Below are 72089 nucleotides of genomic sequence, written 5' to 3' on the forward strand. Positions count from 1 at the left end.
CCAAGGATTATAATATTAAATTCTTTTCTTCCAGGACCCTTTTAGTCACTCAAGTAACTTTTTGGTAGCAGTTTTATTAAAATACAATTCACTTACTATATAATTCACTAATTAAAAATGTATAATTCAGTGCTTTTTATTATATTCAGATTGTACAACCATCAATACAATCAATTCTGGAAGATTTTCACTACAACAGAAAGAAACTCTGTATAGCCATCACCCCTCAATCCTCTCATAACCAAGGCAACCATTAACCTATCTTCTGTCTCTGTAGATTTGCCTAAACTGGACATTGCATATACATGGAATCATATATTGTGTGGTCCTTTATGCCTGGCTTGAGGGAGTAATGTTTACAAGGTTCATCCATGTTGTTCAAATAACTTGATAGTTTTAACTGTATGTCTTGAAATTTTCAACAACAAAGCTAGCCAAAATACATCCAGATCTAACCCAATCCATTAATTAAAAGTTTTAAATATTATAATTGCAGTTTTTTTCTATTGGTCAATGTACATTTTACAGAATATATATTATATGAGAAAGTTTAAGATTTATCACCAGTTACGAAGAACTTTATCCTTTAGGATAAAGTTTGAGCCATTGTGAAGGTGCATTATATGGTGTGAATAGAATGCACATTTTTTCTTCATAAGAAAAAAAGTGAAAGTTAAATTGCTCAGTTATGTCCGACTCTGCGACCCTGTGGACGGTAGCTCACCAAGCTCCTCCGTCCATGGGATTCTCCAGGCAATAATACTGGAGTGGGTTGCCATTTCCTTCTCCAGGGGATCATCCTGACACAGGGATCAAACCCAGGTCTCCTGCATTAGAGGCAGATGCTTTACCTCTGAGCCACTGAGTTTACTAAAGTGCACATGGAATGGAATAATAATACCAAATATGTTGTATTCAGTCTGTAGACCCATCTGTGGTTATTGAAACTGACTCTTTAAAAGTATGTCTCAAGAATATTGTTTGACTAAATCTTCCACCCTTGTAGGAGTTCAGCCTGCTCCTGAAAGCATAAAGGCTGACTTTGTTTAATACACTTTGGCATTATCTTCTTTTAACAGTTGGTGATGAAAACATCAGGAATGCTTTTAAGATACTGAAGAAATATGCATGTTTACTTCAGAGCACATGTGAACACTTGATTTACTGCTGATGAAACATATTCACAACTCCAGCTTACTTCATTATGTGTGTAAGAAAGTACCTAATATTCTTTTCCTCCCTTTTCTGGAAATGGTAAATGAAGATTTGCATTCAGGGTACAGCATCCTCTTGGGGAAGCAGTAGATGCCTAGACTGACATTCCCTAAGCCCCAAACCTTGTTAAAAGTGGTTTCAGTCCTGGGGACCTAATGCGCTGATTGCTTCCCAAGAAGGAGTCTCATCGCTTGCTCGGTTCGGTCCTATTCCTGAAGGTCTAATTACATCTGTTATGCGGTTCAGTTTCACAGAAGGTTGGGGAAAGACATTAGGGGTATTAGGGGATAAGGATGGGGGCATGTAACCCATGCACACACACATACACACACATCTACACACACACTCATGTGATGGGTTTTGAGAAATAAACTGGTGACCAAGCTAGAGTAGTTGTGAACTTGTATCTAAACTATCACGTGTCTTACTGTAACAAGACAAAATGGTGATGGTTCCAATTCTGCATGCTTGCCCAGGCAACAGGGAACCAATTACACTGTCAAAATCTGAAACACTGGGAGCTTAAAAGCCTCATAGGACTTCTTTGGAACCAAACACTTTTTTTTGCTATCTATAAAAGGACAAGTAAAGCATTATTTTTATCCTGTTGCAAAGTGTCATTTATATTCTGAGCTTCCCAAACCTTTCCTAGCCCACTCTTTCCCTGTATACTGCAAACAGTATATGCTTATGCTATGCTTTTGTGTAGCCCAGATGAAGACTGTCATCATGGCCTAATAGAGCTCAAAATGGAAAGGGAGAGGGGGTGGAAAAGAGGCTCATTATTTTTTAAATGGCTTCACTTTTCCCATAGGAATCCTATAGATCCCACTTAGCAGAAGCTCATTCCAGCACTGATTAAGTGGGAAATACACAGAATCTCAAAAGGTCAAACCTATAATCAGCTGTCCTCAGGGACGTCTATGGAAAACTTCTTCATCCAACTTGAATTTATTGCCATCTTAAAACATAGTACAATAGATGATATGACATTAAAAAATATATGCAAATATCTTTATATATAGTCATACACATATATGACACGTGCATGTATGTATATGTGTGTGTGCAGATGACATGACATTAAGAAAAGATAAACATGACATTAAGAAAAGATACCTATGTATGTGCACACACGTATGACATATGCATGCATGTATGTGTGTATGGGTGTGTGATGGATGTCTGCCCTCCTAAACTCACAGTAGCCTGATTTACCTGAACCATTGGATTTGTTAGGTAATCTTCCCTATAGTGTTTTACTTTATGTTATTGGTTTGCCTTTATATTGTTGGAAACTTTGAAATTATAACAAGCTAAGTTTACTTAGAATTGGCTTTGTGTTTTTGAGAGTTCACAAATTATAGACTCTAAAAGTGTATGACTAAAAAAAAGTATATGTAAAAGGAATAGGATAATAGAGGAGAAACAAATAGAATTCTTAATATGTTTCCAAACTGTGTGCAAGCCTGTGATAAACATGTCTTTGTGGGGAGAATATACATGGGGGAACCGGATGGCTTAAGCTGGACAAAGCTTGGTTTCTTTTTTCTTCAAATGCATTTTTACTTATTTTAGTGAAGAATTATAGTCAATATTTTATTTAACAAATGACTTTGGTCACAGGCTGAAGGTTCTCTGCTCATCACACCTTAAAATGCCATCTCTCTTTACGTCCTCACATAAATTTGCAGTCTGTTCATCACCTTGATGCTGAGAGAGGGCACCCAAATACAAAATGTTAAATCAGTCATGAACCTCCGTGCTTGCTTATCCGCGTGGAAGAAAATAGATTGTTCCTCTCTCCTCTGCTTGTTCCGAGTAGTTATTTGGTTAATACTGGAAGAAAATTGACCTTGGAGTTGTCTTGAGCTGTGCGACTGGGAAAGACTGTGACGGTTCTCACTTAAGCCTCATTCTGTGCCCCTGCTTCCTGGGAGACAACACAGTCTTATGCGAGTGATGGAAAGGCAGTGGTGAAAGTGCAGAGTGGCTGCTTTCTGAGTCACTTTTCCTTTCCAGGGTTTAGGAAAGTGGTTGTCATTCCTACCTCTTCCTACCTCCTGAAGAAGAGTAAGAAAGGAAGAGAGAAACTGCAGTTTAGAGCAGATGTTTCCCTAGTCTTCTGCTTATTGGGAAGCTGGGAGAAAGTACCCTGTGAGTGGACACAATAAGGAAATGAGTGTGTTTGTCTCTCTAGTTTTGAATATGAGTTAGAGTATGACTCTTCTGTGAGTATAGTAGCTAGGAAGTGGGAAGACTAGTGACAAGAAGGAGCTTCTCCTGGGGGACAGGGATAAACCTCCATGGATACTATCAGTGGAAATATGAGAATGGATTGGCCAGGAGCCCAGGACAGGATTCACATAACTGGGCTTGAGTCTTCACCATATGACCCTGGAAATCTAGTTAACTTCTCTGAGCCTCATTTTTCTCATCTGCAACACGGAGATAATACTGGTAGCTGTTTTCAGAAGTTTTGAGGGGATATTAAATGAAATAGAGATTGATGAGTGACTAGCATTTAGTAAGTGTTCATTCGAAGTCAGCTGCTGATCCTCTTAATGTTGGGAGGCAAAGACATTATAAAAATGGTAACCCTTCTTGTCCTAATCCAACAGTAATGGAATGAGAAAGTATGACTGGATAGTTACCAAGAGACACAGGTGTTTTGCTATTTGACTTGAAGGGGTCAAGTATTTTAATATATTCAGGAATGTTCAGTTCAGTTCAGTCACTCAGTCGTGTCCGACTCTGTGACCCCATGAACTGCAGCATGTCAGGCCTCCCTGTCCATCACCGACTCCCGGAGTTCACTCAAACTCATGTCCATCGAGTTGGTGATGTCATCCAGCCATCTCATCCTCTGTCGTCCCCTTTTCCTCCTGCTCCCAATCCCTCCCAGCAGCCGAGTCTTTTCCAATGAGTCAACTCTTCGCATGAGGTGGCCAAAGTACTGGACTTTCAGCTTCAGCATCATTCCTTCCAAAGAACACCCAGGACTGATCTCCTTCAGAATGGACTGGTTGGATCTCCTTGCAGTCCAAGGGACTTGCAAGAGTCTTCTCCAACACCACAGTTCAATTCTTTGGCGCTCAGCCTTCTTTACAGTCCAACTCTCACATCCATACATGACCACTGGAAATACCATAGCCTTGACTAGATGAACCTTTGTTGGCAAAGTAATGTCTCTGCTTTTTAACATGCTATCTAGGTTGGTCATAACTTTCCTTCCAAGGAGTAAGCGTCTTTTAATTTTATGGCTGCAGTCACCATCTGCAGTGATTTTGGAGCCCCCCAAAATAAAATCTGACACTGTTTCCACTGTTTCCCCATCTATTTCCCATGAAGTGATGGGACCAGATGCCATGATCTTCGTTTTCTGAATGTTGAGCTTTAAGCCAACTTTTTCACTCTCCTCTTTCATTTTCATCAAGAGGCTCTTTAGTTCCTCTTCATTTTCTGCCATAAGGGTAGTGTCATCTGCATATCTGAGGTTATTGATATTTCTCCCAGCAATCTTGATTCCAGCTTGTGCTTCTTCCAACCCAGCGTTTCTCATGATGCACTCTGCATAGAAGTTAAATAAGCAGGGTGACAATCTACAGCCTTGACGTACTTACTCCTTTTCCTATTTGGAACCAGAATGTACCTATAGGAAAATCATAAACTGATGAAGGACAGAAATAAGTTGGTTGAGCCTTCAGCATAGTTTACATGGAGTGTGTATTGCAGTTGCTTTCGTAACCAAGTGAAGTCCAGCTTCTATTGGAAAGCTCATCCTTAATCAGAAAGTATGCTTTTGAATAGTTGCAGATATCCAGGCAGCATAGTGTTTTGCTTAAGCATATAGAGAATTCTCAGGAGTCCCACAGATCTGAAATGAGCCTAAGAATTTTGGATCCTGGCTGCAGTTGGTATCTGTTAACCCAGCGGTGCTATAGTATTTCCTTGAAAATTTCTCAATAAACATTTCTGTCACAAAAACAGGAGTCAAATAAATATTCAGCTAGACTCTGGGTTGACAATCTTTTGTATCTAACTGATACGGATATTGTTCACTAAAAAAATGCTGTAAAGAATATTGACAGGTCATATAAAATACTTTGTTTTCTGTTGCTGTCTATGAACATCAGTGTGGGGAGACTGGAAATCCTAAATCAGTGTTACGTTTTACCACACACATGCATAAATAATTTTCTCTCATCCCTATGAATTAGTGCAATTATTTGAAGAGTCAACATTTGTGAATAATGAACAAATTGGTAAGCTGAATTTTTGTACGTTCTGCAAATAATTTTCAGTTGTGAAAAGTACAGAGCACAATGAGCTTTTGTTATTTTATTAATCTAGAATAATGCTTAAGTGCTATTCTCCTTCATTTGAACATAACATGTATATTGAAACATGCCTTAATTTTCTTGTTTATTGAAGCTCTGCCCTGTAACTAGCACTACTCTAAGTACTAGAATTCAATGCAGAACATGCCTTCTAAGATTTTGTATGCTAGTGGAGGGAATACAATAAGCCGATAAAAGACTAAACAAGTAAACAACGTAGGTTCACATGGTGAAGAAATGACACAGAATATCTTATGTGTATGGAAATGCTACTTTAGGGAACACTTCTTCAAAGTGCCTTTGAGCTGAAATATAAGGAATGGAAAGGTACTGGTCATGCAGAGGAAACCCTCAGCTGGAGAAAGCTCAACATGTTTGGAGGATGAAATGGCATAGAGCATGGCTGGAGCACAGGGAGGAGAGGGCAGGCAGTACCTGAGGCTTGGGCGCTGAAAGGCAGTAGGGCCAGATCAGGGCAAGACTGAAGATTTGGAAGCCACTGATTAGAGAGAGTGTGTGAGAGAGGGAGAGAGAGAGAATTTCAGTTGAGCAACCAAATGATTGGTTTTCATTTTCTTCCTACCCTTATTTGCATGCACACAGAGCTGTACGCAGCTGCAACTGCAGATCTTAACATTGGAGAGAGTTGCACATTTCAGGTGAAGCTCCTCTCTGAAAGAAACCATGCTACTTGAGAGAGAGAAACGTTTTCACATACATACAATTATACACATATATTCCACATCTCTCTCTATTTTTTCTTTAAGCAAGGCTATGACCTTGTCTAATTTACATTAGAAATTCACCATTTGACTATGGGATGAACAATGGATTGTGGGAGGGCAAGACTGAAGTCAGGGAGACCAATTAGGAGGTCATTACAGAATCCTAGGAAAGAGATGGTGACAGCTTGAAATAGGATGAGGGCTTAGGAGATATGCCATGTTAGCAAACCCAGGTCTCCCACATTGGAGGCAGATGCTTTAACCTCTGAGCCACCTATATCCCCTCCCTTTTGAACCTCTCTCCCATCTCCCTCCCCATCCCTCTCGGCTGATACAGAACCCCTGTTTGAGTTTCCTGAGCCATACAGCAAATTCCCGTTGGCTATCTATTTTACATATGGTAATATAAGTTTCCATGTTACTCTTTGTATTTTATTTTTACTTAGAAAAACTGAAGAAACTTTCTGGCCAACCTAATATTTCATACCCACTAGGATGACTATAATCCCAAAGTCAGAAAACAGCAAGTGTTGGCAAATATGTGAAGCAATCAGAACCCACCCTCACATACTGCTGATAAGAATGTGAAATAGTGCAGCCATGTTGGAAAGCTCTGTGACAGTTCTACAAGTTGTTATGCATAGTTACCATATGAACTAGCAATTCCACTCTTGGATAATATATACATGTGAGATGAAAACATATGTCCACACAAAAATTTGTACATGAATGGTTATAGCAACATAATAGTCAAAATGTGGAAACAACCCAAATGTCCATAAACTGATAAACAAGTTTGAAAATGTGGTACATTCATACAATGGAATACTATTCAGCAATAAACAGGAATGAAATATGATGCAATAAAACATGCTAAACACAGATGAACCTTGAAATCACTGTGCTGAGTGAAACCTAGTTACAAAAGACCACATGTCATGTGATTCTATTCATAGAAAATGTCCAGAATAGGTAAATTAAAGTGACAGAAAGTAGTCATTGTTTAATTCTGGGCTGGATAGAATAATAAGGGAATGATAGTAAATAGGTACATTTTTTTGAGGTGATGAACATGTTCTAAAATTGACTGTTGATGCTTGTGCATATTTGTAAATACTTAAAATCATTGAATTGTGCATTCTAAATGGGTTAATGTAAGTTATGTAAATTATATCTCAATAAATTTTTTAAAAGAGCTTGGTGGTTGTTTAGTCGCTAAGTAATGTCCGACTCTTGTCACCCTACGGACAGTAGTAGCCTGCCAGGCTCCTCTGTCCATAGGATTCTCCAGGCAAGAATACTGAAGTGGGTTGCTATTTCCTTCTCCAGTTAAAAGAGCTTATTCAAGTGTTATTTTTTTATGAAGGCATAGTGACCTCTAAAACAAAATTATATATGTTTGATAATATTCAAGGTTTAAAATATTACAAAATCTTCAAGCAAAGAGTTATAACTAACAGTAAGAGCGATGAAATGTACCTAGATTCTTATTCTAGTTTGACCAATTATTACAGTGTAATTCAGGCAAGTTACTTAGTCTGAAAGGTATTTGATATGAAAAACAAATGTCATAAGCTTATTGAAAAGGGACTAAGTGAAACATGAAGTAAGTTCATACATGTTATAATAGCATGTATGTTATGTTCTATGCTATTATAATTATTATTGTTATTAGCTGATAACTCAATGTTATTAACTTACTACAAGTTCACTTTTCCATGTGCATTGCTGCTGATATGGAGGTGGTACAACTATGGTCCCAGTTTCAAGAAGTTGCCAAATTCTGTGGTGCAGCACACAAAAGCATAAAAGTAGAAGAGGAAAGACAATGAAGGCTAGACTAAATAAGGAAGGTCGTCTCATGCGTGTGAGACAAAAACTGTAGGAGGAGAAAGTGAATTTCAGGATTGGGTGGCAAACTGAGCGGTAGAGATGGAAAGAAAGATAGCATTAGTGATATAGTGAAGAGCTTGGTCTGGGTGAAGATGCTAGAAAGAGATAGGGAACATATTTGAATGGATACAATTGGTCTCTGCTAAGCATGATAGGTAGAGAAGGCAATGGCAACCCACTCCAGTACTCTTGTCTAGAAAATCCCATGGATGGAGGAGCCTGGTAGGCTGCAGTCCATGGGGTCACTAAGAGTCAGGCACGACTGAGCGACTTCACTTACACTTTTCACTTTCATGCATTGGAGAAGGAAATGGCAACCCACTCCAGTATTCTTGCCTGGAGAATCCAAGGGACAGAGGAGCCTGGTGGGCTGCCGTCTATGGGGTCGCACAGAATCGGACATGACTGAAGCGACTTAGCAGCAGCAGCAGCAGGCATGATAGGCCAAAGTGTTTAGATATGCTGGGGTACTAGTAGTGCTTTTAAGTTGTGGTTCTCTTAGAGAAATAGAATTAGTTGTGTATTGCAACCATTGGGTAACAACTCTTATATTTGAGAGTTGGGTTAAATAATCCCTCAGGCAAGTAGAGGCATTATTTATCTGTGGTTCCAGTAGGTCTTTGAACAAGAAACAAAAATCTCTGCTTTAGAAAGAGCTGTCAAAAATTGCACCAGGTAGGTTAAACAGACAAGGAAGACTGTTCAGGATTTTTGCAATAGAGACCGAAGCTACAGCAATGGAAGAAAGAAATTGAACTCATCTCCTCCAAAACAAAAGATGAAAGAGTTTATAAGTGCTGTTGTGAACTAGTGGGAAGGTGTTGAGAGATACTGGAGGTGAAATTAGTCTGTGTGATTAGGCCATCTGTGTTTACTGCGTGCTCAGTCGCAACCAGCTCTTTGCAACCGTTTGGACTGTAGCCTGCCAGGTTCTCTGTCCATGGGATTTTTAAGGCAAGAATTCTGGAATCGGTTGCCATTTCCTCCTGCAGGGGATTTTTCTGACCCAAGGATCCAGAGATCGAACTCCAGTCTCCTGGTTTCTTGCTTTGCAGGCAGATTCCTTACCACTAAGCCATGGGGAAGCCTTCTGTGTTTTCTAATTAGCAGCTATTGAAGTTAGGCTCCTACTCTCCCATAGAGACTAAGCAACAGAGGTGATATTTTTCTTGATTATTGCATTTCAAAGGAATGACTCCCAGGTCCCTGAGAAAGACATTCCTGAATTGTAGAAGATTTATACTTCAAAGGAACAAAAAAAATTCACAATTCCAAGGTTTCTAAAGTAACTACTCCAAGAAATAAGAGGTCAAGGGCCTATAGTCAGGAGAAACCTTTCTAAAGTTAGTCAAGCTGAAGGAAACATTAGGGCCCATCTTGATCATAAGACACTTTTTAAAAAAAATTTTGTCATGTGACCCTTGAATGCTGATAACCCTTGTAAATATATATGCATTTACACGATGAATTATCTTTATTTTTTTTTTTTGATGAATTATCTTTAAACCAACAATGTTCTGGGTATTGTTAAATGCGTTATAAACTAAAGGGAGATCTTTACTTTGTTTCTCTCCAGAACCCAAGTGCTTGTTATTACTTTTTCCTTAACAAAAAAGAACTCTGCTTTGCAGGTTTCCTTCTTTGGGCAATGTTTTAATGTAGAAGTGAGCTTTATGAACTGCTACAAGTCCCATTTAATTTCCATTTTCACTTAAGAAACTAAAGGGACTTTCAGGCTGCCTTTGTGCTGGTAATTAGGACAACTGAATCTGAATCTCAGTGTGTTTGAGTCGTGGTGCATATATTGCTTTCTTTGTCAAATTCATCTTTATTCAAGTGAGACATCCTATATTTGTGGATGACTCAGACAATAATAACAGTAGTAGTTAAATTTTACATTTCTATTTGTTTAGTCACGAAGTCCTATCTGACTCTTTGAGACCCGGTGTGCTATAACCCACCAGGCTCCTCTGTCCTTGGAATTTTCCAGGCAAGAATCCTGGAATGGGTTGCCATTTCCTTCTCTTACATTTCTACGGTGCTTTACAATTTTTAATCACTTTCACACATATAATCTTCGTTTTTCTTCTCAGTAAACACTGTAGTAGGGTTTCTAACAGGAATTTTACAGTTAGTTGTCCTACAGATGGAAAGACTTGACTTTCAGCCTTTTTACCCCTAACTTAATGTCTAGTTAGAAACTGAATAATTTTTCAGATCCAGATTTTCAGCATAAATTTGAAAATCACCATGTTCTCTTTTCAAGTAATTAAATTGGGATAGGTCTCACATATTCAACTTATGTTTGCGATACAACTTTAAGAAGGCTCATAATTGTTGAAGCCTGTTAACATCAATCGGGTCCTTTGATTATAGGCGTAAGGAGTCAAGCTAAAGGCACATAGTCTGTTAGTTTTAAATAAAGATTACAATCAAATATGATCAACAAAATTATTTTTAGGCCTCTGGGGCTAAAACTCAAGAATTGCCTATGGCATTGACAATGAGAAATAATTTTTGAGAAAAGTCAGCATATCTTTGGGAAATTTTCTACATGTCTGATCTAATTTAATAAATATCTCTATGTCATTGTGCATCCAAAAGAAGCTACTGGGTTGACCAAAGTTCTGCTTGGATTTTTCCATAAAATGTTATGCAAAAACCTGAGTGAACTTTTTGGCCAACCCAATATTTAACACATTGTGAATGTAGGCAGAAAAACATATTATTGACATTTCAATCTGAAATAGATATCAAGAAAAATGTCTAAAAATTATACCTTTAGCTTGATCTCTCATGTTTTAATTTTTTTTCTATCATCAGGCAACCCTGCCCAGCCCACTTCTCTCCACTACATGAATCCTTATCAACTGAATGCCTATGGTATGGCACTGAAAGCAGTGGGAGAAATCGTTCAAGATTATGACAGTGATCAAATGTTCCCAGCTTTAGGTTTTGGTGCAAAACTGCCTCCGGATGGAAGGATATCTCATGAGTTTGCTTTGGTAAGAATACATGGAAATAATTGATATTTTGAAAAAAAAATAGTATTTTGGATCTTTTCATAGGTTCACTGCTTATGCTTTACTTGCTCATGTAGCAACTTCTTATGACGATAAAATCAGCTCAGTTTTAGTAAATGATTGATTTAGAAGTGTGATATTCATGGCAAAAAGATGAATAGATTAGCAACAAATCTACCTAAAGTGCGTATGATTTAAAACCTCTTCTGGTTTTCAGTTGCTACATAACACCTTCCATTATATTCATGATTTGTGGATCAAGAATTTGAGCATGATACAAGGAGAATGGTACGTTTGTTCAAGACACCTGGGCCACACCTGGGATGCTTTGATTGGCTAGAGATGGCTGGAATTGTTCTACTGGAGCCATATATCTGTTCCTTTCTGACTGTCGGTTGGATTCCTCAGTTTTCTTCATGTCATGTCTCCTGGAGCTAGTACCTCCACTAAGATGTCTCATTTGCTCGTGACTAATACCTGCAGCTAGGATGGCTGAAATACCTGGATTCTCTAGGCATCTTTCCTTCTTTCTACATACAGTTTGTCCATGTGGTTTTGTGGGCTTCATCACAGTGTAGTGGTCTCAAGGTAGTCGTATTTCTTACACAGCAATCAGCTTTCTCAGAGTGGATATTCTAAAAGGCTGGGGAAGAATCTTCAAGGACTTAGAAGTCTCAGAAAGTTATTTCTCCTACATTCCTTTTTGTCAAGCAAGTCACTAAGTTCACCCCAGTTTTGAGGTAGTAGAAGTAACCTTCACCTCTCAAGGGGAAGGGTATCAAAGAATGAGTAGCTATCCTTATTCTTCCATCTTCCAAAATGTCATTTCTTTTCAAATATAAAGGATCAGTTATTGGTAGAATTATTATTTTTCAAATGTAAAGCAATAATTATAGGTATAATTAATTATAATTTCAATATAATGCAGTAGATGTGACTCAAATATTTATCTAATTAATGTTTAATTTACATAAATCCACTCCTGTTGTATGATTACAAATAAGCAATGTACTGTATTCTACCTTTAAAATAAACTTCACACAGATAGTGCTTATAGGCCCAATCAGCCTTATTCTCACTTACATTTTTTGATAAAAATAATGGGAAAAACTATGTGGGAATGGTTAGATATCATTTTGGAAAATTTTTAAATTTTCCTAATAGAAATGCCTCCCTGCTATACTCTATATATTGTGAAATTAAAGTCTTCTGTGCCCAACAATTTTTGTAGGTATCTTCTGTTGTTTTTATTCTTGTTACAAAAACAATGTGTGGGATTTTTTTTTTTTTAGTTCTGCAAGAAAAATAGACAAATAAACAATTCAATTATTTAGTAATTACTGAGTATCAAGCCAGGTACTTTATGCTCATTTCTTGTACAATCTTCATAAAATTCTTGTCTGATAGGTCATGAGATGAGTGACACATCACACTACTATCAAGAGCCACTCATATTAAATACAGTGAAAAGAGTACCCCCAGGAGTTGTATAATTTAGCCCAGAGTCACAGAATTTAATCAGGTTTCCAGAAGACAGGACTTGAACCCAGGTCAGTCGTATTATAGAATCTTTGTTCTTAACCACTACTAAACCACATTTTTTAAAAGCATCTATAATAATACCACCTCTTAGATATGTCCTTTATGAGCCTCATTATGTACGCACACACACACACACACACACACACACACACACACACATACACTTACAGAACCTTCTATATGATGAGACTTTATCTTCTTTAATATATTTTAAGAGTTGTATTTTAATTTTTTCCCCATATGTATTCTTGATTTTTCTGTTCCATCACCCCCTTTTTGGGAAAGGTTGCTGGAGGTTTTAATTTTCTCCTGTGAAATAGCCCATATGCTACCACCCCCAATGTCATATAAAAAATGAATATCTGTTGTGATTTTGTTGTGTGCTGGAGAATTCAAATTTCCCAGAAATTTATAAGACCACAAAAATCACTCATGTGATCCTATATCTTGTGTGCCTCAGGAAAAAGGTCCTGACTATTTTAAAGCTTAAGAAAGGAATAATAAAAAATAATAACTATGCTAAACTAAATGATATTAATTTTCCTTCCACAAGTTTTTCCTCACCTTTGTGTATGATTTTTCTTCCATTTGTTCTCTAATTCTCTCCTTTTCTGCTTTTCCTGCCTCTATATTCATTCTTTACAACCAAACCTATGCAAAGGAGAAACTTTTTATTATTTGCATCTTAAATGATTGTTTGAACCAAACTCAGATATTTATAGAAGGTCACACTCTAAATTTATGAAAAATAGTTTCTAAAATTGGTGAAAGTGATGATGAAAATGCTTCATCTTTAATTTTACTTAATAATTATATGACTTTAACTTTTTTCAAAGCACTTTTTTCTTGAATAAGACAGACAAAGGTTAAGTAGATCTTCAGAGAGATAGTACTCCATTTAATTTTTGTGTTAACTTCATCCTAAATAACTACAATATATAACTGTAGATGCTGAAAACGGCAAATAGAAAAACTTCAGTCTATGTCAATCTGGCAATTAGTGTACTACCTAGTGTTACCAAACCCTCATATTTCCATGGTAAGAATTTGTGATATATATATATATATATATATAAACAATCATTAATGTTTATCAAACTGAATTCAAATAATCTTTCAGATAGCAAGGGAGGTGTCTCACTATTCACACTGCTCACTGAACCTGGGGTAGGTAAGGTGCAAGCAAGGAAGCTGGAAGAAGATTCAAGGAGCCATAGGAACTGCAGACATGTTTATTCTCTAATGGCTGGTGCGGCAGCCATGATGCAATCGTGCTGTATTCTCTGATGACTGACTCAGCAGACACAGCCATAACACAGCTGCAAGGGCTTTTCAGGTGGAGCTTATACAGTTTTACAGAAAAAAGGGGGCCCATGACCAAATGAGAGCATCATGACATGCAGGCACAGTGCTATAAATGATCTCAGATGTTACATAACCATGGAAAGTCATTATTTATGGAACATGAGGCAAAAGCAAGAGGTCCTGGGGCAAGAGAACCTGACTACTGCCATCATGGCCAATTGCTCTTTCCCTGCAAGAGCTCTTTAACAAAAATTTTAAATCCCTAATTGGTGAGTTTGAGGCTGGCACCAATGTTGAAGTTGAGCTTTAATCAATCAAAAGGGTCTAAGGTAAACCCCAGCTTTTTATTTGAAATATGTGTAGGAATAGATATTGTGGAAAAAGAAAGGGCAAATATCCCCATATTACCACTTTAGCACTTTTGATTGTGGAATGCCATGGCTCACAATGATACTTGATGATTCATTACACTGTACCTGAAGATATAATTACTCATTACACTGTACCTGAAGATACTGAAGTTTTCAACAGTATGTGAACCAGGAACTTCCAGATGTTCAAGCTAGATTTAGAAAAGGCAGAGGAAACTGGAGATCAAATTGCCAACATCCTTTGGATCATCGAAAAAGCAAGAGAGTTCCAGAAAAAAACATCTACTTCTGCTTTATTGACTACGTCAAAGCCTTTGGCTGTGTGGGTCACCACAAACTGTGGAAAATTCTTAAAGAGATGGGAGTATCAGACCACCTGACCTGCCTCCTGAGAAACCTGTATGCAGGTCAAGAAGCAACAGTTAGAACTGGACATGGAACAACAGACTGTTTCCAAATCAGGAAAGGAGTATGTGAATGCTGTATATTGTCACCCTGCTTATTTAACTTATGTGCAGAGTACATCATGAGAAATGCTGGGCTGGATGAAGCACAAGCTGGAATCAAGATTGCTGGGAGAAATATCAATAACCTCAGATATGCAGATGACACCACCCTTAAGGCAGAAAGCGAAGAACTAAAGAGCCTCTTGATGAAAGTGAAAGAGGAGAGTAAAAAAATTGGCTTAAAGCTCAACATTCAGGAAACTAAGATCATGGCATCTGATCCCATCACTTAATGGCAAATAGATGGGGAAACAATGGAAACAGTGATCATTGAGACTTTATTTTTGGGGGCTCCAAAATCACTGCAGATGGTGACTGCAACCACAAAATTAAAAGATACTTGCTCCTTGGAAGAAAAGCTATGAGCAACCTAGACAGCATAGTAAAAAGCAGGGACATTACTTTGCTAGCAAAGGTCCATCTAGTCAAATCTATGGTTTTTCCAGTAGTCATGTATGGATGTATGAGTTGGACTATAAAGAAAGCTGAGTGCTGAAGAAATGATGCTTTTGGACTGTGGTGCTGGAGAAGACTCCTGAGTCCCTTGGACTGCAAGGAGATCCAAGCAGTCAATTCTCAAGGAAATCAGGCCTGAATATTCATTGGAAGGTCTGATGCCGAAGCTGAAACTCCAATTCTTTGGCCACCTGATGGGAAGAACTGACTCATTGCAAAAGACCCTGATGCTGGGAAAGGCTGAAGGTGAGAGGAGAAGGGGACGACAGAGGATGAGATGGTTGGATGGCATCACCAACTCAATGGACATGAGTTTGAGTAAGTTCCTGGTTTGGTGATGGACAGGGAAGCCTGCCGTGCTGCAGTCTGTGGGGTCGCAAAGAGACGGACACAACTGAGTGACTGAACTGAACTGAACTGAAGATACAATAGTGTAAAGGAAATATTAGGAGGAAATATTTCTAATAATCACATGGTCAGAGACCTTAAAAGAAAATCTTCTTCCCTCTTCCTTAATAAACAACAAAATTAAATGTATTTATTTTCAAAAACATTCTGCATTTTACTTTTGTGTTAGAGCCTCACATAAGCTTATTTTTATTTGTCTTAACAAGCAAAAAACAATTCCCCTTGTTATTGTTTTAAGAAATAAATTTTTTAAAGACTTAGAAAATCATTCTATCAACATACATAAAAAGGGGGGGTGGAGAATGGTACCTTGTTATTTCCAGAGGAATAAAGGAAATACATAGTTTTATAGGAATATAAATCCCGTCCCAGGCAAAATGTTCAAATGCTGATCAAAAAGTAACTCAGAACTATCCTGGTTTGTAATTGTTCCCTTAAGGCAGATATATAATATATTTTATGCCCAAAATCAGTAATGAGTTTTTATTTTAACTAGCTTTATACCTTATCAAGCAAAAGAACAACCTAAACTTATATTTAAAGGAAGGTTAATTAAAGGTCAGCTCAGATTAGCATCAAAAAAATCAAAACATCAAAAAAATTAACGTCAAAAAAAATTAAAAATTTGCTATTTTGTGCTAAATATTATACTTTCATGTTTTAATTTGAATTTGTATAGTCAATTCTATAATATAAATAGTTATTTTATTACTTTTATGATTTAGAAGTTACATGAGGGTTAATTAATAAATTTTGAAGGAGAAGACAAAATTTAAAGAACAAGGTGGATATAAATTATTCTTTCACAGGTGACAAAATTGAAGTCATTGGTAACATTTGCGTTAGTTCACTAAGATCCTCAGTCTTTCAAATGCTTAGGATTTTGTAATATTGTTACATAGTGGTGGTTTCCTGGTGGCTCAGATGGTAAAAAATGTGCTTGCAATGCCAGAAACCTGTGTTCAGCCCCACAGGTTTGGAAAGATGCTCTTGAGAAGGAAATGGCACCAGCATTCTTGCCTGGAGAATTCCATGGACAGAAGCTACAGTCCATGGTGTTGCAAAGCGTCAGACATGACTGAGCAGCTAACACTTTCACACTTTGATTGTTCAGATAAAACATATACATGCTCATTATGTTTAAGCATAGTGACTATGTTTAGTTGGGCTTCCCTGATAGCTCAGTTGGTAAAGAATCCGCCTGCAATGTGGGAGACCTGGGTTCAATACCTGGGTTGAAAAGATCCCCTAGAGAAGGGAAAGGTTACCCACTCCAGTATTCTGGCCTAGAGAATGCCATGGGCTGTATATTTCATAGGGTACCAAAGAGTCAGACATGAAAGCAGCGACTTTCACTTACATGCTTAAGCATGGTTACTGTGTCTAGTGTTTTAAAAACATAACTACAATTTTATATATATATACATATTACCCCCTTCCAGAGGTGGAGCCTAATTCCTCCTCCCTTGAATGTAGGCTACACTTAGTGACTCATTTCTAAAAAGTAGATGAAAGTAAAAGCAATGCTCTGCAACGTATAAGATTAGTTTCTGAGCTTATTGGAGCTTCCTCCTTGCTCTCATTTTGGAGAAGTTAGCCACTTTTGTTGCATAATGTTGGAATACACAAGCAGCCCTGTGCAAAGTTCCTTTAGCTTATCACCAGCAAACCATACAGGTGAGCCTTCTTAGAAGCAGATTGTCCAACTCTGGTCTTGCTTTCAGATGACTGCAGCCCAGGTCAGCTTCTTGACCGTAAGCTCTTGAGAGATCCAGAGCAAAAATCACCTGGCTAAAATATGGGATAATAAATACCTACTGTTTTAAGCCACTACCTTTTGGAATGGTTTGCTAAATAACAATAGACAACAATGCCTTATTGTGTTATTTGTGGAATCTGGACTCAGAATTAAACCTAATAACAGAGCATTCAGAGAATGAGAAAGCTGAACCAAGTCTCCAGTTGCCCTTCTAGGTTCTATCTGCCGAATAAGAACTCCAGTGCTGTGCTAAGTCACTTCAGTCATGTCCGACTCTTTGCAACCCCATGGACTGTAGCCTGCTAGTCTCCTATGTCTATGGGATTCTTCAGGCAAGAATACTGTAGTGGGTTTCCATGCCCTCCTCCAGGGGATCTTCTGAACCCAGAGATCAGCCCACGTCTCTTACATCTCCTGCATTGCAGAAGGATTCTTTACCACTGACCACCTAGGAAGCCCAAGAACTCCTGTGGCAAGCTCCAATTCCATTGAACAATATGAACAAGTCTCTCTGATTTTTTTCACTTTATCTTGTCGTGATGTTACTCACACCAAATTATATTCCCTTTGATCCCTTCTTTTTGGGGGGTTATCAATTTTGGCCTGAAAATGTGCAAGTGGCAGATATTTTACGTTTTTACTTCCATTAAAAAAGAAACTATTTGAATTGATAGTATTTTTCCTGATTTTTGTACACATCACTGCAGAAAGCTTGGAAAATACAGAATAATCTAAACAATCAAATAAAAATTGACAATTATATAACCACTCAGAGGTAGCCACTATTAATATTTGTTTCCTTCTTTTCAGATTTTTATATGTTCATCTCTGCATGTTCCGAGATCTCTGTATAAGTATTAATCATAAAATGTGATATTCAACTTCTCAAGATTATTTAGAATTTTCTTCTGCCTGTTAGCTGAAAAGTATCCATTTTTAATGATTGCACATTACTGCATATCACAATCTATTTAATATTGATATGTTATAATCTATTGTTGATTACTCAATTTATTATTATTATTTGCTATTATAAATATATAACTGAGTTTTCTTTGCAAAAAGCTTTCTGGATATCAACATGTGTTGTTCTCTTTTTTAGTTTATTTTTATAGACATTATTCATTCTTTTCCTGTTTTTGCTATAACTTTCTACAGAATGGGAACCCCCAAAACCCCTACTGTAATGGCATTGATGGTGTCATGGAAGCTTATTATAGGAGTCTGAAATCTGTGCAACTGTATGGGCCAACAAATTTTGCTCTTGTAATTAATCATGTAGCAAGGTAAGTAAATAATTTGTTTATTTTAGTGTGCTAGACCAGAATGAAATCATAATTTTATTGTTGGCATGGCTCCACAAATGAAAGTTGTTTTCTAATAATTTACCTCCGAGAAAGTGAAGGAAAAGATATACAGTAAAAAGAATCTCCATTGAGCTATCATGATACTTCAATAAGAACTTTATATCAAAATATCAAATGAAAACTATACACTGGTTTATGTTAGGACCTATATTTGTTCAACCAAGGAAAAAAATTGTATTATTTGAATAAGCATCCATGAGAGCAATATCGATCACAATCTCAGTTGTGAAATCACTCATATCTAAGATTATATTCCATAGCAACATAGAAGTAATAAGAGATTGAATTCTATGAAGACAACTAAAGCCTTTCAGTGATATATAGGACACATTATCTTAACCTCCCTGATATTAACATATAGTATATGATATTGAGATTAGAATATAATTACTTATTCTAAATACATGTTCTAGAAAAATTGTTAATGTAAAATTTTATATACATTTGCTTAGCATAACCTGGGTCTCCCACATTGTAGGCAGACGCTTTACCATCTGAGACACAAGGGAAGTTGCCCTAGTAAATTAGACACTACTTTTAAATCCCTAAAATATTTTTACTGACACAGTTTTAAATCCTATGAAACCCTGCCTAATTTTTAGGTAATTGAAAAGGAACAACTCTCATAGCTTTCCCAATATGTAACCAAAACTAAAAAAGTACTGCATTTGAATTACTGAAGTTCTGTATTTGAAGGTTCTGGTACTTTACCATCTCCCTGTTAGATATGGTCAGGCTTCCCTGGTGGTTCAGTGGTAAAAGAATCTGCCTTCCAGTGCAGGAGATGCAGTTTCAACCCCTGCATCAGCATAATCCCCTAGAGGAGGAAATAGCAACCCACTCCAGTATTCTTGCCTGAGAATCCCTTGGGCAGAGGAATCTTGGTGAGGTACAGTCTATAGGATTGCAGAGTCAGACATGACTGAGCATACACAAGTGCATTAGACATGATCAGCAACTTAAATATGTTCTACTTTTCATTACCTGGGACGTAGACATGATAATAAAATATCCCTGCACCCAGGACAGTGGACTCTCCTGTGGAATTCCATCTCAGGTTTACACTGATACATTGACAATGTTTTTTTCTGAGTGTGACCCTTTAGATCAGGTTTTTCAAGCATTTTCAGCTACAATTTGTATTCTTATCAATTTTATGGGTTTTCTTGGTCGCTCAGTGGTAAAGAATCTGCCTGCCAATGTAGGAGATGTGGGCTTGATCCCTTGGTCAGGAAGATCCCCTGGAGAAGGAAATAGCAGCCCACTACAGTATTCTTGCCTGGGAAATCCCATGGACAGAGGAGCAAGGCAGGCTTACAGTCCATGGAGTCACAAAAAGTCAGACATGACTTAGCAACTGAACAACAACAATGAACCTTACATCTCAACCCTGGACACACATAATTAAAATAAAATAATATGAAATAATATTTATTCTTAACTCATATTTTCTTTTTTTATTACTATGGTTTCCTTTTCTTTTCTGTTACTTTTTTAATGCAAATCTTGACCCGTGAAATTGATTTCAAAATTCACTGAGTCATTACTTGTAATTTGAAAAATACTTCCTAGCTTATTGTGTTACATAGATGAGTAATATTATCTATACTTTCTTTTCCTAAGTCTTTGATAGCCATCAAATAAAGCAGAATGAAAAATTATATTAATGCAAGATAAATTATACTTGATTCTTACTCTCTTACACACTGTCATACCCATCACTGTTTTATGAAAAGATAAAAATGATAGAACCTGTTTTGTGTGAATTCATTATTATAAATAAATAACTTATTACCAGTGTTTACCAATTAATTTCATAGATTTTGTGCTGCTATATCTTTGCTGTAAAAGTTAAACTTTTAGCTATAAAGTTTGCCCTGATATATTAGGCCATTGGTTTGTCCACAATGTATTCAAACTTTATTATTATAGAGTCCATCAGGTACTGATTTTCATTGATAATCAATAGATATTTCATTGAAATAATTTTTCTGTGATTTACTTGATGATTTTTTATAAACTGTCCTCTATGAGCACCATAATTCTTCCTCATTACTAGATATGACCAATATACTAGTTATGTACTAAAAGTCATGAAACATATTCTATTGAGAATATCATCAAGATACTCAGAATGGTAGAACAAAATGGAAAAAGAGAGGAAATATAGTAATAAAATTCTCCCGTATATTTCTAGTATTATTTGGTGAGAATTATGCAGTAGAGTACAGAAAATAAGTACTAGAATATGTTCTCATTACATGCCTAATTTTTGTCTTTGATTTTTATATTTTCCTTCTCATCTTTCACCAATTTAACATGTATTAAAGACCTAAAACTATAGCTTTGTCAAAAAAGTATTTCTTCAGTTGCATTTTTATAAGTAAGATAAAACTCACATGACATAAAACCAACCATTTTAAAGTTTACAGTTCAATGACATTCAGCATTTTCACAGTGTTATGCAATCATCACTGCTATCTAGTTCCAAAACAAGAATAACAATCATTTATATAATTTAACATGTGTAAAAATCTACCAGTGTATAACAATATAAATATTTACTACCATACATGAAATTTCCTTATTAACAATAGAAAGTTGCATTATCTTGATTTTAAAGATAAGAAAGTAAAGTTCAGATAGTTTATGTAATTTATGCAGAAGGCTATACACATTATGTGTTGCTTAGACAAGATATCTATTTCCAAAAGCCATAGCCATTCCTCTGTGGTAACATGCCTTCCAGCTCACCTTTTATTTGTGAATGAATTTCTAAGGCTGCCCAACATTTCTGTGTGCCAGCATCCAGTATGCTGTTATTCTAGTGTGCTATTTCAGAGAAAAAAAAAAATTGTATATTTGAGAATTTGCCTAATATAGGCTCATAACAAATGTTGAAATATTTTCTTGAGATTAACAGATGTGTTGACTATTCCTAATTATATTTAGCAGCTATCATGTGAGAGAAACTGTTTTATTTTGGGTATTGTTTACCTTTTATTTGCCTTTCAGATATGCTGCTTCCGTAAAGGATGGCTCCCAGTATTTTGTGCTCCTAATTGTGACAGATGGTGTTATCTCAGATATGGCTCAAACTAAGGAGTCCATAGTTAACGTAAGTAGGAATCATTCTGTCTTGGGCTGGCTAAACGAAAGCATTGTGCTACTTAGGTTAATTAACTGAAGTCTTAGTTGACTTAACAGTGAAACAAAATGTCCATGCCTTTGCAGCCAGTGCATTATCTAGACAACTCTTTTATAAATGAAAATAAATCATATCATCAACTTCATGTGCATGAGTGTGTTTATTAGTTTCATGTGTATAGTCTTACAATTTGTACAGAATATTTCTAAATATTTGCATTTCAGTTACAGGAGAACTGTGATAATTTCTATGTTTATAGAACTGGATGGGGACTAGTTTCTAATTATGTGCTACATTTATGATTAATTGATTATCTTCTTTAGTAGACTATAATCTATAAAATCTATATTTACTAGATTGCAATCTATAAAATTATATCTGGTTTTACTTACCTTTCTATATTCAAGTTGAGCAGTATTTGACACAAAGTAGACATTAGTAAAAATGGTTGTATGAAAGATTATCATATTTCATAATTATTAATGGCTTATTAATGACATAATTATTAATAGCATATAATTAGCTGTTTGTGTGAGAAAAATTAGTTACATGTGGGAAAAAATAAAATTTTTATAGACATATACTTAGCAAAACCAAACACAAAATGAAAGAGAGGTAAAAGCTTGCACATTATGTGGCACACTGTCTTGCATAATATGTGGAGCCTGGATGGAAAGAAAGTTTGGGAAAGAATGGATATATGTATATGTATGACTGAGTCCCTTCACTGTTCACCTGAAACCATTGTTGATTGACTATATTGGTCTTCCCTGGTGGCTCAGATGGTAAAGAATCTACCCGTAATGCAAGAGATCTTGGTTTGATCCCTGGGTCAAGAAGATCCTCTGGAGAAGAGAATGGCTATCTACTCCAGGATTCTTGCTTGGAGAATTCCATGGACAGAAGAGCCTGGCGGTCTACAGTCCATGGGGTCGCAAAGAGTCAGACATGACTGAGCAACTAACACTTTCACTTTCACTCCTATACAAAATAAAAAGTTAAAAAAAAAAAAAAAACTTGAAAGGTGTTTCTCCAAAGAAGATACACAAATAATCAACAAGCTATAAGAGCCTCAACATCACTAATATTTGGAAAATGCAAACCTAAACCACAGTTAGATATCACTTAACACCTGTTATGGTGGCCAACATTAAAATTTTTTAAAAAACTTAAAAAATAAACTAATAGGACATGTACTGAAGAACAGTTATTCATATTTCAATGACCTGGTGATGTGGTTGCTATATTGCTCCACCTTTCTGTTGGTGGATCTCATAGTCTTAGCATAAAATTATTTAATCATACTAATAATAACTTTCTATAATTATCATTTGTAGTCACACATTTACTATAAAAATTGCTTTTCCTAGCCATAACTATTAATGAGATAGAGTACTGCTTTTTCTTTGCAGGTGACCCTATTGGTAAAGAACCTGCGTGCCAATGCAAGAGTGGCATGGGTTCGATCCCTAAGTTGGGAAGATCTCCTAGAAGAGGGCACTGGCAACCCACTCCAGTAGTCTTGCCTGGAGAATCCCTTGGACAGAGGAGGCCGGCAGGCTACTGTCCATAGGGTTGCACAGAGTCAAACACAACTGAAGTGACTTAGCATGCATGCATGCACTACTTTTTCACAAATATGGTATCTTTTTTCACCTTTCAGTAACAAAAAGATCTTCAAATAGAGAAAGAACAAGAAAAAAGAGACTAAAGATACCCAGAGTCAGCTTAGGAAAATTTTGTCTGAGAATACCAAGTATAAGCAAATGCTCAGTTTAAAAAATATATATATATATATTATCCAAGACTGGTTATTCCTGAAGAAAATCCACATGAATTAGCATATGTACAGAGTTCAGAAAGGATGAAAGTGGAGTCAAGTATATTATTCTGTGTTAATATTAAATACATCCAAAAGTATTTGAATGAAATTATGTGAAAAAGTGTCAATACTTAGGATATTATTTTCTTCCTAATTCTTAGTTGTTTTCCTAATTCAGTTTCTTAACTGTGAACAAATTTTATATTCTCTTTGAAGGCTTCAAAACTTCCAATGTCAATAATTATAGTAGGTGTTGGACCAGCAGAATTTGATGGTGAGTAATAAAATTTCAATAGCATTAATTGGGAATTTATTAACTGTAACTCATCATGTACTTACATATCTATCACTCCTTTTTTTGCATATAGGGATCTGAGTGTGTATGTGGGTTTGTATACTATGTCCATGTACGTACAGACATAGATATCATATGATGGAGTCTATTGAAGCGAGCAAATTAAAAGAATGTCTTCTGAGTAGTTCATTATCTCTCTAGTATAGGTTAATTCAACCATGTAGCTTTCTGTTTTATTAGAGATGAATTGTACCTCAAAATATTTCTTAATATTGAATGATAAATTGAGTTTTTGTTCCTAAGGCAAAACACACTCTGGGTTCCCTAAAAACTTTTAAGGGTGAGCACTAAATAAATAAACCACTATGTTGAGAAGCATAATAATGGATTTTCAGACCTTGGCTTGTTGGTAGACATTATCTTTATAAATATTTATGTTCTGTCCTATGAAAGACCAAAGTACAATGAAAATGGATATGACTATCTGAAACTTAATAAGACTATATAATCATGCTAAATTCACTTATTGGGCAGTTTTCTGTTTCTGTTGGCTAAAGCCATCTTCAAATGCCAATTAGTGATGGGTGTTCATGTAACTAGTAATCTGGGTAAACTCTAAAGTTAGTCCATTTCTTGTCACCTGATGGATTCCTTTAAGAGAACTCTATGCTAGGTAGCAACTGTATAACCACATAATATTCACCTGATTCATGTGTTTTTACATTGATAATGAGAGTATTTAGCTTGGAACTTTAGAAATTAGAATAATTTTAAAATATTTGAAGCAACTTTTGGTATGTGACAGGTTAATTTAGGCACATAGGTGGCTAATCATAATATGATCATCACTAAGATGATTCTTGCCTAACCACCCAGGGCCTCCCCAGTACGGACAGTACAGGTCTGTCAGTCTCAGGAAAAACAACACAGCAGTTATATTGCTGATCTTGGAGGTTCTTTCCTTTGATTCCATACTTGGCTGGTCACACTTTGCATCATTATAATCTTCCAGTTTCTAAAGCAAAGTCAGTTTAGCCCTGCCTGCTGTTGCTCCTGCTAATATTTTCTCTGTCTCTGAATATTTACATCTGTTTTCATTGTCCATCAAGCATGAATCTGAGCTACCTCTCTGGAGTCAGGAAAACTAAGACACATCCTTCTTGTTAATACTTTGTGTACTTGATCATCTGCACTGAGCAGTGACAGGCTACAATTCACACACTTTACCAGTTGCTAGGTTAAAGTAATTCATGATTTCCTTTTCAGTTACTAATTTGCTTTTGCCTCTCAAGTATGCACTTTTCACTGGGTACATCCCAGCTCTCCAGGAGTCCTGTGGAAGACCATTGTTAGGTGTAAGACCTCAATCACTTGTTCCTCAACCTCCTACACATAATGTATGAATACAGAGCAACTGATATTTCCTGGTGAATATTTCTGGTCATGTATTTCTATTCAAAGCAGCAGGCACAGCTATTTAGGTACTACCCTCATACAATAGCCACACTTATTTAGTTTCTTCAATTCTTTTGTTCCCAATGAATTCTTGATCAGAGTTTTGAGGTATGAAAATTCATTAATTCCCCCTCTGATTTCTTGAACTAACTAAAAAAAAATATGCAAGAGTCACTCAAATAGAAATCAAAATGTAAGTTTTATTAATAGTAGTTCAGAATTAGAGAATCTGAGTTACCCTGTGCACAAACGCAGACTTCTTATTTCTTTTCTGCCCCCAAATTAAATGACCTCCCTTTTATGTCAAGGCCTCCTCTGGACAGGAGCAGAGCCTTGCCTATTTATCATACCACAGGGAGAAATTGCCTTCAACCTGAGGATAGAGTACTCCAAAAAGAGATTCAAGGTCAGTTCCATCTCCCAATCTTAGTTATCCTATGAATCACTCTTCTCATGAGGAAGAGTGATTGAAGATTATAGACATAAGGAATTTGCCTTCCCATAGAATTCTGTCTTGGGAATTAAAGTGAACTTTTCCTCTGGCAAGCCTATAAACAGGCAATTAGGGTCCTGAAACACCTGAATTTTGTTTTCACCCTGATGGAAGAAAATTTCTGAGTTACATTCAAGTTGTTATTATCTTATCAGAGGAGCCTTTTTCTAGGCACTTCCAAATCTACCATAAGTAAGTTTATATAGTATGCATATAAATTAGTAGGAAAAGACTGACGTAAAACTTGCATATTTTCTCAGTTAGCTACATAAATCCAACATCTACATGTATTTCAACCAAGAGGTTTACATAGGCAAGAAATAAAACATATTGCCATCTATTCTTTGAAAGTAGAGGAAATATAAATTAACTATTAGATTAACAAGTATTTAAATGTCTTATTTCTGAATTTCAGTGAAAATAATTTAAAACTTTCTGTATAATTTTTCAGGGCAGAATTTCTTTGTCCTTAAAATGCAACAAGTCAATGTAGTATCCATGTAATTGCCTTGATCCAAGTTTAGGAGAGGGGGGGAAATATAAGGGGTTCTAACGTCATTTTGTCTCCCAAGGCTAGAAAGAGATACAGGTCTGTTTCTTATACATCTTTTTTCCAGAGAGGGGATCGGGTGGGTAACCGGGGCTTATGATTTCAGGTTCCTTGAGGACCAGATGATCTGAAAAATTGAAGGATGAACATTTCCCTTCCACCACTTACATGCCATTTCTTTTCTTCTTGCTCTCAAATGTGTAGTTTCCAATTCTGCTACCTGCAGCCTTTTAACCCAAAGGACATACTGAAAAGTGGGTGATATTTTTATAGCATCTCATTCTAATACGTTGTTGCCTGAGTAACTGCCATTTTCTTTAACTGAAATGAAACACAAAGACCAATGGAGATTGTAGAGGACAGTGGAAGGTGAGGCCCAGAACATCATCTAATTTTTGTTGTCTATTTTTGAGTGAGTATAGGGTAATCATTATGAGTTATTAGCAAATTAGATAATATAGGAGAAAATTCTCTGATTGCTGACATGTCACCATCAGTGTTCATTTATGTCTCAAAGTAATATGAAAATTTTGAAAACAAACCTAGAAGAAAAAAGAAATTAATTATTGAAAATATTTGAGTATATTGAATTTTCCTATTGAGATCCCTAATAAATAGGAGAGAAAAATAGTTCTTTTGTATTTTGAATAATTTAATTGCCTTGTTAATGGATATTTATACAATTTACTAAATATTGACATATATTATATATCTAAACAGATTACTGGATGATGGTTCACTATCAAATTATGTGTACCGGCAATGTTTCACCCCAGATATTTATTCCTGAAAATATGTAGAAAAGTAAAACTTAAAAGACATGTTGTTAAAAAAAAAAAGGCATAACGATATAAAGAACAGTTTGATGGTTGCCAGAGGCTTGCCAGGGCTGGAGGTGGGTGAAATGGGTGAAGGAAGTCAAAAGGCACAAACTTCTAATTATAAAATAAATAAGTCATGGGGAAGTAATGTACAGTGTGGTGAGTATAATTAATACCATGTTGCATATATGAAGGCTGCCAAGACAATAGACCTTAAAGTTTTTATCAAAAGAAAAAGAATTTATAATCATGTATGGTCAGTTAGACTCATTATGGTGATCATTTCACAGTATACACAAATAGTGAATCATTACATTTTACTGCTAAAAATAATATAATGTTATTTTGCAGTTATAGCTCAATCAAAATAAAAATAGGAAAAACAGTAAAATATCTTTAGCTGAAATGCATTATCCAAGCACTGAAGAAAACAGTGAAAAGGTGAGGACTGTATTCTAGTGATTTTTAGAGGGCAAAAAGCAAACAGTTGGTTTGTGAAAGCAAAATGGCTCTCTGGAGTCTGGTGAATATCATGTGTATACAAAATGAGTTTCTAGTAACAGAATTATACTTTAAGTACAAATTAGCATTCCTTATGTAATTACTTATTTACAGAATTCTCACCAAAAAACATTAAACTCTGGAAAATGTTCTCAATTGCAGCATAACACTACTGTATACCAGCAATTCTGTTATATCACAGCATTCCCAAAAAGCAGTTGACCTATGTAATGTCAAAATTATTTTTAACCAATGAAAAAAATCATATCTCAGAGAGAGATGGTTTATCCAGTCACTAAAAACTTCTTGTTTTAAAATCTATTCACAAAAAGATTACAGACAATACGATTGCATAGTTTGTTGTAATTTCAAAGAGAATAAAGTTCAAATTGTTATTGGAAATTCCATAATGATTAGTACCAAGTTTCTTAAGTTAGAAAAAAAAAAAACATTAAAACTGAATGAATTAGCCTCATTTGATGAATCCATCATGTAAGCATGTAACCCAGAGTTGAGAATTTGTAGGATGGGAGATGTACCTAAAGACTTTTACACTGTATAGGCTCTCCTCACTTTTCAAAGCGTCACATGAGGTCTTCACTTGCTTTCTTCATTTGTAAAATTGACATTCAGTTAAGTTTTGGGGAAGAAATCACTGTGGAGATGAAAGGATCAGAAAGCTTTCTGCCTTTACATAGGACATTTTGTTATTTTATACACCTTGGTTTCCTTATTGCCTACATTGTTAGAGTATAATGGCTAAAATGCTTTGGATAAATTATACTATTTTATTTTCAAGCAATGGTTGAATTGGATGGAGATGATGTAAGAGTTTCCTCCAGAGGAAAATATGCTGGAAGAGACATTGTGCAGGTAAGAAATTTGATGAAAATTATTTATTTTGTTCATTGTGAATAGTCCATGTCAGTTCTAATTTGTAAATGAACACCTTAAATTGAAATCAAACCTCAGGTTCTGTTTAATTTAGGCAGATGATTATGAGATGCATGTTAAGTAAACGGGCCTAAAATAAGCACCCAGTTACTTTCCCCTGTACGTCATGTTCACCACATATAAAACAGAATTGTTATTAAGTATATTTTCTTACTTTATTATTACCAGAAAATATCATTGAGGTCTTTAGTAAAATTAAAATTCAGAAACACAACAGACTTTTAATGGTGTTTATTTATTTATTTTTTAGTACTCAATAAAGATTAAAAATATTTTTAAATAGCTGATACATATTCAACTAAACAGTAGAAACAAATAAAAATGTAAAATGTTTTATTTTTCTCATAGATTATTGCTAGAAAAGTATAAAAATACATCTTAGAATTATATATAAATACAAAAATTATATAAAGGGTATGTGTTAATATAGCAATATATAATAACCTAATAATTAGTATAATAGTATAATAAAATATAGCATAATAGTAGATTATATGTTTCTATATATAAATATATATATATATACACATGATTCATAATTCTGTTGGAATCAAGAAAAATACTTAACTGAAGTCTACTATTCTGGGAGGGAGTAGAAAGAAAAGAATCAGTTTAACCAAATTGTAACCAATACAGTAAGTCTATGATTGAAGCAACAGAGTTAAATCAATTAAACTTCTGCATACTTTAAAGTGTTTATATCTTTTAGAATGTCAGAAACAAAAACGACTATGAAATACACCTTTTAAATAGGAAATGGAAGTCTTGTTACAATTTGAGCACATGATTTAAAAGTTTTGAAAGTGCAAATAATAGAATTCAATATTATCTCCTAAATAATAACTTATATATTCACCCATAATATAGTCATTAAGAGAATCTGTTTGAAATCTAACAGAATTTGGTTCAAATTCTGGATTGTCCTCTGTGATAACTTGGACAAGCTTTCTAAATTTCAGTGTTCTGGCATTGTTGTAAAGATTTAATCATTAATGTATATAAAATACATTACTTAAATAACACTCAATAAAATGAAACAAAAATAATTTTTAAAATTAGAGAGGGAAAATAATAAATAATAAAAGATTAATCTTAACAAGTACAAATGCATTGTTCTTTATCAGTCAGCAAAGTTGTTTTAAGATAGAAACATCTGTATAACAATTTTTTAAGGAGATAATTAAATATGATTTAAACTTTTAACCTGGGGCTTCCCCGGTGGCTCAGAGGTTAAAGCGTCTGCCTGGAATGTGGAAGACCCGGGTTCGATCTCTGGGTCGGGAAAATCCCCTGGAGAAGGAAATGGCAACCCACTCCAGTACTCTTGCCTGGAGAATCCCATGGAAGGAGGAGCCTGGTAGGCTACTAGTCCATGGGGTCGCAAAGAGTCAGAAACGACTGAGCGACTTCACTCACTCACTCAAACTTTTAACCTAATGTTTACAAAGCACACACACATGAATAATTTGGTTAAAAGCATCTGACAAAGGCAACATGGTGATGTGGTCATCTACGAATCCCACAATGTTTTGTTTTTGTAATTAGCCAGTTTATTCACCTTAACCTGGTTAGCATAATTATAGATCCAGGTAATTGCACTTTTTTCCTAAAAGTCTCTCCACAATATTTGGTTCACAATTTCCTTAAAATCAAATTACTGCAAGGAAGTATAAATTTGAAGCCCCTTAAAATGTGTTATGTTTCTGTTTTGATGCATTTTTACAAAGTTAAAAGAGGCAACTTCATCTTTCATGGTATCATCTCAATGATGCTTAAAGGAAATTGACATTACTCTCTCCCTTAGAAAGTAGCTGCTTCCCAGGTGGCGCTAGTGGTAAAATATCTGCATGCCACACAGGAGACACGAGCGATGTAGGTTCGATCCCTGGGTAGGGACAATCCCCTGGAGGAGGAAATGGCAACCCACTCCAGTATTCTTGCCTGAAAACTCCATGGACAGAGGAGCCCACAGGCTACAGTCCATGGGGTTGCAAAGAGCCAGACACAGCTGAGCACACACACACATTAGAGGGTGGTTAAGATTGCTCGTAAGATTAAGATTTCCTTTAAGATGACTAATATATTACATTAGTGACAACCAAGTTTTTTAGTTATTTTATTAATAAAACAAAAGTTCCCTTGATCATGAAAGTCTTTTGTCTCTAATTGGATTTGCTACATTGGACAGAATATTGAGATAGGACTCAGGTCTACAAAATTATAATGTTATCATTCTGATCTTGAACAAGTCAATAAATTTCCCTTGAGCCTTTCTTTCATTATCTCCAGACTCCATCTCCATATATATATATAATGCAAAAATGCATTACAACAGCAACACAACACATTTTTAAGGACTTTAAATATATATATATATTCTCATTAAAAGTCAGAATCTTGAGACTAATATATCATCATAAAGTGACACTGAGGTCACCGAAGATTTCGAAGGCACCTGATTTTGAAGGCACCAAAGATTTTGAAGGCTAAAGACTCAAGGAATTGACTCAAGCTATTCTACCATATAAAGCTGAACTGAAAAAGTCATGAGATGTTACAGATACTGAACAGGATCTTCCCAGAGAATTAGTAGCCTCCTGAATGACAGTGGCGTCTTGACTTACATGTTTATATTTATTTAAAGATATTTGATGAATCCTTTTCTAATCTTATGGAAAAGTTCCTAAATGCTGATTATCTTTTAAAAATAGTTTGCAGAGTAATCATTTACATATCACATTGTATTCAAGAAGAATTAGCATTTTTCTCTCACCTTAATTAAAATCTCATAACATTGCACAATTACAGGTTTCCTGGTTCTTCCATTTACTAAAACATTTTTAAATGAATTATTTTTAAGAATAGAAATATTCTTGAATATTTATAACATTGAGGTTGCAAAGACACACCAAGAATATTGTCAATCTTCCTACCATCAGAAAATATCTAAGTCATCATAATCAGTGCTGTAAATACTGGTGGTTAAAATAATGTCAGAAAATAAGATCTATTTAGGCTGTCTTAACTTTTTGCTACTTTCAATTTCTTACACATTGCTAATCAAGTTAACACACTCCAAATGATATCCCAAATTTCTTAAGTGGACAAACAAAAGCCTAACTGTAAATGGAAGAAGGTAGCTGAGTTCCACAGAAGGTTGGAAGTGGTAGATGGGATTTTTATTATGTCAAATATTAACTGGCACCCAACTTCTCCATTGCTGGTGCTTTTCAGTCAGTAATGTCAGACTTTTTGCGACCCCATGGACTGCAGTACACCAGGCTTCCCTGATCTTCACTATCTCCCAGAGACTGCTCAAACTCATGTCCATTAAGTGGATGATGCCATCCAACATCTCATCCTCTGTCATCACCTTCTCCTTCTGCCTCCTATCTTTCCCAGCATCAGGGTCTTTGCCAATGGCTGGCTCTTCAATTCAGGTGGCCAATGCATTGGAGCTTCAGCAAAAGTCCTTCCAATGAATATTCAGGGTGGATTTCCTTTAGGATTGACTGGTTTGATCTCCTTGCTATCCAAGGGACTCTCAAGAGTCTTCTCTAGCACAACAGTTTGAAAGCATCAGTTCTTCGGCACTCAGCCTTCTTTATGGTCCAACTCGCACATCCATACATGACTACTGGAAAAACCATAGCTTTGACTATACAGAACTTTGTTGGCAAAGCATGTCTCTGTTTTTTTAATGTGCAGTCTTGGTTTGTCATAACTTTTCTTCCAAGGACCAAGCGTCTTTAAATTTCATGGTTATAGTCACCATCCACACTGATTTTGGAGCCCAAGAAAATAAAATCAGTCACTGTCGCCACTTATTCCCCATCTATTTGCCATGAAGTGATGGGACCAGATGCCATGGTCTTAGTTTTCTGAATGTTGAGTTTTAAGCCAGGTTTTTCACTCTCTTTCATCTTCATCAAGAGGCTCTTTTCATTCCTCTTCACTTTCTGCCATAAGGGTGGTGTCATCTGCATTTCTGAGGTTATTGCTATTTCTCCCAGCAACCTTGATTCCAGCTTGTGATTTATCCAACCTGGCATTCTGTATGATGTACTCTGCATATAAGTTACATAAGCCAGATGACATTATACAACCTTGATGTATTCTCTTCCCAATTTGGAACCAGGCCATTGTTCCATATCCAGGTCTAACTGTTGCTTCTTGACCTGCATACAGGTTTCTCAGGAGGCAGATAAGGTGGTCTAGTATTTCCAAATTTAAAAATTTTCCACAGTTTTTTGTGATCCGCACAGTCAGAGGCTTTAGCATAGTCAATGAAGCAGGAGTAGATGTTGTTTCTGGAATTCCCTTACTTTTTCTATGATCCAACAGATGTTTTCAATCTCTGGTTCCTCTGTCTTTTTTAAATCCAGCTTGTACATCTGGAAATTCTCGGTTCACATACTGTTTGAACCCTAGTTTAAAGGATTTTGACCATTACCTTCCCACTATGTGAAATGAATGCAATTGTGTGGTAGTTGGAACATTTTTTTGCATTGCCCTTCTTTGCAATCAGAACAAAAATTGACCCTTTCCTTCATGTCAAATCTTAAGTGGCATCCATCTTGTTTATATAATAATAATATTTAATCATTTATTAAGTCCTTCATATGCTAGGCAGGCTAAGAGCTATAATATTACTTCCCCTTGACCTTATGAGACAAGTACTTTGGTTATCATATTTTATTTTTTTAAAAAATGAAGTTTTATCTTTCTTGTCCATACTCACATAGCTAGTAAGAAGTAGTGAAATGAAAGTGGTAGTCGCTCAGTTGTGTCCAGCTATTTGCGATGCCATTGACTCCAGTCCCCCAGGCTCCTCTGTGCATGGAACTCTCCACGCAGGGATACTGGAGTATCTTTTGTCAGCGGATCTTCCCAACCCAGAGATCAAACCCAGTTCTCCTGCATCGTAGGCAAATTTGTTACCATCTGAGCTACCTGGAAAGCCCAGTAAGAAGTAGAGTCACATCGTAATCTTGAAATTTCTTATTATAAAATATTTAACAAGTACTTTATATATCTTTTATTCTAAAACCTAAACATAGCATTTAAGATGATACATGGCTTGACTCTAATCTTCCTTTTTAGCTATACACAAACACAAGCAAACACACATGCCCACTTTGCCCAGGCCAATAGGACAATTAACTGTCTTTGCATCACCCATTTCTGTAGTTCTGCTCTTATTTTCTTTTGTCATTTTACCTGGAATACTCTTCCCCCTCATTGGGCTGATTGAAACCCGGCATTTTGAAATTTCCCAGTGTACACAGCCTTTTACAAAGCTCTCCCTCTTAACACTTGAATAAATTTCCCCATTCTTTCACTTTATTAACATATTATTTTATATCTTCCTCAAAATACTGGCCACTTTGCCTTTTAATGTTTATAAATTAGGACGCTGAAGCCCAAGATGGAACGTTAACCAACTTGTGAAAAATTATTTAGGTCACAAGTCCGTAGATCCAAAAAGTCGGCAGAGTTCTGATTCCAAAATCTTTTCTGTTACAATGCATCCACTCTCCTAAAAGGCCAAATTATAATTAAGATTAGAAAGATCTATTCCCCTTTTCATATCACTGTAGTAGTTAATGTATAAGAGATCAATTTGAATTTAATCAATATCTCTGATACATACAACTATCTGATCTTGGGGTAAGTTAATTAAACTTAAAGTTTTTATTTTCTTCTTTGTAAGTTCATAATATGCTTATAAGAACTAAATAGATATTGTACTAAATCACTCAGCAGAAAGCCTCCCAACTGCCAGTTGCTCAAAAAATTAATATCAGTATCAGTTATTATTGACAGTATATTAGCATAGTCCAGTGGGAAGGCATTTTTATATCATTGTGTCCTAGCAGCTAGCTGTACCTTGACATATGACATTGTTGTCAGTCTTATGTGTGATTATATTCATTGTCTCAAGGTTCACTCTCATATGGCTATAATATAAACAGCATGCAGGATGAGATTCTATTGTTATTATAAAACTTAAGTGAGTTATTTTCTAAAGCAATATATGTAAAGGTTTTCCATGTATTTGTTTGCTTGCTTATGCTATGAATTGGCCATTGAATATAATGCAGTATCATTTATCCTGGCTTCATTCAGCTGCTATCCAGCCTATCATTCCCTTAAAAAATATATTTAAATCATATCTTCCATTAAAAGGTAAATAATAACCTTGAAGGCTTAGACATGAAATGCTCTAATGGAGCTCTGCAAAATAGGAACAAATAAATTGAACAGAACTGCAATTAAAAGCTCATTTGCCCAAACTGATTCAAACTTTTTTCACAAATAGGCAAAGTTAGCTGTTAGAGCAACTCTGTAGAACATTTTCCTTATTCTGGATCTAAGTATAAAATAAAGATGCAGAGTGTCAAGGATATGGTATATTTCCACTGAATAGAATGCATTTATTGGTATTCTTCATATGAATGTGATAAATTCGTTCAAAGTAAAAATTGATTTGTTCCTCTAACCTAAACAGTTTAAGGGTCCAAGTTAATTTATGGTACTAGTCAGTGACCAACATACATTCATAAGTGTGTAGGTGTTATTTTGAACAGGAGGTCCCTAGGTATAGTGATCAGAAATAAGTGATTAAAAGGGACAATAAACAGAAGGATCTGATAAATTGAGTGGGAAATTGTTACTGTAGAAGTATATGAACAATAGTCCAGGAAGAAAGAGAGTATAGTTTTGTCATGAATAGTGTGAGGTTCAACATTGATAGGAGGTAAAGGAAACAGAGTCACTTGTCATTTTCATGTCTAACTTAGGGAAGTGCTTCTTGACTTACTGAAGAGTTGAATGTTCCTTTGGAAAGGATGAAATAATTTAGGTTAGTGAGTAGAACATTCTCAGCCATCTTTTTCTCCACTCCCAACACACATATGGGATGAGGCATACTCCTGTTGATAATATCACAGGGACTCTTAACTCAGGGGCAAGGTCCATACTCAAGGGACATATCAGAATCTGTGCCCACATTTAGTAAACATAAATTAAATGAGATATATACCTCCCTTCTTTGTTGAAAACTAAGATTTCTTTCTTACCCATTATTTATAAACATGTTTTAAGGATAAGTAGAACTGTATGTATTGTGCAAACAATGATTTTGAATCTTAGTTTTGACATTCCAGAGTGTCATAACATTTTTAAAAATAAACATATTTACTTCAATAAAAATGTGACACATCTTACCACATTTGCTGAAAAAGTGGAAAAAACAGGATGTTTTAATAACAAATAGATCAGTAATTACATTTTTTAGATTATGGTACTCTAGTACCTAAATTTGAAAGAGAGAAAAACTTGATAAGAAAATGTTTCTTATAAAGTTTTATATGAGTGTAAACAAAAGACTAGAAAGAAAATAGTGCAATATTTATATTGCATATATAAATGTATAAATTAATGAATAGTAATAATAATGGCTATCACACATACATATTATGAGCTTAAAACTGTTTTAAGCACTTATTTGTTGATTTTTTTAATATAACAACCAGATGAAGAAGGTATTATTATTATTATTATTATTATTATCTTCATTTTATAGAAGAGGAAACTGAATGACATTAGAAAATCACTTGCCCAAGATCACGCAGCTAATAAGCAGCAGGACCAGCCTCTGCACTTGGGGAGTCTAATTCCAGAGTTTGTGAATTGAGGGAATAAAAAGATTACTAAATTTAGCTTCCATGGTCTAGGAAGAGCTTCCCTGGTGGCTCAGATGGTAAAGCGTCTGCCTACAATGTGGGAGACCCGGCTTCAATCCCTGGGTCGGGAAGATCTCCTGGAGAAGGAAATGGCAACCCACTCCAGTATTCTTGTCTGGAAAATCCCATGGATGGAGGAACATGATAGGCTACAGTCCATGGGGTCGCAAAGAGTAAGAAAAGACTAAACAACTTCACACATGGTCTAGGAAAAAAGTCAAAACCAAAATAAAAGTAAATATAAGAGCAAAGTTGAGATAAAGGAAAGACACAAGCAAGTAAGTTCTCCCTCTGCCCTAGAGAAGAATAAACTATTTTCCAGAGTGTTGCCATTTCCCTGAAATATAGGTATTAGCTATAGATTGTTAAAAAACTGATCCCCCATAAAATAGATATAGATATATGCTTCCCAGGTATTGCTAGTGGTAAAGAACCTGCCTGCCAGCGCAGGAAACATAAGAGACACAGGTTACATCCCTAAGTCAAAAAGATGTCCTAGAGGAGGTCATAGAAATCCACTCCAGTATTCTTGCCTGGAAAATCCCATGGGCAGAGAAGCCTGGTGGGCTACAATCCATAAGGTTGCAAAAAGTCAGACACAACTGAAGTGACTTACATGCACACAGGCAACCAAACCATTACTAAATGTTTATTTTTTAAATAATATGCCTTTTAAAATAAGAATGAAATAAACAATAGCAGAATTTAGATATTTTTTCTCATCAGTCCTTCACTGTATTCACCTTATAGTGTCAGAGAGAAAATAAACCTAACTTTGTACCTCTTTGCTTTTTTGTTAAAAATGTCATCCTGTCCAAATTAGATAATGACTTTACAAACATTCATATATGCCTCTTTCTTTTCTCAACTGAAGATTATATTTACTGTGTCAGTATCTTTCTTATCCTTACTTAGATACCTTTAAAATAAGAGAAACATTTGTCACCTTCTATCACATTTCTAAAAGTTGTGCTGTTTTCCTCTTGGTTCATAACAGGGTAAAATTATGATCACATAAGTATGCTTCTGTCTGTATTATGCCTTATATTAAAAAGAAAGAAGTAGTTTTCTGATCTTCCTTAAAAGATATTGCTTTCACTATATAAATGGTATTACATTTGCTATTCAATTTAACATTTTAACTTGCTTTATCTATCACAAGTATCTGACTGATTTAAAGTCTGCTCCCTAATAACAGTTGTTTTCTGAAAGCACATCTTGAGTAACTGTTTAAGTCAAAAGTAGATTTCTCAAAATAAACTTAAAGTAGTTATGTATGAAATGAGAGTGTGCTCACTCCCTGATTCTCTGGGGAAAAAATGATTTAATTTAAACTTCAAAACATTATATTTAAAAGTTGTTCAACCTCCTGAAATGTCTTCACTGTGCCTTTTCTCCAAAACCTAAAATTACTGCATGCCCAAACTATCACAACATTACCAGTTCTCAAGTTGCTTTCAAGAATCATCATGTCTCTAAGGCAAAACTGAATTACTGCTCTCAAACAGCACAGTATTTTTTTTAAGTAACCTTTATAACAGAGAACAGAATCAAGCAATCTATTGTCAGAGTATTCACTGATACAAATTCTCACATGATTGTTTATATAAAGAGAGAGCAATCTTTTTTTGTACTGTAAAAATAATTTTGATATTTGGTATACATCAATAAGAAGTATACCAAAATCTATGCTGAAGTTTTCCAATTGTTTATTGTTTGCCTTTTCAAATAATATAAAAATCAAGCATATTGCAGGTTCATACTAATGTGAACTGTATAAATTTTTCATTCATTTCCATGTGATTTGATGGTCTGCTAATATAATTTAAAATACTTAACATGTGTTCAGGAATCTTTAGCAATTTGCACTATTTTTTAACCCTGAATTGAGTAATATTTCGACACCGAAAGCTGAGTTAAGCATGCATTAACTTCATTTGAGAAGAAACTGAACCTGAGGAGAATAGTGCTCTTTTCAATTGGAGTCAGGTTAGGTGTAGAACTCAGAACTGTATAATGCATGTAGCAACATGATGGGTGTATCAGGACCAGGAGACAAGAGTTATTGTGGGGAAAAAACATAAATAACAATTACATCTCATTTTAGAAAAATTACAAGAAAGGTGTGGTCACTGTTAGAGCTATTTATAATGAATCAAATCTCTTTAAATTCATAGTAATTATTATGCCTCTTGCCATTACTCCAGCTTCTCTGATTCTCCTACAACCAAAAGTTTATATATGTTGGTTTTGTGTCTATTTTTTTATTTATTCAAATAGCATGGTAAGCTCTGTTAAATAACATACTTTCAACTCTGTTTTAGTTTGTGCCATTCAGAGATTATATTGACAGAAGTGGAAACCACATTCTGAGCATGGCTAGATTAGCTAAAGATGTCCTAGCGGAGATCCCTGAGCAGTTTCTCTCCTACATGAGGGCCAGAGGAATCAAGCCATCACCTGCACCTCCTCCATACACCCCATCTACACATGTGTTACAGACTCAAATATAACTCTGTTCCAAAATGCTAATGTAACTACACTTTGGTTAGAACTGCTGAGTCCATGCTTTTCTCCTGGTGCTCTATAATGAACCAGGGAATAATATATTCATCTAAGTTTGGTTTCAGCAGAATTGATTAGTATGCCATTTTTTATCCAAAATTTATTATCTTCCTAAACCAAAACTGTAAATATGGTTGTTGCATGAGCAACAGAAAAATTGTTTATATGCTTGATGCAAAATATGATGTCTTGTATGAATCTTAAAGTTTTTGGACAGAAACAGCTAATTTCCAGTGAATTGTTGAGAAAAAGCACAACCTATGTTTTTAACTCAGATATTGTCTTAGACTGCAATGTGTATAGGAAAGCAGTCTCTCTGTATCAATGTTTACATGTTACTATTTTTTAAATTAAAATACTTTTATAACTATTCTTAAGAATACAAATTTTGAACATTGAATCCTTTGTCTTCTAAATTGCAATAGCTATAGTCACAAGAGCAATATCTTTGAATGACTGTCTGATCAAATGCAATTGCAAAGAAGGGAAAGTAAAAATAAGTTCACATTTCCCAGTGAGTTGTCTTATGAAGCTACATCTGTTTAGTAAACAGTTTCTCTATGCTATTTGTCAAGTATGGGAATTTACACTTAGCAGATGTCTATCCTGAAAGAATATGCACTTTTTCATCAAGTTTGGGTTCTAAATTTAAACTGCAGTTTGTTTATGTTTCGTAATGATAAGTAGAAATAATAAAAAGTCAAACATTGTATACTGTAAATGCACAGAAAATACTTTGTGTAAAAAGTAATGTCTTTATATTGCAATACTGTATAGAAAGACTAAAATTCAGAATATTTAACTGTGCAGCAGATGTTTTAAACACTTTTTTCCATTATACCTTGCTTAGATATTATTTTAATTCAAAGAGATACTGGCTCTTTTGATTTGTATTCCTTTCCAAGTTGCCACAAAGCATGTACAGGCGAGCAGTTTTTTGTGAAATTCCCGATTAAATATATACAACTGCGTGACTTAATACTCAACACATTTGTGGGAAAAAAACCTGCTCCTATGTTCTAATCTGATAGTACACAATTTAAAATTGTAAAGAGCTTTTGCATGTACAATTTTTAAGAGGATTACAGTTTTGTGACAAGAATGACAGTTGTATCTAAATTAAAGCATTTCTCTAGAACAAATGGCCTTAAATTCTTAAAGAATTCCTGAAAATGATTGTGAATTTCCTTTAGGTAATAAAAAAGTATGTTTATTTTCTCTTTTGTGTCAACAGTGTACCTGCTTTATAATATTTTCCTTACTTATATCCTATTTATTACTCAGTTTATTTCTACTATGTGTTGTTCTCTTTGTCCCAAGTTGACTAAGGGTGACTTTTATAAGCATGAAATTATTTTATAGAAAAGAAATATATATATATATATATTCACATATCTATCAATAGCAATGTTATATAATTATGCAATCTTTAATTGTTCATTTTGGTGTATAAATTAAAATCTTTGAAAGGATAACTGTTTGCTCTGCAAATTTTATGTATAAATGACATAGAATCTGATGATTTCCTTTACTGGTCTTAAATGTTTATGCCAGCATAGATTATTACCCTGCAATTTTATTATTATTTGCCTTCATTCTTCAGTTAAAAAATAAAAATAAATAAAATCAATATTCTTTCCCTCTTGTAAAACATCAGTGGTTTCTTTTTGAATTGATCAGAAAAAAAATGAAAGATGTGTGCTCCTCTGTCTAAATATTAGTGTGCCCAAATCTTGAGGGGGCACAGGGTTAAGAAACAGGCTCAGTTACAAGCTTTATCCTTTGCGTGGTTGAGATTAATAATCAGAAATGTATGTGATATTAGCAACAAATGTAAGATTAGAAAATACCTAGACTTGTCTCTTTGTTGCATAAAGGAAGAAACCAGGACTGAAAGGGTTAGGTGATTTATCTAAAACTGTAAAAATAGAATAAGAAAGACTAGACATTTCTTCAAGAAAATTAGAGATACCAAGGAAACATTTCATGCAAAGATGGGGAAAGTGAAAAATAGAAACAGTATGGACCTAACAGAAGCAAAAGATAGTAAGAAAATATGGCAGGAATAACTGAAGAATCACACAAAAATATCTTAATGATCTGGATAACCACTATAGTGTGGTCACTAACCTAGAGCCAGACATCTTGGAGTGCAAAGTCAATTGGGCCTTAGCATCACTACAAACAAAGCTACTGGAGGTGATGGAATTCCAGCTGAGCTATTTCAAATCCTAAAAGATGATGCTGTGAAAGTGCTGCAGCCAGCAAATATGGAAAACTCAGCAATGGCTACAGGACTGGAAAGGTCTGTTTTCATTCCAATCCAAAAGAAAGGCAATGCCAAAGAATGTTCAAACTATTGCACAATCGCATTCATTTCACATGCTAGCAAAGTAGTGCTCAAAATTCTCCAAACTAGACTTCTATAGTACATGAAATAACAATATTCAAGATGTTCCTGATGTTCAAGCTGGATATAGAAAAGGCAGAGGAACCAGAGATCAAATTGTCAACATCCATTGGACCATAGAAAAAGCAAGAAAATTCAAGAAATACATCTACATCTGCTTCATTGACTACACAAAAACCTTTGACTGTGTGGATCACAGCAAATTGTGGAAAATTCTTAAAGAGATGGGAATACCAGACCACTTTACCTGACTCCTGAGAAACCTGTATGCAGTTCAAGAAGCAACAATTAGAACCAAACATGGAAAAACGGACTAGTTCCAAATTGCAAAAGGAGTATGTCAGGCTATATATTGTCACCCTGCTTATTTAACTTATATGCAGAGTACATCATGTGGAATGTTGGGCTGGATGAAGCACACGCTTGAATCAAGATTGCCAGGAGAAATGGAAATAACCTCAGATATGCAGATGACACCACCGTTATGGCAGAAAGCGAAAAGGAACTAAAGAGCCTCTTGATGAAGGTGAAAGAGGAGAGTGAAAAAACTGGCGTAAAACTCAACAGTCAAAAATGAAGATCATGGCATCCAGTCCCATCACTTCACAGCAAATAGATGGGGAGACAGTGGAAACAGTGACTATTTTCTTGTGCTCCAAAATCACTGTAGATGGTGACTGCAGTCATGAAATTAAAAGATGCTTGCTCCTTGAAAGAAAAACTATGACCAACCTAGACAGTGTATTAAAAAGCAGAGACATTACTTTGCTGACAAAGGTCCATGTAATCAAATCTATGGTTTTCCCAGTAGTCATGTATGGTTGTGAGAGTTGGACAATAAAGAAGGCTGAGTACCAAAGAACAGATGCTTTTGGTCTGTGGTGTTGGAGAAAACTCTAGAGAGTCTCTTGGACCGCAAGAAATCAAAAATAACCAATCCTGAATGTCATTGGAAGGACTGATACTGAAGCTGAAGCTCCAATACTTTGGTTACCTGATGCATAGAGCTGATTGATTAGAAAAGACCCTGATGAAGGGCGACCCCATAATGGTGAAGGAATAGGACAGGGAGATACTTTCTCCCCTACAAATTCATCAAAAGATCATTTGAATACAGAGCAACTTCCATAAAACAACTTCTGAACACTGTCAGAGGACACCAGGCACCCAGAAAGACAGCCCAGTTGCCTCGAAAGGAGGCAGGACAAAATATAAAAGATGAAAATAGAGACAAAGGATTTAGGGATAGAGGGTTTATCCTGGGGAGGGAGTCATGAAGGAGACGTTTCCATGCAATAGGAAACCCTCTCACAGGCATGTCAGTGGGGACACTGGGAATCTCAGAGGGCTACATAAGTGGAAAAATAAAATAAAATAACCACATAGTATGTGCCTAACTGCTACTACCAGTGGAGAAGCAGCTCAGACACTTGCATCCACCAGCAGTGAGTGAGGGCTGGGCAGAGAGGCGTGGGCTGCATCATTGGTCTTTAGGGTAAGGACCAGGCTTGAATGCCCTGAGGACAATCTGGTGGGGCTAATGTGAGATAACAACCCAAACCATAGGGTCACCAGAGAGACAAAAAAAGAAAAAGGACCTTTCTGGCAAAAGGCTCTAACACCACATGCTCACAGAACAAAGACTGTGCCCTAGCAAATGCCAAAGGAGAGTGAGCCAGCTACCATTTAGGGTCCTCTCTCCCTAGAGGCAGAGAGGCAGAAGTGCAGTAGCCAGAGCCAGAAGGCAAGAGGCTGCTCCAGTCTCAGCCCCAGAGACTGCATTTTCCACCAAACTGTGAGCAGGCTGCCAGTTGCTAAGCACGTCTTCCTGGGATCCTGGAAGGTTCACATCTGCCAGGAATATCACAGCCTTAGCAGCTCCTCAGAGGAGATACACACCACATCTGGGGCTGTGCCCTCATGACACACCTGGGAAACTGAGGAGCCAAGAATGGGAAGGTGCATAAGACTCCACAGCCCACCTGGGACAGTGTGCTCATCAAGCACCCAGTTGCCTGAGCAGCTTGGGCCTGGGAAGGGTGAAAATTGCCCAGCCCATCTGGATCTGTGCCCTTGTGGAGCACCTAAGAACCTGAATGGCTTAAACCTGGGAAATGCACAAAACTCAGGGCTCACTTGGGATGGTACCCTTGCAGAGCACCCTGGAGCCTGAGCAGGGTGGACCTGGGAAGTACACACCGCCTTGGGCTGTGGCAAACCCACTGTAGTCCATCCAGTGTGACCACTCCCCACACATGCCAGCGGTGTTTGTTTGCAGAGTCCATCTTCACAGCACAACTGAACAAGTGAGCCTAAATAAGTGGCCACATGTGCCTTCTCTTGTCAGGGCAGAAATTAGACACTGAAGATACTTCCAAACAGAGGAATCCAAAATAAACAAAGAAGAGTGAACCCCCCTGGAAGTGACAGGTGCAACAGATTAAAACCCTGCAGTTAATGCTGGGATTATGCATTTAAGGGGCAACTATAGAACTTTAGAACAAGTACAAGCCAGAACAAGGGACTATCTGCCACTGAACTGACCCCACACTTCCCACAACAGCTCCAGAGAAATTCCTAGGTATATTTTTACTATTATCACTTTTTAATTTTTTTAAAATTTTAATGCTTTATTACGCCTTTAACTTTCATGTTTATAACCTACTATTGCAAGGAGATCCAACCAGTCTATCCTATAGGAAATCAGTCCTGAATATTCATTAGAAGGACTGATGCTCAAGCTGAAATTCCAATTCTTTGGCCACCTGATGCAAAGAACTGACTCATTGGAAAAGACCCTGATGCTGGGAAATATTGAAAGCGGGAGCAGAAGAGGAAAACAGAGGATGAGATGGTTGGAGGGCATCACTGACTTCATGGACCTAAATTTGAGTAAGCTCCAGGAGCTGGTGACAGACAAGAAAGCCTAGCATGCTGCAGTCCATGAGGTCACAAAGAGTCAGACACAACTGAGCGACTGAATAGAACTGATTACCTTTCTTAAAAAATAACCTTATTTTTTTTAAAAAAATTCCATATATTTTTATTAATCTTTGTGACCAATTTTGTCTTGTATTTTTATATTATATTTTTGAGAGTCTAACCTCTATTCTAGGTGTTTAATCTTTGCTTTTTGATATTGGTTATCAATTTTGTACGTTTAAGAATCTAATCTTCAGTATCCCTTTTCACATAGGGATTTGATTACTGACTTGATTGTTCTCTTCCCTTTTGACACTCCGTTTTCTTTTCCTGGTCACCTCTGTCTCCCCCTCCCTCTTCTCTTCTCTATGAATCTCTCTGGGTGTTCCTTGTTGTGCAGAGTTCTTTCACCGTTAACCTAGGGGTTTTATCTTCAGTGCTGTATGGATGGAGAAGTCTCAAGGCTACTGTAAGAGGAGGACCAAAGCCCAGAGGCAAGAGGCTCAACTCCAGAACTTAAGAACATCAGACAACTCCTGTCTCTAGGGAGCATTAATAGACAAGAGCCCACCCAAAAGTCCCCATACCTACACTGAAACCAAGCTCCTCCCAAGAGACAGCAAGTTCCAATGAAAGACACACCATGCTAATTCTCCAGTAAAACAGGAACACAACCCTGAATATTAAAAGATGGGCTGCCTAAAGCCATACCAAACCCGTATACAACTGAAAGTCACTACTGGATACTTCACTGCACTCCAGGGAGAAGACATCCAGCTCCACCCACAAGAACACAGACACAAGTTCCCCCAAGGAAACCTTGAGAAGCCACTGGTTCAACCCCGACCATAAGAGGCAGAGTCCACAATTAAGAGGAACCACAACCTTCTAGCCTGTAGAAAGGACACCCCAAACACAGCAATCTAATCAAAATGAAAAGGCAGAGAAATATCCAGCAGCTGAAGGAACATGATAGTTCAGTTCAGTTCTGTTCAGTCACTCAGTCGTGTCCAACTCTTTGCAACCCCATGAACCACAGCACACCGGGCCTCCCTGTCCATCACTAAGTCCTGGAGTTTACCCAAACTCATGTCCATTGAGTAGGTGATGCCATCTAACCATCTCAACCTCTGTCATCCCCTTCTCCTCCTGCCTTCAATCTTTCCCAACATCAGAGTCTTTTCAAATGAGTCAGCTCTTCACATCAGGTGGCCAAAATATTGGAGTTTCAGCTTCAACATCAATCCTTCCAATGAACACCCAGGACTGATTTCCCTTTAAGATAGACTGGTTGGATCTCCTTGCAATCCAAGGGACTCTCAAGAGTCTTCTCCAACACCACAGTTCAAAAGCATCAATTCTTCGGTGCTCAGCTTTCTTTATAGTCAAATTCTCATATCCATATATGACTACTGGAAAAACCATAGCCTTGACTAGACAGACCTTTGTTGACAAAGTAATGTCTCTGCTTTTTAATATGCTGTCCAGGTTGGTCATAACTTTCCTTCCAAGGAGTAAGCGTCTTTTAATTTCATGGCTGCAATCACCGTCTACAGTGATTTTGGAACCCCCCAAAATAAAGTCAGCCACTGTTTCCCCATCTATTTGCCATGAAGTGATGGGACCAGATGCCATGATCTTAGTTTTCTGAATGTTGAGCTTTAAGCCTACTCTTTCACTCTCCTCTTTTACTTTCATCAATAGGCTCTTTAGTTCTGCACTTTGTGCCATAAGGATGGTGTCATCTGCATATCTGAAGTTATTGATATTTCTCCCAGAAGACTTGATTCCAGCTTGTGCTTCATCCAGCCCAGCATTTCTCATCATGTACTCTGCTGCTAAGTTGCTTCAGTTGTGTCCAACTCTGTGCGATGCTATAGACGGCAGCCCACCAGGCTCCACCATCCCTGGGATTCTCCAGGCAAGAACACTGGAGTGAGTTGCCATTTCCTTTTCCAATGCAGGAAAGTGAAAAGTGAAAGTGAAGTCGCTCAGTCGTGTCCGACTCTTAGCAATCCCATGGACTGCAGTCTACCAGGCTCCTCTGTCCACAGGATTTTCCAGGCAAGAGTACTGGAGTGGGTTGCCATGATGTACTCTGCATGTAAGTTAAATAAACAGAGTGACAATATACAGCCTTGATGTACTCCTTTTCCTATTTGGAACCAGTCTATTGTTCCATGTCCAGTTCTAACTGTTGCGTCCTGACCTGCATACAGGTTTCTCAAGAGGCAGGTCAGGTGGCCTGGTATTCCCGTCTCTTTCAGAATTTTCCACAGTTTATTGTGATCCACACAGCCAAAGGTTTTGGCATAGTCAATAAAGCAGAAATAGATGTTTTTCTGGAACTCTCTTGCTTTTTCCATGATCCAGCGAATGTTAGCAGTTTGATCTCTGGTTCCTCTGTCTTTTCTAAAACCAGCTTGAACATCTGGAAGTTCATGGTTCAAACCCACCAAACCAAACAAAATAGGAGGAGATAGGGAGTCCACTTGAAAAATAATTCAGAATAATGATAGTAAAGATGACCCAAAGTCCTGAAAATAAAATGGAGTTACAGATAAATAGACTAGAGACCATGATTGAGAAGATGCAAGAAATGGACCTAAAAGAAGGATTGAGAAGATTCAAGGACCTAGAAGAAGTAAAGAAGAGTCAATCAATAATGAACAATGAAATAACTGAGATTAAAAACACTCTGGAGAGAGCCAACAGTAGAATAACTGAGGCAAAAGAGAGGATAAGTGAGGTGGAAGATAGAATGGTGGAAATGAAGCAGAGAAGAAAAAAATAGTAAAAAAAAAAAAATGAAGACAATCTCACATACCTCTGGGACAATTTTAAACTCCCCAACATTTGAAACATAGGTGTCCCAGAAAAAGAAGACAAAAAGAAAGGGCATAAGAAAATACTGGAGGAGATAATTATCAAAAACTTCCCTAAAATGGGGAAGGAAATAGCCACCCAAGTCCAATAAACCGAGAGAGTCCCAAACAGGATAAACCCAAGGTGACACACCCCAAGACACATATTAATCTATCTAACAAAAATTAAACACAAAGGGCAATTATTAAAAGCAACAAGGGGAAAGCAACAAACAATACACAAGGGGATCCTCATAAGGATAACAGCTGATCTTTCAATAGAAATTCTTCAAGCCAGAAGGGAATAGCAAGACATACATGAAGTGATGAAAGAGAAAAACCTAAAACCAAGATTACTATAACTAGCAAGGATCTCATCCAGATATGAAGGAGAAATCAAAAGCTTTACAGACAAGCAAAAGCTGAGAGAATTCAGCACTACCAAACCAGCTCTTCAACAAATGCTAAAGGATCTTCTCTAGACAGGAAACACAGAAAAGGGTTATAAAAATGAATCCAAAGCAACAGACTAAATGGTAATGGGTTCATTCAGTTCAGTTCAGTTCAGTTCAGTTGCTCAGTCGTGTCCAATTCTTTGAGACCCCATGAATTGCAGCACGCCAGGCCTCCCTGTCCATCACCAACTCCTGGAGTTCACTCAAACTCACGTCCATCGAGTCAGTGATGCCATCCAGCCATCTCATCCTCTGTCGTCCCCTTTTCCTCCTGTCCCAAATCCCTCCCAGCATCAGAGTCTTTTCCAGTGAGTCAGCTCTTCACATGAGATGGCCAAAGTACTGGAGTTTCAGCTTTCACATCATTCCTTCCAAAGAACACCCAGGACTGATCTCCTTTAGAATGGACTGGTTGGATCTCCTTGCAGTCCAAGGGACTCTCATATTTATCAATAATTACCTTAAGTGTAAATGGGTTAAATGCTCCAACCAAAAGACAAATTCTGACCAAATGGATACAAAAAAAGACCCCTCTATATGCTCTCTACAAGTGACCCACCTTAAACCTAGGGACACATACAAACTGAAAGGGAGGGGCAAAGAAAGGATATTTCATGTAAATAGAGACAAAAAGAAAGCAGGAATACAATATTCATATCAGATAAAATAGACTTTGAAATGACCATGACAAGAGCCAAAGTAGGACACCACATAATAATCAAGGAAACAATCAAAGAAGATGCAACAATTAACAACATATATGCACCCAACATAGGAGCGCCTCAATATGTAGTGAAATGAAAGTGGCTCAGTCATGCCTGACTCTTTGTGACCCCATGGACTATATAGTCAATGTAATTCTCTAGGCCAGAGCACTGAAATGGGTAGCCTTTCCCTTCTCCAGGGGATCTTCCCAACCCAAGGACTGAACCCACGTCTCCTTCATTGCAGGCAGATTCTTTACCAGCTGAGCTACAAGGGAAGCCCAATATGTAATGCAAATGCTAACAAGTACGAAAGGGGAAATTAACAGTAACAATAATAGTGGGGGACTTCAATACCACACTCACACCAATGGATAGATCAACCGAACAGAAAATTAGCAAAGAAACACAAGCTTTAATTAGTACAGTGGACCAGTTAGACCTAATTAATATCTATAGGGCATTTCAGCCAAAAACAATGGGTTGCACCTTTTTCTCAAATGCACACAGAACATTAAATCTAGCCCTAGTAAATTAAAAAAAAAAAAATTAAATCATTTCAAGCATCTTTTCTAATCACAATGCAGTAAGATTAGATATCAACTACAGGGGGAAAACTGTAAAAAACACATACATTTGGAGACTAAGCAACATGCTTCTGAACAACCAACAGATCACAGAAGAAATCAAAATATGCATAGAAACAAGTGAAAATGAAAACAAAATAACCCAAAACCAATGGGATTCAGTAAGAGCAATGCTAAGAGAGAGCTTTATAGCAATACAAGCCTACCTCAAGAAATAAGAGAAACATTAAATGACCAACCTAACTTTACACTTAAAGCCACTAGAGAAGGAAGAACAGAAAAACCTCAAAGTTAGTAGAAGGAAAGAAATCATAAAAATCAGTGCAGAAATAAGTGAAAAAGAAACAAAGGAGACTATAGCAAAGATCTACAAAACTAAAAGCTGCTTCTTTGAGAATAGAAATAAAATAGACAAACCATTAGCCTGACTCATCAAGGAAAAAAAGGAGAAGAATCAGATCAATAAAATTAGAAATGAAAATGGAAGAATCACAACAGACAACACAGAAATACAAAAGATCATAAGAGACAACTATGAGCAACTATATGCCAGTAAAATGGACAACTTGGAAGAAATGGACAAATTCTTGGAAAAGTATAACATTCCAAAAATGAACCAGGAATAAATACATAATCTGAACAGACCAATCACAAGCAAGGAAATCAAAATTGTAATCAAAAATATTCCAACAAGAGAACAAGATGGCGGAGGAGTAGGTGGACATGGAGTACATCTCTCTCCACGGATACATCAGGAATGCGCGTTCAGACACAAAAGTGCATGCAGGAAGAACACCAGCTGAGAGCGAACAGGAGTACCTGATCAGCGGGAAAGAATATACAGAACCAAGCAAAACTCGGTAGGATGAAGGGACTAGGGGGAAAAACAGGAGCGTTGCTAGAACTGGACCTGCCCTCAGAGGATTGGGGGACTGAAGGAGGGGGTCAGATCCCTACATTGGGGCAATTGTCTGAGTCAGAGGAGAAACATTTAAGGCTAAAACAGCTAATCTGTGGCAGCCTAAATGGAATGAGAATTAGACAGACCTTGCCACAATTATACATAGCCTGGACAGGGATGCAGGTCCCCTAGAAGGTGCAGTGGCTGGGAGCTGGAGCTTAGGGATTGTGGAACAATCCCAGGGTGAGGGATGCTATTGACTGCAGAGAGCCAGACCAACGGGACATGAGGAAAGAGATTGTGGTGGGAAATGCCTGTGGAGGAAAGCCAGGCAGCCATGGAAGCAAGGTGATACTGCTGAATCACGTGTATGGGGTGGAGCCATCACCATAACCTCTCTCTTCCCACATGCCAGCACCCGGTGGCTGAACGATAGAGAGATTGGCCCATCAAACACCTGACACACTGAACTACAGAGTAGGACCCCACCCAGGGAGCCCCTTTAGGTACCTGAGGCACTGATCTACAGAGTAGGAAGTCAGCCAGAGGGGCCCCTCTATGTGCCTGACATGATGAACAGCAGAGAAGGACCCCAGGCAAGAGAGCCCTCGAAGTGCCTGCACAGGCGGAGCTGTGGAGAAAGACTAGCCAAAGAGGCCTTCTGATCGCCAGTGACCAGAGGCTCAGAAAAAAAGACTGTGATAGGGCCATAACTCCTGTGGCTGAGGCGGTCTGTGTCCCTGCATGCTTGGTACTGAGAGGGTAACAGGCAGGAAGGTCAGGGGTCTCCAAACGGAGGAAATAGCCTGCAAGTGTCAGACATTTTTATCTCTCTTAAGCGGCAGCCGGAAACATACCAGCGATATTTTTTCCTTCTCTATACAAATTTAAAAGGAGGTTTCTCGTAAAATACTGTGTTGGCATAATGACACCTGGTTTCACCTGAAGTTAACTATTCTCAAACCTAAAGATAACCAATGCCCTTTTCTTATGGAAATGTTTGTCTTAAGCTATGCTAATGTACTATGCTGCTGCTGCTAAGTCACTTCAGTCGTGTCCAACTCTGTGTGACCCCATAGACAGCAGCCCACCAGGCTCCCCCGTCCCTGGGATTCTCCAGGCAAGAACACTGGAGTGGGTTGCCATTTCCTTCTCCAATGCATGAAAGTGAAAAGTGAAAGTGAAGTTGCTCAGTCGTGTCCGACCCTCAGCGACCACATGGACTGCAGCCTTCCAGGCTTCTCCGTCCATGGGATTTTCCAGGCAGGAGTATTGGAGTGGGGTCCCATTGCCTTCTCTGAATGTACTATGCATTTACCCCAAACTGTTTTCAAGTTGGTTCCGCCTCTTGGCTCAGAACCTACTTGACAAACCAGTATGTTATACTCAGATACTGTTCCTCTAATCTATGTAAATGGAACTATTTGTATGGTGATCTGCCCTTCTTCAAGATTCGAGTTAATCATTTTATGGCCCAGGATGAACCATTTGGTGCCAAGATTATCCCAAAATGCATCTTATGGGTGAGGGGCCTGGTGTCATTCTGAGTTTTAAGACATTCTTTTCTTTCATTAACAGACTGCTAGTGACTATACAACATCCAGCTGAAGACTAGCAGGGGGGTACTCTTTCTGCCCCCTTCTGATGCCTATGTCAGAAGCTTTCTCTATCTCCTTTATGCTTTAATAAAACTTTATTACACAAAATCTCTGAGTGATCAAGCCTCGTCTCTGGCCCCGGATTGAATTCTTCTCCTCCGGGGGCCAAGAATCCTGGTGTCTTTGAGTGATTCAACAACAACCTTTCAGTACCTCCAGGGTCCTCATGACCCAAGCAGCTACACCATCTTCACACTCAACCCTCACAGGGACAGAGCTGCCACAGGCAAAAAAATGTTGCTGTGGGGTTGCTTTGGTCATGTCCAACTCTTTGTGACTCTGTGGACTGCGGCCTGCCAGGCATCTCTATCAGGGAGGTTCTCCAGGCAAGAATACTGGCGTATGTTGGCAAATACTGGCTGCCATACCCTTCTAGAGCACTATATTTCCTACTCCCTTCATGGCCCATTCCCTTGAGTACCTGGTGCTGCCAGAACCTCTGTGACCCAAGGAGCTGCACCACCTCTGAACCTGGCCCTCACTGGGGCAGGCCCAAGTGCTCCACGACAGCCTCAGGAGCAAACCCCAGTGGACAGCCCACATGCAGAGGTAGAAATAAAACCACAATCGAAACTCAGGGGTAGTGCAGCAAAGGAAGAAAACCCAAAACCTTGCCACCAGCTGTACAAGCTGCAGATTAAGCCTGCACAATCAACTAGGCAGACTGTGTGTCTACAGAATATATAAAAGGACATTGAGCACTCCCACAAGAGCACATGCACTAGTTCTGATAGCTATGGACACTGGAGGCAAGAATACACAGGAGTAGGACCAGACTAGAATCCAAGCCGACCCAACAGTAGGTCCAAATATCAGTACGGTGTTGGAGGGCATCCTAGGGAGACGACGTGGACTGTGACTCCCAGCGAGAGAAGGATCCTGACAACAGTGACTCAAGAAAAACATTTATTTTATTCTTGTTTTGACTTGTTCTGTAGTTTCTTGGATTCTTATTTTCTCTTTTTTTACTCCCTCTGTTGCAGTTGTCGGTTTTATTGCCACTATGAAGTCTAATTAAGCTTTTGAGTTTTTTTTTTTTTCCTCAATCACACTTTTTATTGTCGCTATAAAACTTTCCTCTATGTGGGGCTTTTGCAGTTCTGTGGAGTTCTCCTTTTTTTTTTTTTTCATTCCCCTTCCCTTTTTTCTTTTCTTTTTTCTTTTTAATTATAATTTTTATAGACCTATTATTATTTTTCTACATTTATTCCTTTCTTTGTTTTTCCTACTGTTCTCCCCTTGCAGTTAATCTTTAATGTATATAAATCTTCTTTATCTACCTCTCTGTAGCTTTGCATATCTATTCTTTCTTTCCTTTCTCTCCTTTCTTCTCAACATATTTGCTAGTTTTGTTTTCATTGGCACTTGGCAACGGTGCTATTGGCACTTGGTACCCACTTGAAACTACCTGAAAAAGGTGCCACTTGGCACCTTGCTTTAGCTTTGCTTTCCAGCTTGTGCTTCAGTTAGTTTTGTTCATAACTGGTAGATATAATTTTTGGCTTCCTTTGTTCTCTGGGTCAATCGCTTGTACTTTATTGGACAGTTTTGATTTTGCTTATGGATATTTATGTATATGTGTATATTCCATTATTTTAATTATAAGTTGCCTGATTTTGTAACTGTCATTCGTCTGGGGTTCATCTTTGGTTTCTCGTTTATGGGTATTTGTTTTAATCTCACTTAATATCATAACAGACCACTTGTGGAATCCTCATTCCTGACCAGAGATCAAGTCCTGAGCGTTTGAAGTGGGATCACTGACTCCAAGACCCTAGACTACCAGAGATCTAACCGTAGGGGGAAGTATCAAATAGTGAAAACTCCCACAAAGGAAACCACTTGAATACAAGACCTGGCATTCCCCAACCACCAGGAGCACCCTATGCAGGACACCTCATCCAAACAACAACAAACAAAACAGCAATGTAACTGAATCATCGACAGACAGGATTACCACCATATTCAGCCTTGCCCATCAGAGGATAAACAAGCAAACAAACAAAACTCAGCATAAATCTCACCCCATACTAAGCTTACACAAACAACTGCACCAACCTTAGCAGGGCAGAAATCAAAAGGAACAAAGAATTCAACCTTGAGGCCTGGATAAAGGAGACCTCAAACACAATAAGTTTACAAATATAATGAAAAGGTAGAGAAATACTGCACAAATAAAGGAACAAACTAGAAACATAGAAGTCCAAATAAATGAAGAGGAAATAGGAAAACTACCTGAAAAAGAATTCAGAATAATGATAATAAAGATGATCAAAACATTGAAAGCAGAATGGAGAAAATGCAAGAATCAATTAAGAAACACCTAGGGCAATTAAAGAACAAATACAATACAATTACTGAAATTAAGGATACTCTACAAAGAATCAATAGCAGAATACCTGAAGTAGAAGAATGAATCAGTGACCTGGAACATAAAAGAAGGAGTCAGTGGAAATAACTTCTGAAGAGGAGAATAAAGTAAAAAGAATGAAAAGAACTGAAGACAATCTCAGAGACCTTGGGGACAACATCAAATGCACCAACATTCGAATTATAGGAGTCCCAGAAGAGAAAAAAGCAAGGGTATGAGAAAAATTTTGAAGAGATTATAGCTGAAAATTTCCCCAACATGGAAAAGGAAATAGTCGATCAAGTCCAAGAGGTGCAAAGAGTCCCATACAGGATAAACCCAAGGAGAAACACACCAAGACTCCTACTAATCAAGTTAACAAAGATTAAACACAAAGAAAGAATATTAAAAGAAGCAAGGGAAAAGCAACACGTAGCATACAAGGGAAAGGCCTTGCGTTTAAAAGCTGATCTTTCAGCAGAAACTCTGCAGGCCAGAAGGGAATAGCAGGATATATTTAAAGTACTGAAAGGTAAAAATCTACAACCAAGATTACTCTACCTGACTAAGGACCTCATTCAAAATTGATGGAGAAATCAAAAGCTTTTCAAATAAGCAAAAGTTAAGGATTTACTACCACCAAACCAGCATTACAACAAATGTTAAATTGACTTATATAGTCATGATATACAAGAGAAGAAAAATATCTACAAAATCAAACTACAAACAATTTGGAAAATGCCAGTAGGAACATCAGTTCAGTTCATTTCAGTCCAGTAGCTCAGTTGTGTCCAACTCTTTGCAACCCCATGGACTGCAGCATACCAGGCTTCCCTGTCCATCACCAACTCCCAGAGCCTACTCAAATTCATGTCCATTGAGTGGGTGATGCCATCCAATGATCTCATCCTCTGCCATCCCCTTCTTTTCCCACCCTCAATCTTTTCCAGCATCAGGGTCTTTTCAAATGAGTCAGTTCTTCACATTAATAACCCCTATCAAATTACCAATGGCATTTTTCAGAGAGCAAGAAGAAAAATTTTCACATTGTGTATGGAAACACAAAAGACCCTGAATAGCCAAAGCAATCTTGAGAAAGAAAAATGGAGCTGAAAGAATAAATCTTTCTGACTTCAGAATATACTACAAAGCTAAAGTTATCAAGGCAGTATGGGTGCTGGTAAAAGAAAAAAAAGCAGGAATATAGACCAATGGAATAAGGCAGAAAGTCCAGAGATAAACTCACTCACCTATGGGTACCTTATCTTTGACAACGGAGGCAAGAGTATACAATGGAGGGAGATGGCTTCAGAATGGTGGAGGAATAAGATGACACCACCTTCTCCCCCACAAATATACCAAAAATCATCTGTATGTGGAACAATTCCCACATGATATCTTCTGAACACTGTCAGAGGACCCCAGAAGTCCAGAAGGGCAAACCAATCTCCTCGGAATGAAGTAGAACAAAAGATAAAGACAAAAGGGGAGACAAAGGATTTCAGAATGGGGACCCTTGTCCCAGCGAGGAAGTCACAAAGTAGGAGAATTTCTAAACAATAAGAAACCCCCTCACAGGTGGGATCAGCAGGGAACTTTGGATCCTCAGAGGAAAGCACGAGGCAAAGCAGAGAAAATTCACTACAGAGATTGTGCCAAACAGCAATTTCCAGCTAAGAAATTGGCTCACATACTCACATTCACCTGCAGCGAGTGGGGGCTGGGTGTGGAGGCTTAGGCTTCAGGGGCTGGTCCTCAGGGAGAGGACTGGGGCTAACTGCTATGAAGATAATATGGAAAAAAAAAAAAAAACAGGAAAATCCATTGGGCCACCAGAGAAACAAAAGAACATTCCATGGGAAGGCCCTAGCACAGTACTCTAAGTCTGCTTATGCCCACAGAACGAAGGACCATACTCTAGTGACTACCAAAACGGGGCAAGCTGGCTATGGTCTGTGGCCCCAGAGACAGTCTGGGAAGCAGGCACATGATTGTCAGCAGCAGAAGGCAAGGTGCCAGTACAGTCAGCTCAAGAGATGGTGACTACTGCCAAGCTATGAAAATCCATGGATTGCTACCTACGTCTTCCTGGGATTTTTAGCGGCTTAGCACTGTCAAAAGTGTCACAGTCTGGGTCCAACTCCTCTTTGGAAACACATAACTCACCTCAGGCTGAGGTGAACCTCCATGTGGCCCAGCCACAGCAAGCACTCCCCACACACTCCAGGGTATTTTCAGTATTCCTCCCTCTCTACAGGGCAACTGAGCAAGTGAGCCCGAAGAAGAAGCCACTTTTATCTCCTATGTCAGGGCAGAGATCAGACACTGGAAAGAGACTTTCAAGGAGAGTTGGGGCAAAAATCAAAGCAAAAGCATGAGCAAAAGAAAGAACAGTGACAAGTGCAGCAGTTTAAATTCCCACAATTAATCTGAGGCTATGCACTTTAGAGTCAAATGTAGACTTTAAGAGAAATTACAAGCTGGAGCAAGGGAAGAACTGAGTCTGAACTGACTCCACACTGCCCATAACAGGTCCAGAGAGCTTCCTAGATATATTGGAAGACTTTCTGAATAGGCAATAATACTGGAGCAGGAAAACAGAGGAATCACTCAGACGTCCCTCTCACTACCACTCTATATATACTCCCCACCCATATTTTTTTATTTTTAAAATACTGTCCTCCCTTTTTTTCTCATATTATCTAATAGGGTTCTTTATTATTTCTTTAATTTTATTTTTATAACTTACTTTTATCTTTAAAATACATTATTTTAAAAATAAATTCTATATATTTTCTATTCAATGTTTTTTTTTTTTTTGTATTTTTGAGAGTCTGTTTTTTCTAGGTTTCTTATTTTTTATTTTCAATCTTTTGTATTCAATTTTGTACCTTTGAGAGTCAAATTTTTCACTTAAGGGTTTGATTATTGCCTTGATTGCTCTCTTCTCTTTTCACTCTTCCTAGTCACCTTCTCATCCCTTCTTCTCCTTTTCTTCTTCTGTTCTCTATATAAGCCTGTGAATCTCTCTAGGTGTTCTTGGCTGTTGAGTTGTTTCACCATTAATATGGGAGTTTTCTCTTCTGTGCTGTATTGCCTGAGAAGTCTTGATATTACTCTAAGAGGTTGGGCCTGAATCCCAGAGGTAGGAGACTCAACTCCAGGACCATGTAATAGATGAGACCAAGCTCCAGCCAAGAGCCAGTAAGCTCCAGTGCAGGACACCCCATGCCAATCCTTCAGCAAAGCAGGAGCACAAACCTCCACATTGGTAGGCAGACTGCCAAAAGTCATACCAAACCCACAGATACCCCAAAACACATTACACGACACAGCACTGCCCTACACAGTGACTAGATTCAGCTCCATCCACCAAAACACAGGCACAAGCCCACTCCCTTCCCCAACCAGGAAACCTTTAAAAGGCGCTAGTTCAACTGCACCACAGACTTCACAATTAAGAGGAGCTAGGACCTTCAATGGGCTTCCCTGGTGGCTCAGAGGTTAAAGCGTCTGCCTGGAATGCGGGAGACCCAGGTTCAATCCCTGGGTTGGGAAGATTCCCTGGAGAAGGAAATGGCAACCCACTCCAGTACTCTTGCCTCGAGAATCCCATGGATGGAGGAGCCTGGTAGGCTACAGTCCATGGGGTCACAAAGAGTCAGACAAGACTGAGCAACTTTACCTTACTTACTTAGGACCTTCAATAGCTACATAGTTCTGATAGGACTATCGTATCCTAGTTCCATAGGACTGGTGCTGAAGCTGAAGCTCCAATACTTTGGCCATTTGATGTGAAGAACTGACTCATTGGAAAAGACCCTGATGCTGGGGAAGATTGAATGCAGGAGGAGAAGGGGATGACAGAGGATGAGATGGTTGGATGGCATCACTGACTCGACAGGCATTAGTTCGAGCAAGCTCTGGGAGTTGGTGATGGACAGGGAAGCCTGGCATGCTGCAGTCCAAGGGATCACAAAGAGTCGGACACAGTTGACTAAGTGACTGAACTGAACTGAACTGATGACCTTCCAGCCTGCAGAAAGGAGGTTCCAAATATAGTAAATTAAACAAAATGAAAAGACAAGAAATATGCAGCAAATAAAGGAATATGGTAAAAAAAAAAAAAAACACAAGACCAAACAATGAGGAGGAAATAGGTAGTCTACCTGAAAGAGAATTCAGAGTAATGATAGTAAAGATCATTCAAAATCTTCAAAACAAAATGGAGGCACAGATAAATAGGCCAGAGGCACAGATCAAGATGATGCAAGAAATGTTTAATAAGGACACAGAAGAATTAAAGACTAAACAATCAGCAAAGAACAACACACTAAATGAGATTAAAAATACACTAGAGGGAACCAGCAGTAGAATAACTGAATCAGAAGAATGGATAAATAAGCTGGAAGATACAATGGTATCTTCTATACAATGGTAGAAACTGAAGCAGAGCAGAATAAAGGGAAAAAAACATAAGCAGAAATGAGGACAGACTCAGAGACCTCTGGGACAACAGTAAATGGTGTAACATTTGAATCATAGGTGTCCCAGAAGAAGACAAAAGCAAATGTCATAAGAAAATATTTGAGGAGATTATAATAGAACATGTCCCTAAAGTGGGAGGGAAATAGTGGCTCAGGTCCAGGAAACACAGAGAGTCCCATACAGGATAAACCCAAGGAGAAACACACTAAGACACATATTAATTAAATTAACAAAAACTAAACACAGAGAACAAATATTAAAAGCATCAAGGAAAAAGCATAAAAAAAAAAAAATACAAGGGGATACCAATAAGGCTATCAGCTGGTATTTCAAAAGAAACTCTGCAACCAGAAGGGAATAGCAGGATATACTTAAAGTGATGAAAGGGAAAATTCTACAAACAAGATTATTCTATCCAGCAAGGACCTCATTCAGATTCAAAAGAGAAATCAAAAGCTTTACAGGTAAGCAAAAGTTAAGAGAATTCAGCACCGCCAAACCAGCTCTTCAACAAATGCTAAAGGAACTTTTATAGACAGGAAACACAAAAAGGAAAGGCTTATTAAAGCAAACCTAAAACAATGAAGTGAATGGTAGTAAATTCATACTTATCAATAATTACCTTAAATGTAAATGGGCTAAATGCTCCAACCAAAAGATACAAATTGGCTGAACGAATACAAAAACAAGACCCTTATATATGTTGTCTACAAGAAACCCACCTCAAGCTTAGGGACACGTACAGACTGACAGTGAGGGGCTGGAAAGTGGTATTCCTTGCAAATGAAAATCATAATAAAGCAGGAGTAGCAATACTCATATCAGATAAAATAAATACCATTACAGAGACAAAGGACAATACATAATGATCAAGGGATCAAGCCAACAAGAAGATAAAATAATTAGAAATATATATATACATATGTATACCCAACATAGGAGGAGGAATTCCCTTGATAACTCAGTTGGTAAAGGATCTACCTGCAATGCAGGAGACCCCTGGTTTGATTCCTGGGTTGGAAAGATCCCCTGGAGAAGGGAAAGGCTACCCGCTGCAGTATTCTGGCCTGGAGAATTCCATGGACTCTATAGTCCTGGGGTCACAAACAGTTGGACATGACTGAGCAACTTTCACAACATAGGAACACCTCAGTACATAAGGCAACTGCTAACAAATATTAAAGGGGAAATCAACAGTAGCACAATAAGAGCGGGAGATTTTAATATAGCACTCATACCAATGGACAAATCAACCAGACAGAAAATTAGTTCAGAAACATAAGCTTTAAATGCTACATTGGACCATTTGGACCTAATTAACAACTACAGGGCATTTCATCCAAAAACAATAGATTTCACTTTTTTTTCAAGTGCACATGAAATATACTCCAGGATAGATTACATCTTGGACCATAAATCAAGCCTTGGTAAATACTAAAAATTGAAATCTTTTCAAGCATCTTTTTGGACCACAATGCTATAAGATTAGATATCAACTACAAGGAAAAAGAAAACTAAAAAACACAAGCATGTGGAGGCTATGTAATGCACTAGTGAATAGCCAATAGAATCTGAGGAAATTAAAAAGGAAATCAAAATATGTCTAGAAATAAATGACAATGAAAACATGACAGCTCAAAACCTATGGGATGCAGTAAAAACAGTGCCAAGAAGAAAGTTTATAGCAATACAAACCTACCTCAAGAAACAAGACAGACACCAAGTGAACAACCTAAATTTACACTTACAGCAACAATAAAAAGGAACTAAAAGCCCAAAATTTAGTAGAGGGAAAGAAATCATAAAGATCAGAACAGAAATAAATGAAAAAGAAGTGAAGGGGACTACAGCAAAGATCAATAAAACTAAAAACTGGTTCTTTCAGTAAATAAAACTGACAAACTGTCAGCCAGATTTATTAAGAAAAAGAGAGATGTTTCAAATCAATAAAATTAGAAATAAAAAAAAGTTACAACAGACAACACAGAAATACAAAGGATCATAAGAGACTACTATGAGCAATGATATGTAAACAAAATGACAACCTGGAAGAAATGAACAAATTTTTAGAAAAATGTAGCCTTCCAAAACTGAGCCAAGAAGAAATAGAAAATATCAAGAGACCAATTACAAACACAGAAATCAAAACTAATGAAAAATCTTCCAGCAAACAAAAGCCTAGCGTTAGATGGCTTCACAGGCGAATTCCACCAAAAGTTTAGAGAAAAGCTAACACAATCCCTACTCAATTTTTTCAGAAAATTGCAGAGGAAAGCAAACTCCCAAACTCATTCTATAAGGCCAGGATCACCTTAATATCAAAACCAGACAAAGATGCCACAAAAAAGGAAAATTACATACCAATATTACGATGAACGTAGATGCAAAAATACTCAACAAAATCCTAGCAAACAGAATCCAACAACACATTAAAAAGATCATACGTCATGATTAAGTGGGTTTTATTCCAGAGATGCAAGGATTCTTCAATATACTCAAATTAATCAATGTGATAATCATATTAATAAACTGAAAGATAAAAACCATATGATCATCTCTCTAGATATAGATAAAGCTTTTGAAAAAATTCAAAAACTCTCCAGAAAGTAGGCATGGAAGGAACATATCTCAACATAATAAAGGCCATATATGACAAACCCAAATCAAACATTATCCTCAATGGCGAAAAACTGAAAGCATTTCCTCTAAAATCAGGAACAAGACAAGGGTGCCCACTCTCACCACTATTATTCAACATCATTTTGGTTTTTGTCCAAGGCACAACAACTGGAGAAGAAAAAGAAATAAAAGGAATCCAGATTGGAAAAGAAGAAGAAAAACTCTATTTCCAGATGACATGAGTCTTTATACAGAAAATCTTAAAAATGTCACCAGAAAATTACTAGCCCTTTGTTGTTGTTGTTCAGTCACTCAGTCATGTATGACTCTTTGCAACCCCATGGGCTACAGCACACAAGGCTTCCTTGTCCTTCACATTGTCCATCTCCTGGAGCTTGCTCAAACTCATGTCCATTGAGTCAGTGATGTCATCCAACTGTCTTATCCTCTGTCATCCCTTGCTCCTCCTACCTTTATTATATTCATTGATTACTAGCACTGATTAATGAATGTAGTAAAGTCTCAGGGGACAAAATTTATACACAGAATCAATTATACACTAACAATGGAATATCGGAAGCTAATTAAGGATCAGTTTCCATTCACCATTGAAGGAGGAGCTCCCACGCACTACCACTGACCTTCACTTGAGGATCCCATCTGGAAACAATTCACAGACCTCAGCAAGAGGAAAAAAGATTTTCCCCTTGCCCCAAAACAGTCATTCAGTGAGAAACTGCCATTCAGCCAATGAGAGTCCCCACCATCCTGAACTCCCACACTTCTCCAGTGAACTTCGTCCAAAGCAGTCCCCCTCAACTTCCTCCTCTTTCCTCTGTGAAAGAAAGCTCCTCTCCTTTGCCTATGGTTCACTGTAAGTTCCTTGTCCTAAAGGGTAATTCATCTGCTATCCCCAAATACATTCATTTTGCTTTCTCTTAAGAAAAAAACAACTGGCTATTTTAAGTTTGACACTTTATATTTAGCACATCAAATATCCTAGTGTGTAAGATATTGGTGTATACTTCATATAACACTTTATTGAACTATAATATACTTAAAGGTACAAAATCAGAAGCACATTCCTTGATGAATTTTCACAAGAGAAACATTTATTCAGCCACTATGCAGACAAAAAACATATTACCAGCAGCCCTCTCTTTGCCCCATTATAAATCACAAACTTCTCCTCAAATTACTATCTTGACTTTGTGAGATGGAATATCTCCTGCTATATCAACAAGCAAGGATGTAAGAGCCATCAGTGATTTCAGCTTCCAAATGTAAATGAGGGCTCCCAAAAGGGAATAAAATGCCTGCAATCCAGCAGATGTTGCCCCTACCCATGGTGATTGCTGAGAGGCTTGGGGATGGGGGAAGAATATAAGAAATCAGAAAGACAAGATTCTGGCCCCAGAAAACTGAGATGCATATGAAAGAAATGAATAATTCCAGACCCTTGCACATTCCAATACATAAAAGAGTGCTAAATTCCTTAACTTGATATCTGGTTTTCCTTAGTTAGCATAAATCTCTGGTGTTCAGACTGCCTGCTCACTTTGTTGCAAACTTGTATATAGCCTGACTGCCTCTCCCACCTCCTCATTGCAATCTCTCAGGGCTACCTGAGATACCTCCCGGGCTTGAAGTCCTAACATTCTCACCAGTAAAATAAACGTCTACTTTTAGGTTGTGATTATTTTACTTCTACATGTTATTTCTGTCTTTTTGTCAGATTGTATATAAACAGAATTACACAATGTGTATTCATTTATCTTATTACTCATCCAAAATCTTGTTTGTAATATTTATCCAAGTACTTGTGCAAGGCAATATTTTTTCTCACTTCTGTATAATATTCCATTGTATTATTTTTGCTCTTTGTTTTAGTCGCTAAGTCATGTTCAGCACTTTTGTGATCCCATGGACTATAGCCCATCAGGCTCCTCTGTCCTTGGGATTTCCCAGGCAAGAATGCTGGAGTGGGTTGTCATTTCCTTCTCCAGGGGATCTTTCAGACCCAGGGATTGAACCCAGATCTCCTGAATTGTAGGCAGATTCTTTACCACTAAGGGACCCAGGAAGTGCATTCCATTGTATAACATATCACAATTTACAGGATTTTTTTAACCAAAGATTATTGGAGTTATTTTAAGCTTTAGAATATAATGAAGAAAACTTTAAGATTAATATTGTGTATGACTTTTGATAGAAATATGCATCTATTTCTTTACTTGGGGTTTCCCTGCTGGCTCGAAAAATTCACAAGCTAATGCAGGAGACCCGAGTTCAATCCCTGGGTTGGGAAGATCCCCTAGAGGAGGAAATGGCGTTCCATTCCAGTATTCTTGCCTGGGAAATCCCATGGTGGGCTACAGTCCATGGAGTCACAGAGTTGGACATGACTTAGTTGACTAGACAGCAACAGTTTTCATACTTGGCCTAAAATTATAATAAAACAGCTAAGCTATGCTTCTTTTGCTAAGTGTTCTCATAGTTTACATCGTTTTGCATTTTATTATTCAATCTTTTGTATCTTTCATTATATTTAAATTTTCTCTTTTAATATCAATATCTACTGCTACTGCTAAGTCACTTCAGTTGTGTCCGACTCTGTGTGACCCCATAGACGGCAGCCCACCAAGCTCCCCCATCCCTGGGATTCTCCAGCCAAGAACACTGGGGTGGGTTGCCATTTCCTTCTCCAATGCATGGAAGTTAAAAGTGAAAAGTGAAAGTGAAGTCACTCAGTCGTGTCCAACTCAGCGACCCAGTGGACTGCAGCATACCAGCCTCCTCCACCCCATGGGATCCTCCAGGTAAAAATACTGGAGTGGGGTGCCATTGCCTTCTCTGATATCAGTATCTACTTGGGTTTAAATTTGTGCTTTTCTCAGTACAGGCTTTGAATTTGCAGTGGGGAGGCCTGCCTGGATTAGTGCTGTGGATAGGTAATTCTTTCTAATTCTGAGGTTAGGGAGTCCTTCTGCCAGAAGTCACTTTCTCCAGCGGGACTGATAATGTTATCAGTTATAAGGGTGCACCTTGGGTTTCCAGATAAATACATTATGCTCAGTGAAGTTAAATTTCAGATATAAAACAAATGATGTTTTAATATAAAGATGTTCCAAATATTGCATGGGACATACTATACTAAAGCATTATTTATTATTTACCTGAAATGCAAATTTACATGAATGCCCTGTACTTTCACTTGATAAATCTGGCAACCTTAGGTATTTAACCTGACAAACATATGTCTGTGTTTTGCCCATAATAATTACTGTAATTACTGATATATTTAGATTGATATCTACCATCTTACTACTTTTTAACATTTGTTCCACTCATATATATATATAATTTTCTGTTTTTCTCCTTACTTGACTTGCTTTCAAGTGAAAGTGGCTCAGATGTATCTGAGTAGTGACCCCATGGATTGTAGTCCACTGGGCTTCTCTGTCCATGGAATTCTCCAGCCAAGAATACTAGAGTAGGTTGTCATGCCCTCCTCCAGGGAATTTTCCTGACCTAAGGATTGAACCCAGGTCTCCTGAATTGTAGGCAGATTTTTTACTATCTGTCACCAGGATTTGCTTTAGATTAATCAAATATTTTTATTATTTCATAATAAAATTACCAATCTAATAGTCTCTTAGTTATATATTATTTTTACTATTCTTTTAGTGTTCCTAGAGATTAATATGTTTCCTGATTTATTAGATTCTAGAGAAATTAGTATATATAGGATATCCCAGCTAACGTCAGAACATAGACTCTTTTAACTTTGAACTTTTGTGATTTACTTGAAATGTACTGTAAGCCTACATATATGCTAAACTCCACAATAAACTGTTTTTATTTTGTAAAATTAACATTATATTTACCCACAAATCTTTTCCATTTTTCTCTATGATTTTATGAATTTCTGTGTTTCCATCTGGGACAATTTTCCTTTTGCCTTAAGAATTCTCTTTATTTTTTCCTTTATTGAGTCTACTGATAAGCGTTTTTGTTAGTTTTTTCTCAATTTTTGTTTTTCTGGAAAGGTCTTTTTATAATCACTTGTGGAGGGAGTTTTCTCTGTGCAAAAATGTTTAGGTTAACATTTTGTTGTTATTCTCCTTAACAACATTTTATTGTCTTCTTACTTCCATTATTAAGAAAATAATTATCTAGAACTTATAGTTTATTTTTAAAAGTGATATGCCTCCTTTACCACATAGGAACATATTCTTTCCTTTGGTATTCAGCAATTTTACTGTGATGTTCTTAGGTGTGGTTTTCTTTGTATTTATTTTGTATGGGTCCATAGTGTTTCTTGAAATTGTGGATCAATATTTTTGATAAATTTGGGAAAATTATTATTTATTATCCATTTAAATATTGCTTCTGCATCATCCTTTCTCCCATTCTGGGATTTTTATTTACATGCCCTATATTGTGGGTCAGCTAGTAAAAATCTGCCTGCAATGCAGGAGACCTGGGTTCGATCCCTGGGTTAGGAAGACCCCCTGGAGAAGGGAAAGGTTACCCACTCCAGTATTCTGGCCTGGAGAATTCCATGGACTGTATAGTTCTTGGAGTCACAAACAGTTGGACACAACTGAGTGACTTTCACTTCATTTCATACATTATTGTGCAATTTTTAAGTATACTCCATCCATTTTTCTCTATGTACTTCTGCTGAATATTTTCTATTAATCTATTTTCAGTTTTATTCATCTTCTCTTGAGTCTAATTTCCTGTTAAATTTATCCATTACATTCAAATTTTTGATTATTGTGCTTTGTCTTTCCATTCAATTAGATTTTATAAATTTCAGTTCTTCAGTGAAAGCTTCCAGAATCTTCTCTATTGTTTGAGCATATTAACCACAGTTATTTTAAAGTTATCTGATTACTTTAAAACCCGGCATGTTGTATTTTTTGCTTCGTATCTTGACCTTTCTTTTTATTTAATTGAAGTTATAGTTAATTTACAATGTTATGTTAGTTTCACAACATTGATCTAGTTATACATGTATGTATATCTTTTTCATATTTTTTTCTATTATAGGCTTTCCCAATGGCTCAGTAGAAAGAATTTGCTTACAGTGCAAGAGATACAGGAGATGTGAGTTCGATCCCTGGGTCAGGAAGATTCCTCTGAAGGAGGAAATGGCAACCCATTCCAGTATTCTTGCCTGAAAAATCCTGTGGACAGAGGAGCATGCTGGCTTACAGTCCATAGGGTCACAAAGAGTCAGACATGACTGAGCACACACACATAAGATATTGATGCTCTACAGAAGGACTTTGTTGGGGTTTTTGACCTGGGGTTTTTTCTTGGTTTGCTTATTAATTTTTATAGAATGTTTGAAAAATTATAGAATTTCTAGAAAATGTTGGTTTCTCTGTAAGTATTTTTCCTACTTTCCTGTAAGTACTGGGTAGATTACCTCAATCTAATCAGGGGCCTAGCAGTTTCAAGGCAGGAGTGCACACTGTTAGGCTGATTCTACCTCTTCCTCCTTGCTCCAACAGTGTACTTCTGCAGGGGTTCCAAATAAGTTTCTAGAGTATTGACCAGGTTTTCTTCATCATGTTGACTCTGTGCTCTAAGTTCTGTTTCCCTGGCTCCATAAAGCTGCTTAAATATTGACTGGATTCTCTTTCTTACCAGCACTCTCAGCATTGTGTCTTATGTCTACTTCCTCCTTTCAAGCCAAGAATCGGCAAATGCCACAAATGAAAAAAAATTAACACAACTGTTGAGCTTGACTAAATGAGCATCACTTCTCTCCAAGACCCTGTGCCCACTTCAGTCTTGAGCTTTGGCATCATTTCCTCAGGATTTTTTCCTTGTTCTTCCAAGGTGAAATTCCATTGTATGCTCTTCTGGTATCCTGGGCTGAGGGTTCCTATCAAAGTTACATACCTGTCTTCCAGCAAGTTTGTTTCTCCTTCACCTCTTCTCTTCTTTCTTTCTCCTACTCATTCTTCTTCCTGTTTATCTGATTATTCTAGTGATTTTGTTTGTTTGGTTGGTTTGTGGATTTATTGGTCTCCTCAGTCCTAGTTAGAATGGAAGCTGCTAGAATTATCAGCATGTCTGTATTCCCTACTAAAATGCAGGCTTTCTAAGGACAAATAATATGCTTTTTTAATGATTACCTAACTGTTTTGATGGCATCACCGACTTAATGGACATGGGTTTGGGTGGACTCCGGGAGTTGGTGATGGACAGGGAGGCGTGGCGTGTTGCGGCTCATGGGGTTGCAAAGAGTCGGACATGACTGAGCGACTGAACTGAACTGAACTGAACTATTTTTAAGATGAGAAAGTATTGATCTTTACCTGAGCACTATTTGAGAAGAAGAAATAAGACCAGTGGTAAGAAAAAGAATTGACTAGGGAAACAATAGAGTCAATGTTCAACAGCTATTCATCCATTCAAATACTTATTGAATTTTATAGTGTCATGTGGTGACCAAACATAGGACAGGAATGTAATCTGAAATCAAAGAATATGAATGAGAATCGTTTGCATTTTATACTTCATTGGTTTTAACCCAACATGAATATTTTATGATATGGCTTCTGTTCATGTTTCCAGCCTAATAATTTTATCTCACCCTGCTTTGATACTTTTATACATGTGCTTCAGCCGCACTGAACGCCTCTGTTTTATTTGTAGACCCATCCACATCCTCTACCTCACTTACTTTTAGTTACCTTTTTTCCTTATTCAGGTCTCATTCAGACAGCATTTCCTTGAGGCTCTTTCTCTGATCTTCCAAGACTGGGAGAGATGCCCTTTGTTCATATTCTTGCAGAGTTCAGGGCTCAGTACTCCTATTCACAACTGTGTCTGTGACATTCATATTTTTTTTTCAGTTACCGGTCTGTTTCTCTCACCTTACTGTGAGCTTCCTGAGGACAAGGACTGCAATTACATAATGATTATTCACAGCCAACAAAGGGCCTCGTATACATTCAGTACCCAATAAATATATGTTAACCAAATTGAATGTCCAGTGGGTTGAAAATATAGACATAGTCCAGAACCATGTACAAAAAATTTAACACAAAGGAAAAATGTTTATATTTGACCCATTCTGCAAACTTTGCCAGGGAAAGCATAAATTTCAATGGAGTTTTCATACTGTTCAGGTCCCTTTTAGATCATCAGTTTTGCAAATAGCTTAACACTGCTTTTTTCCCTGTCATAAAGTGAAAATCATTCCTCTAGTCTCAATGTAAAACAGCAAGCCAGTAGAAAGATATTATTTTGGGCACAAAATATCATTATAGGTTAAAGAAAAATAGCTCTGAAAGCCTCAAGCCATTTTCAGTGTTTGCTTCTTCACCCTCTGTAAAATAAACTACAAGATGAAGATTTTATCCTACCAGCCACCCATCAATCCCACGTTCTTGAGCTTGCAACTGCCTGCCTTATGCCGAAGTCCTTCCCGCCCTCCCCCCATGCCCATGGCAGTAATGTAGAAGGCCAACTAAACATTAAGTGACTTCAGTGAATTCAGGAAAGTCTTTGTCTGATAATGTCATTGCTTCAATTATTGTTTCCTATATATTTCAATAAACTATGAGCACACTATCTCTCCAGAACATTACAATGTATTTATTCCTGTTTAGAGATTGAATGTGTAATAACTTTATTTGATCAAATATTGGGAAAAATCTGCAAATATGGTTTGTAGCTATATCTTATGTAGCTCCATAGGGGAAAAGTCAGGATTAGTTGTAAAATTACAGGAAAGTGTAATTTCTATCAGTACAAGTATCCCTGCCTGTCACACAGGAGACCACAGATGGATTCCCCAATTGAGAACCAGGACTTCCCATGTGGCACAGTGGTAAAGAATCTGTCTGTAATGCAGGAGACTCAGGTTTAAACTCTGGGTCAGTAAGATCCCCTGGAGGAGTAAATGGAAAACCAATGTTGGAATATTGGAAATTGGAATATTCCAACATTCTTGCCTGGAAAATTCCATGGACAGAGAAGCCTGATGGGATACAGTCCATGGGGTCCCAAAGAGCCAGATACAACTGGGCAACTAACATGGGAATTTTTCAAAACATTAAAATGACTTGACCCAGGAGATAGAAAAATCTTTCCTTCCTGGACCTGTGTAACAGCAGTTCAAAAATGTGGTAAACAAAAAGTATATCAAGATAACAAGTTGGCTGGTTCATTGACAATGAACACCCCTGAGAGCTGTTTTCCTTGTATTGGTATATTAGCTACTCCTCCAGAGAAGGCAATGGCACCCCACTCCAGTACTTTTGCCTGGAAAATCCCATGGACAGAGGAGCCTGGTAGGCTGCAGTCCATGGGGTCGCTAAGAGTCGGACACGACTGAGCGACTTCACTTTCACTTTTCACCTTCATGCATTGGAGAAGTAAATGGGAACCCAATCCAGTGTTCTTGCCTGGAGAATCCCAAGGACGGCAGAGCCTGGTGGGCTACCGTCTATAGGGTCGCACGGAGTCGGACACGACTGAAGTGACTTAGCAGCAGCAGCAGCTACTCCTCAGAATTTCACATTTCTTTGTAATACTTTATTGCTTTTCATTGGTTTCCTAAACAACTTAGGTGTATCCCTTTACTTTTAAACATAAAGCAATGAAATAAAGAACAATAAAAGAAAAAAGACGTAGGTTTTATGGTTTTTTTTCATATATTACCTTATTCTAATTCACTTTCAAGCAATTTTTCTTGTCATATTTACTTACTTTAGGACTTCCCTGGTGGCTCAGATGGTAAAGCATCGGTCTACAATGTAGGAGACCCAGGTTCAATCCCTGGGTCGGGAAGATCCCCTGGAGAAGGAAATGGCAATCCACTCCAGTACTATTGCCTGGAAAATCCCATGGACAGAGGAGCCTGATAGGCTACAGTTCATGGGGTCACAAAGAGTTGGACACAACTGAGCAACTTCATTTTTCACTTTTACTTACTTTGGAATATTATCATAAATTTTTAAATTTCATAACAAGCAAATAACATGTAGTTACTAGAAAACATCATTTAAATAAACATATGGCTTATAATGAAGGAGATTAGTATAATTTCAATACACAGTTCCTCCATGATCATTAAAGAGTCTCATTATCTCTGTGCTCCTGAGGGCTAGTCCTTCCAGCTCTGAGTAGCTTCCAACAGGACCACCATCACCTGCATGGGGTTGGCCGTAACCCACCTGCCCACCCGCCCATCCCCACCTTCCGGCCTTTCGTCTTCCTCCCAGTGATGATTCCAGTGACATTTCCAGCCTGGATCCCTTTCCTAGGCCAGAAACATCTGTCCATCCACTGCCTCCCCATCTCACCTTGGGGGCTAACAGGACCCTCAGAAGACTGTAATCCTGTTGTTCCCCACACCCAGAAGGCAGCCCCACCTTCCCTGGTTGCTGAGCTCAGACACCTGGTGTAACCAAGCAAGAGCCTAGGGGGTCTTCCCAGGATAGACCCCATTCTGAATCCTCTGCTATAGCTCCTCTCTGAAGTACAGAGGTAACTGTATATGAGGCACATTCCTTGAGTTGCTTCACAGATGCTAAAACCCACACCAAATGGAGGAATTAACTACTTGATGAGCATGAACACATAGCCCTCCGATGAGCATCTCTGGCAGGTATGGGATTTGATTCTAAATACAATTTCACCCCTCCGACCATCTTGTGGGGCTTCTCCTTTGCCCTTGGATGTGGGGTATCTTTTTTTTTGGTGGGATCCAACATTCTCCTGTTGATAGTTGTTCAACAGTGCATTGCAATTTTAGAGTTCTTGAAGGAAAAGATGAGTGCACTCTACTATCTTGTTGTTTGGCCTATTGTTTGCAAAGAGACTTGTTCTATTCTTCCAAGATAATAAATTCTTTATTTTTTTTTATTTTTTATTTTTTTTTTAGTATTTTGTTTGAAAAAAAATCAGTGTTTCTGGTATGGTGAAGGACAGGGAAAGCTGGCATGCTGCAGTCCATGGGGTCACAAAGGGTCAGATGCGACTGAGTGACTAACAGCAACAACAAAGGATTATCTGCTTCCTTCATTTCTTCCTGCCTGCCTGCTTGCTATATGTACATAGATAATCCACAGTGTTTATCTCCTTCCTTCCTCATATACTGAGACTCCAATAGTTTGGCCATCTGATGAGAAAAACCGATTCTTTGGAAAAGACTCTGATGCTGAGAAAGACTGAAGGCAGGAGGAGAAGGGGATGACAGAGGATGAGATGGTTGGATAGCATCAGTTGGTGATGGACATGAAATCGAGCATGCTCTGGGAGTTGGTAATGGACAGGGAGGCCTGGAATGCTGCAGTCCATGGGGTTGCAAAAAATCAAACATGACTGAGGGACTGAACTGAACTGAACTTCCTAATATACACAGAAAGTAGATGCTCAGCTCTTTGATCGAAAATGTATGGCAAAAAAAAAAAGAATAGAGATACCCCATAGATATGTAACACCCCAATTAGGTGGCTGTACACAGACAACAATCATTACATTGTGTTTCAACTATACTGCATGATGTTAAAGGAAAGAAAAGCAGTGCCTACTTTATTATTGCTGAAATTTCTGACTTCAGACTCTATCCCACGCCTGGAAGCTGAGTGGGTTCCCAGTACTGCTGGACTGGGGTGTGGTTGACACAGCCTGGCACAGTGCCTTTCATTGACCCTTTCTAAAGGTCCACTGTCTGTTATGTTCTGGTTGCAACCAGAGTCCCATGTGGCATCAAAGCCTGGAGGAATTTGGAGGCAAGATTCTCTAGCTTCCACCTCTACTGGTGCTGGGGTCCCCAGCTCAAGCCTCTTCCCTGAGAGTGCAGCCTCCTAGCACCTAAGCACACTCATCAGGGTG

General features: G+C 37.5%; 1 protein-coding gene and 1 non-coding gene across 2 annotated transcripts; both read left to right on the top strand.

Moving 5' to 3' along the window:
• Nucleotides 1-10995: 10995 nt before the first annotated feature.
• Nucleotides 10996-39210, top strand: LOC138072379 (copine-8-like). Its single transcript, XM_068963473.1, has 6 exons — nucleotides 10996-11178; nucleotides 18702-18829; nucleotides 21926-22028; nucleotides 24097-24154; nucleotides 28795-28868; nucleotides 39022-39210. The coding sequence occupies exons 1-6, from the start codon at nucleotides 11029-11031 to the stop codon at nucleotides 39208-39210; spliced, it is 702 nt and encodes a 233-aa protein (XP_068819574.1). The 5' UTR covers nucleotides 10996-11028.
• Nucleotides 39211-57599: 18389 nt separating this feature from the next.
• On the top strand, nucleotides 57600-57671 carry TRNAS-GGA (transfer RNA serine (anticodon GGA)). The gene has a single exon. It is a non-coding gene; the product is annotated as a tRNA-Ser (tRNA).
• The last annotated feature ends 14418 nt before the right edge of the window (nucleotides 57672-72089 follow it).

This window comes from Capricornis sumatraensis, unplaced genomic scaffold, assembly GCF_032405125.1.
Source record: "Capricornis sumatraensis isolate serow.1 unplaced genomic scaffold, serow.2 scaffold13, whole genome shotgun sequence".
Taxonomy (NCBI): domain Eukaryota; kingdom Metazoa; phylum Chordata; class Mammalia; order Artiodactyla; family Bovidae; genus Capricornis; species Capricornis sumatraensis.

Excerpts from the sequence above, each read along its gene's own strand:
- LOC138072379 (XM_068963473.1), top strand. The coding sequence starts at position 11,029 with ATGAATCCTTATCAACTGAATGCCTATGGTATGGCACTGAAAGCAGTG. Across the intron at positions 18,830-21,925 it reads GTAATTAATCATGTAGCAAG|ATATGCTGCTTCCGTAAAGG; the intron begins GTAAGTAAATAA and ends TTTGCCTTTCAG. Across the intron at positions 22,029-24,096 it reads CTAAGGAGTCCATAGTTAAC|GCTTCAAAACTTCCAATGTC; the intron begins GTAAGTAGGAAT and ends TTCTCTTTGAAG.